Genomic DNA, 72,089 nt, shown 5'->3' with positions numbered 1-72,089 from the left:
TTCATGAAGATATGCTCCAAACATGGGTATTTACAATAAAAAATTCACAATAATCCAACAAGTAATGAATTTTATGAGTGCACTAGAGTTTCATACAATAAGCATTAAATAATATAATGTGTTTATGCATCCCACAAACATTCTATATCAGAATATAGTTCTATGAAAAAATAAAATGTGATGTTCATGATTTACATGACTTCCTTAAGACTAAAAAACAGCTATAATAATCAAATAATGCAAATGAGTCCATGATTGATAGAATTTTCACTTAACATATGCAAAAGTAAATTTAGAGATAAAGTTCAAAATTCATTTGAACTTCACTCATCCTTTCAAAAATATTTTAACATTCAGCACACTATAATCATTCTCAAAAATATGGTATATGACTTTGATTATTTTGGGAAAAACTTAATAAATTTTCGGCAACATGCCATTTGTAAATAAAACATTTCTCAAACTTGTAAATCTTAGATTATATGGCTAATCTAAGATGATTGTAGCTAAGCAACAATTTTCATTTAAGATTTTCAATAGAACCATCATGTTTAAATCATTCAAGTCACGTGAAATTTCTAATTTGAAACCTAAGCCAAGCGTGTGGGTGAGCACAAAAATTATAACTTTAATTTTGAAAGCCCTCCCTATGGATTTGAAAAACAACCCTGGTAAAATAAAATTTACTGGATATTAATAATGTCATTTAAACCAATCAGTAAAAATATTACCATGAAATACACATGTACTAGAGAATTTATAGTTAGGTCTTACAAGGTGTTCCTATGCTCTAAGAACAATCCATATCAATAATATGATGTTCAATATGCTCAAGACAATCTTAGAACGTTTATTTTAGATAGTTTAAGGCTTGAACTTTAGGAAAATGTCATTAACCTTAAAAAGGAACATTTAGTTAAAAACATCCATACTCATTATAAAAGCATGAATGGTGCAAATTATTTTGTGGTAAAAAAAAAAAATTATCTTTTAAAAGTAGGAAAAATAATCTAGAAAGAATAAAATTCAACAAAATTGAGACAATACTTCATTTAGAAAGTTTATTTTAGATAGGCTAACGTTTGAGGGCTTTTAAAATCTATTTAATTAATAAAAATCTATACAAGTATGATAGTGCAAATCATTTTGTGAGAAAAGTACCCTTGTCTTTTAAAAGTAAGACCAAATATTCTTAAAAGGAATTTAACTAAACAAATCTGAGATAAAATTGCATTTATGAAGCATATTTTAGATAGATTATGGTTTGGACCTTTAAAAAATAGGTAAAAAACATTTACATTTGTAGACAAAAGTATTCTCGTCTTATAAAAGTAAGACAAAATATTTCTAAAAAAAAATAAATTAAAAAAATGAGTTAAAATTGCTTAAAAAAGTTTATTTTAGGTTGGTTATGGTTTGAAGCTCTAAAAAAACCCATTTAGTTAAAAGTAGAATAAAAATAACAATATAAATAAAGGAGGTGAAAAGAAAGATAGAATAGGCAAACCCCTCGAACTATGACTACATTTTTACAGAATGTAGTAGTGTGGAAATGGAATAATTACAGTACAATTAAACGCACAACAGTTGACGAAGTAAAAGTGAGTTTTATTTTAAGGTGACATACAAGAGTTGTTGTTCAAAGTTCAAACTAATATGGAATAGGTAGGATACATATTTCCTTTGTAAATTTTTGGAATGGTCATCTATTGTCTATTCCACATTTATTGGGATACCACCAACATAATTTGCCTTGGAATGACACTCCTTCCTATTCATTTGTTCTATGCATTGCCCATTCCATTTTGTGCACCATAGCAACCTATCTATTGAAAGTAATGATTTTTGCAAAGAGTGACAGACTGGGGTATGATAAAAATAGATGTGAGTTTAGGTTGCAAAGAGTGACAGGCTGGGGTATGATTTAATAGAAAAAAAATTATATTAATAAATTGGAACACTTAGACTTGATTGAGGTTGGTGTATTAGGGATTAAGTTTATCACTTTTGTCGTACTTATGTAGCTGTGAATTGGGATAAGTGCTTGACAAATTCTTAATACATGGATACATTCATTTAAATTTGCTGAAGTTAAATCTGCTCATGTAGCAGAATTTTAAGAAATTGAATGAGAAATGTAGACTGATGAGTAATTCACTGGACTTTAGCAAAGAATAAGAAATTATGTTGCTTCTTTTTTATATAGCAGTACTGCGTCATACTAATTCGTTGACTTATTCTCACTAAGATTTCCAAATGCTTCGAGTTTTACTATTCAAGGAGACTTGTCTTCGCTTGGACCACCCTAGTAGGTTGAGAAAAAGTATGGTGTTCTGAATTTGCTTCTAAGACCATTGACAATATTTTATCAAACAAGTTTGATTATTTAGTAAAGCTATATTTCCTTGTACTCTATGCTGGACCTTATAGTTTTTGTGTATGATAACTGCATTTGAATAATTCTATGCATACACCTATATTCAATGGCACATGGCTGAGAAAAAAAGGATATAAGAATTGACATTCTTTCTTGAACACATTTTCTTTCATTCTTTTTTTTTTTTTTTTTTTTGATCAGTAAATGGTAAATTGTATTGATCAAAATGGACATGTATAGTATACACTGGGCATACCCAGGAAAGTGGGGAAACCAAGTCCCCATCATAATTGTAAAGCAATACAATCAAAACACATTATCTTTCTTTCTTGAACAAATTTGGGCTCTTTTTGACATATGAGTGATGGGATTGGGAATCTTGTGTTACTTCTATATCATGGTAGTGTTTCAGTGCATATTTTAAATAAAATTTTCAGCACATTCCTTTCATACACAGGATGACACGCTTAACTAAAGTAGTTTTAGGTTGCGGAGTTTTGTTTGCTATATATATATATTTGTATATTCACCTGGTCTTTCAAAGATTTTGTTTTAGTAAGTTGTTTACTAGATCGTGATTTCATAAAAAGAGCACAAGCTTACAATAAAAAATACAATGCAAACAAAATTACCTCTTAAAAAATATGAATCAAATTGCCGACTTACATACCCAGTGAACATTGTTCCATTCAATGCCTTAGTCTGCTGAGACGGGCTTTCTTGCAGAAATCAGTTCCAGGAGAACAACCCTAAAGCTATAAAGTAAACATAACATAGCTGTTAAGAGAATTTCAATGCCGGACTATGTAAAATTGTCTCTTTGTAGTGTGCTGAGCTACAGAGCACTCTATAGTTTGTTTATATCTGTGATTACAGAAATATTTGCATTTTTTTTATAGCAGTATTATTTTTTCATCATGCACAATCTTGAGCTTTTGTGAATCCTGGCAGATGTAGTAAGAATCTAAAAGACACCGATAAAAGTAATTGGAAAAAAAAAAACCAAATTTATCTTCCATGGTGCCTTGGCTTTTGCAATATATATATATTGATTAACAGTTCACTCACTTAAAAATTACTTTTCCAGTTAACAATGTTGAAGGTATTTCACCACTAAAGGAGTTGTTTTGCACATACCTGCCACATATAGAATTTTAAAAGTCAGGAAAACATCCCTAGTTTGGATTTAGAGACAGTTTGATATTGGGATAAGTGAAACCCCCTTCTTGTATTCTTGGTAGCATTAACCTTGAATTTTTTAAAACTGGAAGTGTCTAGCCCAATTCAATGGCTTAGCAAAGATGAGGATTTCTGATTTACTGCATACAACCATGGTTTTAAATCGCGGTAGCGGGTAGCGTAACGTAACGGTAACAGGTGTAATGGGAAGCAGGAGTAGCGGATGTTACATAACGGGAAGCGGGTGTAACGGCCATGAATTTTTTTTAAGCACGCACAACCTTGTGCATATTAGCGTACTTGCATGTTTTAAGCTTTTGGCCATTCTTAGAAAGGGTTTTAGTGTATTTTGGACCCTTTAGTTCGAGTAACTAAGTTATTTGGTAAGGGCAACAAGTTTACATTTGTTTTAAACCATCATTGATAGAAAATTACGTGTGTGCGCGTATTTATACGTCTCATTGTTCTTATCTGTGATAAATTCTTATGTGTGCTAAATGAATTAATAAAATAAAATACATTATACACTTCATTAATCTATTAGACACATAAGACATACGAATAATATAAATATAAAATAGCTAGAAAAGAAAGAAGGTTGAAGTTGAAAAATAAAGAACATAAATATCACATTACTAATATTATTAAAAAAAAAAATTCTTAACAAGTTAGTATTTTGAAATTGTTAATTAATGCATCTATTGTGAGTATTTATAGAAAAAGTAAATTTTGTATCATTGTCATCCTCATTATAATCTTTCTCCACCTCTTGCCACTTGGTATATTAAGAATGATATATGAAAGAGAGAGAAAAAGTGAGAAGAAAAAGTAAAAAATAAAATATTTTTTTGGTGTAACAGTCCTGTAGCGGTTACGTAACGGCCGTAGCGACCTTTACATAACGGTCGCGGTCCGTAACGGCCGTGATTTTTCTTCCCACTGATTTCGCGGTATGTAACGGTATCGGTAACCCAAAAAACCTTTACGTAACGGCGTTACATAACGGTCGCGGCCTTTATTTAAAACCATGCATACAACTCTTGTAAACTTTGCAAATTGTCCAGATAAGAAGGTATCAGAGCATTGAGTTTGTTGTTCTCTAAATGCCTGCATTTAGATACATTCACACACACACACACAAACACTCACACCCACACAGACACACACAGACACACCACACACGCTGAACCCACAGTTTACAAAAGGAGTGGGAGTGGTGGCAGCAACGGCGGTGGAATTACCTCAGGCGAGTAGCGATGGTAGCAGCAATGGAACGACCTTAGGCGAGCAGCGGCGACAGAAGGAGCTCACGCAAGCAACGACGGAGGTGGGGATGGTTGGAGAGGATGCGCACATGCCAGAAAGAAGAAATGATGGAGGAGGAAAGGAAAGGAGGGAGGAGGGAAAGGAGGGGGGATTGAGGCGGGAGATTGGGAAAAAAATGGAAATCCGCGCGGATGCAAGGGTTTTACTAAGTATTAGTGACGACTTTAAAACCGTCACTAATAGTTAAATAAATAATTTTTATATTTTTTAAATAAAAAATACTATTAGTGACGGGTTTTTTTTACTATTAGTGATGGTTTTTAAACCGTCACTAATACTTTGCCATTTAAAATCGAACATAAAAATGTTGTTCCAATGACCAATCTTGCAAAAAAAATACTACTGCAATGCAGCCTTGACAATAACTATATCACCCAAGCCCCACCGGCTTAAAATGAATATCGTCACTAATACTCTGCCATTAAAAATCGAACATAAAAAAGTTGTACCAATGACCAGTTTTGCAAAAAAATACTACCGCAATGCAGCCTTAACAATAACTACATCACCCAAGCACTGCCAGCTAAAGAGAGTTGTGGCCGCCACACTCTGAGAGAGAGAGAGAGAGAGAGAGAGAGAGAGAGAGAGAGAGAGAGAGAGAGAGAGAGAGAGAGAGAGAGAGAGACAGTTGTCCACTCTTAATCAACTGCTCTGATCAACGAGCATTCTTAGTTCGATTGAACTGAAAATTTACAGGATGTTCATGACATGTAAAAAATTCATTGTGAACGGTGGAGATTGGATTTTGACAATTCAGTGTCAGTTTTCAGCCCATGAATAATAGCCTTGGTTTTTTTTGCCACCATAGAGAGAGAAAGTTGTCTAGTCTTGATCAATTGTCCGATGAATGAGTATTCGTGGTCCGATTGAGATGAAAATTTATAGAAATGTTCATGACATGTGAATCTTCATTGTGAACAGTGGAGATTGGATTCTCAGCATTCGTTATTGTTTTTTTTCAGCTTGTGAACAGTAGCCTCTGTTTTGGTGAGATCTTTCTTTAATTCTTGTAGAAGTTGATTTATGCCAAGGAATTCTATTTCTTGAAGATAGTTGCTTATTGTATGCGTCTAATTGAGACTACAGAAGACTCATGTATTCTTGTAATTATTGATAGTGAAATTGTTTGAGTGGACTATGGTCCTGTGGCTTTTCCTTCTCACATCGAGAAGGTTTTCGACATAAAAATTGTGTGTCTTGTACTTGTGGTGTTTGGATATATATATATATATTCCGCATATATATTGCTCTATTTTATAGTTTCCTATAGGTTCACATAAAAAGAGAGTTTGAGTATTGTTGTTTTTCCCAACAAGACCGTCACTAGTAGTCTTATATTAGTGACAGTTTTAGAGTACTCCTTGATGTGACTGGGCCATGACTACTGCTTTCATCCTTTTCTGGTGGAACCATTGGTGGCACTTTTGATTTCATATTAAAGTCACCCTAGCACTGGGTTGAACCTCCGTATCCGGAGGAAAATCTTCCTCCTCATTACTCCATTCACTTACTGGCTCTACCTTGATCTTAGAAGGCCCTTCACTAGGAATGCTAATATTCCTCAATGCAGAGGCATTGCAACCTTTCCTGTGCATTCTTGTTTGATCAGATGGTGAAATCTTAAAATTACTCATCTTCATAAACACTTCATTACATTTGCTCGAGTCGACATACGATTCTTCCACTAGTTGTAGTACCTAATGGAAACTTCAGCTTGGAATGATCTTGGCGGGACAAACAAGAATTCAACCTTCTCCCAGCTAAATTCAAGCTAGAAAAATTGCTCGAAAGTTCTTGATCCATTCTGAATTGTTTTACATTTTAGTTTTTCAAGAACATACAAAAACATAAACTAGCTATTTTTGCATTTTTTAAACATTTATGAGATAAATAAATAACAATAAATAATTTTCACACTATATGCTTATGGAAATATATTCTTTCATTTTTTTAGTTGTTGAAAATAGTTTTTATTTCAAAATTTTCAAATTTATGTATAAAATTTAGAAAATATTTTAAAATTATTTTATAGATTTCTAACTCTTACATTGTGAATGAGACAATGAAGTTCAAATTTCGGATTTTAATTATATTGATTATATGTAAAGTTTTTTCTAATACATAAATTCAAGTCCAAACTCCAAAATAAATGATTTCAAATTTATTTTATATAATTTTTAAAAAATTGAAAACAAGTTATCTTTTTAATAATTACATTGAAATTTATAAATAAAATTTTAAAAAAAAATATTCTACACATTTAACCAAACTATTGATTTTCTAAATTTTTAATAAGAATCTTGTTAGCTTTGGTGCAATCCCAAGAGGAGGGTGAATTAGATATTTAAAATTTATTGCCTAGGTTAAACCAGATTAACAGTATTACTTAACCTAGGGTCTGTCTATGCAAATGTAAACTCAATCATTCACAATATAATATACACGTGTAGTAAATAAATTGTGGAAATGTAAAGAACACACACGATGTGTTATCGGGGTTCGGCCAACTATGCCTACGTCCTCGCCTTAGCCAACAAATACAATGATTACCACTATAGATTCACTTAACGGGTGAAGCGGCACCTAAACAACTAGGTCAATTGGCACATAACTGACCTCAACCTTTACAACCAGGTCAATTAAGGGGCTGACCTCAACCAACACGCCTTACCAGGATGACGCACCTAACTTTCCTAACCAGGTCTAAGCCAGTCAGGGACTATTTCAAAGGGCTAGTCTTCCTCTTCAGGCCCGTGCCTAGAAATACAATAGATTTGAAATACAATCAAATGGTACAGTGATTGTGCTTTCGTGTAAAGCAGATATGTACCCAATATACACAGTATAACTAATGCACTACCAAAAGATAGGATATGATAAGTTCAGTGTACTCTAAGTATCTACTCTCAAATATTTATGCAAATATAGCAATCAGTGCGTGAGAGTGTAAATGATAGGATCTTTGTGTCAAAATAATATTTCAATCACAATGCACCAACAAAGATCACGAGCACACTTCAAATATCTTAACAAATAATATTTCTCAATATAAACCATAAGAGATATTTAAAAATGGTTTGCAAAATATTTATTTGATCTTTGTAATAAAAAGATAATCTTAATCAAAAGGTGTAGTAACAAAGATCTTTTAGCACTTAAGAAAATATCTCAAAATAGATTTCTCAAAGATACGCACAAAAGATATTTTTGAAACTGATGTATAATATTTTTGCAACCAAAACACAATATGAACTCTTGAGTATTGTAATGCAAAACTCATAAGCCCAAAGAAGTTTTCCTACGGAAGGTTTATTTGCGAAGCCCCCTAGGAGAACTTGTAGCTTACTTTTTATGAAATATAAATCTCAAATAGAACAACTAAGAGAGAGTTTAAGCTTGGTGAGATAAGTACAAGAATACTCTCACAATGAAGTATTTGCAATATGAATGAGTAAGAGTGAGAGTTTAAAACTTGAATATGAAATATAGGCTTTTTAAGATTAAGAGGATATTGGCTAATTATATTTGCTAATCTGATGCTAATTATTCCAAATGAGGAGATATATATAGACAACCCCTAAAATATAACCGTTAAGGACACATATAGAATTATTAGGAAAGTTTTAATATATTTTAATCAAGTTAATCCCGTTTAAAAATATTAACCACGGTAAAAAATAAGTCCAACCTAAGAGCTTCAGTCGACCAGAAACATTTTCGATCGACCCAAGTTCATATGGTTCGATCCAACATGACAAAAATGAACTGGGGATTCAGTCGACCAGACACATGTGTCGAGGGCAAAATTACCGAGGTTCGGTCGACCAGGGGGAAATGAACTATGGTCTTGGTCGATCGGGAAGGGCGATATTTCCAAACATCGCGGTTTGGTCGACCGGGAAGAAATGAGCTAGATGGCTCGGTCGACCAAACCGTTAGGGCATCTCCCGAGGACCCTCGGTCAACTAGAGCGTTGGCGTTCATTTTGGGCTTGGTCGACCAGGAGGTCAAAGTGTTGACTCAAAGGGAGTTTGGTCAACCAAGTGTAAATGAACTATATGAGTTCGGTCAACCGGATTGTGGTTAAACTGTTGACCTGGTCCAGGTTCGGTCGACCGAGCATATTTGTACATGGAAGTACGATCAGCTGAAAGTATCTATTTAAAGCATTTCAATCATGTTTAAGCATGCAAACACCCTATTCAAATGACCATTCATATATATGCTTGAGTGAGTGTCCTAGGGTCATTTTTAGGTCCTTTTTAGTTTAAGAACACCGAAAAAATCAGGTGTCGATCAACCGAAAGGTGTTCCCTAAGGTCCATCTATGGTCTTGAGCTTATCCATCCTACCATACATGTAAGACATTAATTATTACAGACCATGTTCTTCTAATTACTATTACAAACCCAAATAAATGATTAAGTTACAATACAACATAAATAGGGTCTTCAAGTTTTCACTTCATGTGCCGTGTGCGTGCACCATATGATACGTTTGATTGGTCCTGCACACAACTCATCAATCCAGTACATATTAGAGTATTTGTCATAATCAAAATAGGGTATGACCCATAGGGTCAACAAATATTTTTAAAAAAGTAATAAAAAACAATAATAGTGACAAATCCCTGAACCGTCACTAACACCCCATTATTAGTAACGAATTTTCCAAAGCGCCACTAATATTGTTAATTAAAATTTTTAAATATATTTTTTAAATAAAAATACTAATAGTAATGAATTCCTAAATTATCACTAATACCCTATTATTAATAATGAATTTTTCAAACTGTCACTAATAGTGTTAACTAATTTTTTTTAAAAAAATAAAAACACTAATAGTAATGAATCTCTAAACCGTCACTGATACTCTATTATTAGTGACAAATTTTTCAAACCGTCACTAATATTATTAATTAAATTCTTTATATTTTTTAAATAAAAACACTAAAAGTGACAAATCCCTAAACCATCACTAATACCCCATTATTAGTGATGAATTTTTCAAACCGTCACTAATATTGTTAACTAATTTTTTTTAATATTTTTTTAAATAAAAACACATGGAGATGCTGCTGAAATTTAGAATGACTATGATCAAGGAAACTACTGCCAGCGATTCCTCATCCATGATGTGAAACATCACGTCGTCAACCAGACAATGCTAGATAGTGGACACAATCTTTGCTTCACACTCCTTCCAACTTGTATCATTCATGTCATCCGACTTCTTTCCGTATAAAGCTTTCACCATCCTTTGCTGCATTAGCAAGTCCTTCACTCTCCATTTCCAAAACCCTAAATTACCATTTCCATCGAACTTGTTCACATTGATCTTCATCGAAGAGACCCCAGCTATTGAGAACCAATTGTTTGAATACCACTCAGTGTTCGCAGATGTGCAATGGAAGCACACTTTTCACACATGAATTAATCAACAAACAACCAATACAATCACTCAATGATGAACAATACTAAATAAGCAAACACTCAGTAATGAAAAAATGGAAAGCACAATAAAAAACACACAAGATTTACGTGGTTTGACAATTTGCCTACGTCCAAGGGAGCAACAACTTCTGATTCTCACTATGAACAATGTCAAACTTACATTTGGGTTACAATACAATGATTATATACAAACCCTAAGTGTACAAGAACCCTAAATCCTATCTAAACCATCCCTGTAGCAATCTTCGGAGGAAAACCTTTCGATTTGCCCAATCAACTAGCCTCCCAATTAGAATTACGTGACGTATGCCAACTCAAACCATTAACGATTTGAAGCCGAGAGTAGAACCCTGCATTCTTCTTGAAATCATTGATGGTTAGAGCCCAAATTGTCAACAGTTATCCCTCTTCCTACAGCCTCCTCTCATGCTCTTGCTCCTCACTTCACGTAGCTTTCCCGATGCATGAGTTTCCACTCAAAATATGAGCCACATCCCCAACAGTTGGTTTTAATTATGGTTTTTGAAACCGTCACTAAAACCCTTATGCAAAAAGGTTATTTCCCCTTTGCGTTGAAATATGCGAGAACCCCAAAATTTACCTTTCCTTGTCCCAGCTCCCTCATGGAAAACCCTCCTCCCTCCTTCCTTCTTTCTACACCGCCGCTACCCATAGCCAACGTCGGACGCACACAATCGTGAGCTCCTCCCCATTTGTGCCACATAGCTACAACCTCCTCCCCCAAGAAGTAAAGTACTAGTTCGTACGCCTCCTTCTCCTTATGGTTTCTTGATTATACAATGCTTAAATTTTCAAGAATGGGCCCTTAATTTGCTTAAAAATCTGTGGGCATTGCATAGCAAGCGATTGGATTGCCTTTAACCTAGATTTGTTAAAAATATTTATCAATGTGTATATTATGGTTAATATTGGTAATTTATGTTGCTGAAATATTTGCTTGATGTGGGATGAATGGGGTGAGGATAACAAGCCTATTTATTGTAATGGTGATGGTTTCCTGTTGTCCATTTAACGGTGGTAAGAATATTGGGAACTGCCCTATAGGAGTTTTAGGGGTTGGGTGTTGTTAGCTCTATTATGTGTTACACTATTTTTCTAATGACTATACGTTTGAGACGTAAGAATAGAATGAAGTTGAGGGGAATGAAATCAATTTTATCAATTCACTGTCATATTTTCCATCCAAATTTCATGTTATTCTTTTTCTATTCTCATTCCATTCACAAACCAAACATGATGTGAATGGTTTAGATTTTAGATATGATACCTGCAGAATTCCAAAAAAAAAAAGAAAAAAAAGTGGTTTGGGGAACTCTTGAGTATGTTGGATGTTATATCTAGGTTTTAAGACTTGTTCATAAACAAGGTGGTTTTTGAGTCAATAAAGTTGTATGAAACAGAAGGGGGTATTGGTTTTAAATGAGCTCATGAGGAATAAAGTATCTTTAGTGTACTTGGACAACCTAAATGAAGCTCTATTTTTTATAGCATCTTCTTTGTCCAAGTTGCCTAGCTTATGTTGAAAATTTATATCAAAGGGTTAGTGAGGGAGAGCTTGAAGATGAGTTTCACATATGCAAACTAATGCGGCGTGCATTCCTCATGTTGCTCATACTAGAATTGATCTAGTTACCTTTTTTTCCCCTTATTTATAGACGTAATAAAAATAAAAATAATTGAGGAATGTTAAAAAAAAAAACAAAAGAAGTTAAAAATTATACAAAGCCATAAAAATAATTTTATGTAAACAATGATTTCTTTTAGTATTATTATTATAGTAATTACTATCATCATTAGGATTACATTATTATTATAGTTATATCTTTTATTATTACTATTTAGTATTAGAACTATTTTTCTTATCATCATTATGAATAAACAACTTTTACTTTTTGTTATTTCCAATTTTGAAATAAAAGAGTCTGAGGCCTCATTTGCTCATTTTATTTAACTTTATTTCCTTTAAAAGCCTTAAGGTTTTTAAATAATGGCCCTTGTGCCGCCCTTTCTATCCCAAGATTAGACCATTAATAGTGTTTTGATTTGATTGTAGAATGAAAAAACTCTTTTGTTTTCCCTTTGTTTCTTTCAAGTTCTTTCAATTTTAAGACACTTGGCTTTACAATAAAAGCTCTATAAGCCATCCTTTACTCCCCAAACTTATACCATTGGTAGTGTTTTGTTTTGGACATACAAGGGAAGAGCTCTGAGAACAAAGATGAACAATTCCTAGATGAGCCCCAAGTGCTCCATTTAAACAACCATCAAAATAACGTCATTTTGAATAAACTTATATGTATGTACATTTTTAGCGACAACAAATTGTCGTTGTTGAAATGGTCATTTAATCACTCAAAATTTGTCACAATAGTCAGTCCTTTCAAAATAAAGCCTATTGTGGGACTCAAATCACCAAATGAGCGAAATTGGGTGACACTAATAACAATTGGCCCACAATAGACCTAAATCATAACATAGTCCAAATAAAGGTTTTGCTTTTAGATTGTGATGGAATCTGTTAAACATGGGTAGCTATGAGCTGTAATCTTTTGTTGGATAGAGCTAAAAAAATCATATTTTGTTTATGCTTTCATTCATTATATGCAGGGCCGACTCTTCACAATATGGGACCCTAGGTGAATGATTTAATTAGGGGCTCTTAATATTTTGTTTAATTTTTATTTTTATTTAAAATTAATTTTTCTAACTTTTTGAGATGCAAAATCACTAATTAAAATTTTGTATTTAAGAATACATTGAGACTTGAAAAAGAAAGGATTAAATTACATTTACTTTACTTTTCAAAATAGAATTTCATTTACTTTTGAGATAGTGGGAAAGTCAATGTATGAGAAGAGATGACATCATAAATAATGTTAACATAAAAAAAAAAAAAATTGAGGGTCCCAACTTTTGAGATAATGGGAAAAATCAATGTATGAGAAAAGATGACATCATAAATAATGTTAATATTAAAAAAAAAATTTGGGGTCTAGGCAAACTGCTCAATGGCCTTATGGTTAGGTTAACACTGATTATATGCATGTGTTCATTGAAGTTTAGACCCGTTTAAGAATTGTTACTATACATTCATGTCTTATTGTAAATGTGAAACAAATTAATTAATATTCAATTGATTAGTAGTCATATTATGTAGATTAATAATCAATGGAACATATTAATTATTTGTTTCATTTACGATTATTGATGTCTGTATTTCAACCATTCTTGAATTGTCCAATGTGCGGACAGTTTAGGAAGTTGTATTTACATTGTTATCATCGTTCATGTTTTTATTTATTTATTGTCATTACATATTTCAAGAGCGTCTCTACTTATGTTCTCTGGGTGCATAGTGGGGTGTCATAATATTTTGTTAGTGATGAAAAACTAGCAGCATGTTCACTTCCCCCATCTCAAGTACTTAGAGAACCACATGGAGATGCTGCTGAAATTTAGAATGACTATGATCAAGGAATTTGAGCGATTAACTACAATGTAAATGCACCACTCGGTTTAATCACTCAAGGAGGTCATCACGAGTGCTTAAATCAACTAAGTTTACTAAGTTTGTCTTTAAGCACGTAATTTTCAACTGGGGAGGAGTTTTTGGGTAGCATCAGCTCCGCACGTCCAGCTTAATGTCACGGATATGTCAAGACTGACCCTACTTGGTTTGGACCTCGTGTGCTTGATTTGGACGCTTGAGTACTTAAAATCAATTAAGTTTACTAAGTAGTAGTAAATTTATGAGAACACGATATGATTAATACTAATATTTAAGTTTTTAAATTTAACTTTATTTAATTTTTATTTTATAATTAAGATTTTGTATTTAATTTTATTTTACAATTTATTTGTAAACAAGAAGTAGATGAATCTGTCTCCAAAAAGGGATAGAGTATGAGATGACGCATCCTCTTGAATTCACGATTCTTTTCTTTTGTTACTGCTAAAAATTGAATGACTTATGAGGATTGACCTTTGACTGCAACCACTTGAAATGAGTCAAACAAATATAGCTTGGAGAACCCAAGGTGCACTCCGGGGTATCATTTGGATGCTTAAGTTATGAATCAAGGGAGATTTAGATTGCAACAATAAGTAAGAATGAATGAGAATGATGAGCATGAGATGCTTATCTCCTCCCGGGTGCCTCTTTTATGGTACATTATTTCACTTATGGGGGTTATGGATTAATTTAGGGACATTTATGTTAGGAAATAATGACGATTTATTGCTTACTGTTGGGGATGTACCCGCATAGTACATATTGCAATTACTAAAAGTTTTTCCAAGTTTATAAATAAAGCACTAATTCCAATAAAGTAAATAGATTCTGAAAAACATAAAAGGAAAAAGCCTTATGTGCCATTCGTACTTTGAAAAAAGAAATGAAGCATGGGCTGGCAGATTGCTCGCTGCTCCCTGTTGTGCCATTCCATCCATCATTTTTTTCGTGTGCTTTTTCTGATTTTTCCACGAAATTATAAACTTATCCTTCAATTACTCTCTATGACTTGGATTTTTCTAGGATCTTTTTGTCATTTCATGGAGAGAGTGGGGGAGTGGTGCATTTGAAAATGGGTAAAAATTGTAGTTCCTAAAATGGCCCATCGACTTTGCCGTTGTCTTCATCTCAATAAATTTACGTATGTATCCAACCGAGAACGGGAGTGTGGGGTGAGCAGTGAGGTAGGGGCATAAAAGCCATTCTCCTTCCCTAGGACCACTACTACTGCTCTGTATAACTTACAGGCATTCATTTCATTTTTATACATTTCACACCCCTGTTTCTCATACCCATTTCTATATAGAAATAAGAAAACTTGTTGGAAAACTTACCAATATGCGCTCGTAGAGAACCAAGTGCTGCTGCTCCTTTATCACCTGTGGCCAACTATGGCATGTGATTAAGGCAAATTGTCTACATATAATGCCGACCTCTCATACCCAAGGCTGGCACCAATCGTCCATCGGTGCTGTGTAGTCTGCAAGAATCTCAATCCTAATACACTACTGCATCATCTGCAGGTGCCTGTGGAGCGTGGTGTTCTTGGCTGCACCACGCCCTGATCTTGCCTGTGATGATGAGGTCGATGCTAAAAAAAGAGTTCAATGATTCATTATATATATGCATGTATGTATATACACATATCTAAGACAATCAATTTATTAAAAAAATTAATGAATCATAATCTTATCGACGCTGCTAATATGGGTAAGCAATTCACCCTAGGGTGTGAAATGTATAGAAATGAAATGAATGCCTATAAATTATATAGAGCAATAGTCGTGGTCCTGGAGGAGGGGAATGACTTTTATGCCCCTGCCTCGCTCCTTACCTCGCATTTCTATTCTCGGTTGGTTACGTATGTAAATTAATTTAGATGAAGACAACGATGAAGTCGATGGGGCATTCTAGGAATTGCAATTTTAAGCATTTTCAAATGCACCACTCCCCCTCTGTCTCTATGAAATGACAAAATGATCCTAGAAAAAGCCAAGGCATAGAGAGTAATTGAAGGATAAGTTTGTAATTTTGTGGAAAAGCCATAAAAGTACAAGGAAAAATGATGGATGGGATGGCACAACAAGGAGCACCGAGCAGTCTGCCAACCCATGATTCATTTCTCTTTTCAAGGTACGAATGGCACATAAGGCTTTGGCATTTTATGTTTTTCAAAATCTGTTTGCTTTATTAGAATTAGTGCTTTATTTATAAACTTGTAATAAAAAGTTTTTTAGTAATTGCAATATGTATTATGCGGGTACATTCCCAACAATAAGCAATTAATCATCATTATTCCCAAACATAAATATCCCTAAATTAATCCATAACCCGCCCCATAAACGAAATAATGTACTCATAAATATTGAATTAAATAAGGGTATGCGACCACTACTATAAAAGAGGCACCCCAGATGAGGTAAGCATCTCAATCTCATCATTCTCAGTCATTCTTCCTTATTGTTGCAATATAAATCTCCATCCATTCCTAACATAAGCATCAAAGTGATACCCCCGGAATACACCTTGGATCCTTCAAGCTATATTTTTTTGATTCATTTCAGGTGGTTGCAATCGAAGGTCAATCCTCATGAGCCATTCAATTTTTGGCAGCAACAAAATAAAAGAATCATGAATTCAAAAGCATGCATCTCATACTCTATCCCTTTTCAAAGACAGATTCATCTACTTCTTGTTTATAAATAAATTGTGAAATAAAATTAAATAAACAATCTTAACTATAAAATAAAAATTAAATAAATTTAAATTTAAAAACTTCAATATTAGTATTAATCATATCGTGTTCTTATAAATTTACTACTACTTAGTAAACTTAGTTGATTTTAAGTACTCAAGTGTCCAAGTCGGGCATACGAGATCCAAATCGAGTGGGGTCGGTCCTAACATGTCTGTGACATTGAGTTGGACGTTTCAGAACTAATGGTACCCAAAAACTCCCTCCCAATTGAAATTTATGCGCTTATAAGCTAACCTAGCAAACTTAATTGATTTTATGCACTCAGGTGTCTAAGTCAGGCATACGAGGTCCAAACTGAATGGGGTCAGACTTGACATGTCCGTGACATTGAGCTGGATGTGTCGGAGTTGACAGTACTAAAAAAATCCTCCTCGATTGAAAATTATGCACTTAGAGACAAACTTAATAAACTTAGTTGATTTAAGCACTCAAGTGTCCAAGTTGAGCATATGAGGTCCAAACCGAGAGGGGTCAGTCCCATTACGTCTGTGACATTGAGCTAGGCATGCTCGAGCTGATGGTGCCTAAAAATTCCTCCCCAGGAGCTTTTTACACACTTAGAAGCAAAGTTAGAATACAAATAAACTTAGCAAACTTAATGGATTTAAGCACTTAGGTGTCCAAGTCGGGCATACGAGGTCCAAACCAAGTGGAGTTAGTCTCAACACGTCCATGACATTGAGCTAGACATGTCAGAGCTGACAGTACTAAAAAAATCCTCCCCGATTAAAAATGATGCGCTTAGAAGCTAACTTAACAAACTTAGTTGATTTTAAGTACCCGGGTGTCCAAGTCGGGAATGCGAGGTTCAAACTAAGTGGAGTCAGTTTTGACACTTACGTGACATTGAGTTGGACATCTTGGAGCTGACGATACCCAAAAACTCCTCCATAGTTTATCTGCTTAGAAGCTAACCTAAAAAACTTAATTAATTTTAAGCACTCAGGTGTCCAAGTCGGGCATATGAGGTCTAAACCAAGTGGGGTCAGTCCCAATACATCCGTGACATTAAGCTAGACATGTCAGAGCTAACGGTTCCAAAAAACTCTTCTTTGGGAGTTTTTTACGCACTTAGAAGCAAAGTTAGAATACGAACAAACTTAGCAAACTTAGTGGATTTAACTACTCAGGTGTCTAAATCAGGCATACGAGGTCCAAGCCGAATGGGGTTAGTTCCGACACATCTGTGACATTGAGCTGGACATTCCGAAACTAATGGTACCCAAAAACTACTCCTCGATTGAAAATTATGCGCTTAGAAGTTAACCTAGCAAACTTAGTTGATTTAAGCACTCTTGTGTTCAAGTCGGACATATGAGGTCCAAACTGAGTGGGGTCAATTCCGACTAATCAAATTAAACTATTTAAAATTGTATCATTTTTTGTTTAACTATGTCTGATAATTCTTGCTATCAAATCATTTGTGCTTATAGTACGTACATATTCAAAAATTGTATACTAATTTTTTATATAATTATTATTTTGTAGGGTCTGTGGTCTATTAGGTGAAGATGAGGACGATGCAAAGCAATATAGTGGGATGCGGTTTTTCTTTTTTGATTATCTGAACAGATCATGTATATATGATGTTTATGAACAATTTGTTATATATATATATATATATATATATATATATATATATGTATATTCATTTTCTGAACAATTTATGAACTTTTCATTTATTCTAGTTCAATATTATGTGTGCATAAATTTAATTAGAGAGGGATTAGTGGGTGATTTAAAAAAAATAATTATTTTAAACTTTTAGTGATGTTTTGGTAATCCGTTACTAATAGTATGTCTTTAGTGATGATTTTCAACCAAGAAAATGTTTCAGTAGTATTGACGATCTTAGGCTTTTAGTGACGGAATGAAATCGTCACTAATAGTTAGTTGTGACTGCCGTTTTTGTCACCACTCTGTAACCGTCACTAATAAGTATTAGTGACTGTTTTCTATTATTAGTGACGGTTTGAAACCGTCACTAAATGCCTTTTTTTTTTTAGTTTACTTCAATCGCTATGTTAAAAGAATTCATAGATCGTTGCTTCAGATATTCTATATTGTATAAAAATGTGTGATTGGGCAAACAGAAGTTCATTACTCAAGTCTTCAGTGATTGGGAGATCTTGTGTCAAACCTTGTCGAAGTAAATGGAAGCAATGTACGTGTACAATTCTGGTACCATTGTTAAGGGAGGTGGATTACTATTCTAGAGTACGAAAATTCAATGATGTTGATATCTGTATTTTAGTCATTTGCAACATCAGTTGAGAGTTTCCATCATTGCCCACCCATTATATGTATATACAGGTCACACTTGTACGAGAAGTATAAAGTAAGCTTCTGATTGCTACATCTCCGAATGCAAACAGGTAAATATTTCTTTTTGCATTCGCAATTGTCAAGCTTCGACTCATGAAATTGGTTTCTCTGTTGCCTTTGTTTTGTTACCGACAGAGACAACCTTTGCTTGATATTAGATAGACATGCAGCCATACTAGTTGTCGTATAACGAAATTCTAATTGGCAACCCTCACGAAATCTTGATTGAAAAACGATCATGCCTTACTAAATGGTGCAGTCCTATATGAAGTTCAAAAACAAGAAAAATTAATCCAAACTCATTTTTTTCTTCACAATGCACCTATAAACTCATTCTTTACTTCCGAGAAGGATATCTTTTAATGAGATTTCCACTTTTTCAAGTATTTGAATAAGAGAAAGATTACAAAGCTAACCACCTTTTTTTTTTTCCGTATTGGATCATTTTGTTCATTCTAATGGGGAGGATGAGAGAGTTGAGAGGTTGATTTCTTGGGGTTCTCCTCTAAACCTTTCTTCTCATATCTCCTTAAAGCACCCTCCCCTTCTCCACCCTCAATCCTTTCCCTTGGAGCCAAGACATTCAAAGGCCAACATTTCCTTGAAGGACCCACCACCACCTTTAAATGTCCCACGAAACAAAACCTTCTGATTATGACGTGTTTGCTAGGGACCACTAAGCTGATTTGTCTCTTTGAGTTGACTACTTACTAAGATCTTGTCATATCATTTTTAGTAGGATTGGTCCAAGAACTACTTCATCAACATTACTTGCTCAAAGAAGTATTTATATTTCGTTGATTTATAAAAAAATAAAAAACATTTAGGATGAAAAAATGTCAAACACAATTTTAGTTCCATTTTCATCATCTAAAATTTATTACATAAGAACGAATTAATTATGATATCATAAGAGCATAAACAAGAATTGTAGCAATTAATGATAAACTATATGAACTAATTTATGAGATTTTTTAAGTTTGTATGTGTGTTTTTAAATTCACTGAAAATAAAAAAAAAATGTATATTATTTTTCATCTACTAAACATCCTTAAAAAGTTCTATAGATATGATGGTAGCATGCAATATTTATGGGTATAATGAAAGTTATAACATGTACTTGAGAGAAAAGAAACCAAATCCATCAAACATACCCTTGTGAAACCATCAGTTTGGTAGGATCCACAAATTTGACTCCCTTCTTAGCGTATAATAGCATGTAACTCATTAGGGACCAACCCGACAATTACCCCCCCCCCCCCCTCCTCCCCAAATTGAAAAATAAAAACTAATTCTCTATTGAATTAGAATAAATCCTACATACGTAGAAAAATTTGGTAATAAAGTAATTGCAAAGCATGCATAAAAAATTCAAATATATAAACTACTTCCATACTTACAAAGTTTTATAGTAACCTATGCTCGTAATTTACATGACTTATGATCCAAGTAAATTGCTAATGAAAGTTCATTGTTGAAGTCTAAATTACTTATGTCAATTTACTTCTCTCGTGCCTCTAATAAGATTACCTCCTAATTTGAATAAAATAGGAAAACCTTATTTCAATAATATAATAAAATATTATTAACAAGGAGCAAACACAAGGGATGGAGGGCGAGAAGCCCTCCTAAAGAAGTGAAAATCAAACACCTAGAGACAAAGAAAGAGAGATACACGAGGGATTGCGAGAAAAAGCGAAACCCTCCTATCTTAAGGCACATCAATCAACTCACTCCTAAACTTTGTATCATGTGCCATCAAAATAATGGAATAAATATTAAAAATGTTCATCAATAGATCATCACTTTGGGATAGAGAGTCATTTCTTGTCATTATTTAGTATTGGGAAAAAAATGCTTTTCCATCTAGCGTTTCTCAGCTTAAAACTATTGTCCATGCAAAAAACACTGGATGGAATAGCATTGTTCTTTGCCTAAAGACGCTATTTAATGGCCACGTCACCCGTGCCTCTTGCATGGGGCATGCAAAAAAACGCTACTTTAATAAGCATTTTCTAGCTAAAAGTGCTACACCAAGTAATGTTTTTAGTGGTCACATGTCACTCATGCTTTTAGCCCAGATTAAAAAACGCTAGGTGGTCCAACGTCTTTTATTTAAAAAACGCTAGATTATCCCGCGTTTTTTTAGGACGCATCAATTTGAGAAATAAAGTTTCATCCAAACTTTTTTGAAGTAATTTTAATTAAAATAAAATTAAAATAAGAAAAAAAATCCAATTGAATGTTGGTGGAACTAGGCTTCATCCCTCAGTTGAGTCTTTGAACAAGTTTTGACTCAAATAATTTTCAAGCATTTGACTCGTATAAAATAAAAATCAGATTTAATTTTTGAGCATAAGACAATAATTTTCTATGAGATTCAGTAAATAAAAATATTGATCTCCTAATATTTCAAGAATTTTAAGGATCTCCTTTGTGATTTATCAAAAACACATAAACCTTTTCTTATATTTTACAAAAAGTTAAGTCTTTTTAGGGAAGGTTTGTATTTTTTTATTTTTATTTTTTCGACAAAATCTGTAACATTTTAAAAATCTTAAGGAAGGTGAATGAAATTTTTGACATTTCAAATGAGGTTTCTATCTTTTTATCAAATTTCATAAAAAATAAGTATCTTTTGTCCCTAATTTTTTAAAATAATTATACAAATTGGTCTAGATTAATTTGAATGTGTTAATGTAAATTAGGTTCTAGGCCAATATTTTCCTAGTAATTAACGTGTGAAAAAGAAAAATTTTGTTGGAGGCCTTTCCAATGCTCGAGTTAATTCAAGTAACTGCACTCTTTTATTTCTTAAAAATTGAAGAGTTTCAACTTTCAACATCTAAAAGAGAAGTCTATATCATCTTTTTACATTGCATCGAGGTAATTGCCAATCAACATTTCAAGTAAATATGCACTAGCTAAAAGAGGCACCTTCATGACTTGAATATAAAAAGCAGCCGTTCATCTCTCTCCCCCTCTTTCTTAGTATTTTAGATTTAGTCATTGTTCTAGCAAATTCAAATTTATGAAAGAACGTGACAGTAACAATGCACCACTGATTCATCTATTTGCCCTGAAAACCACATAATGTTCATGATTCCATTATACAGGACCCACTGGAATAGGACCATAGGAGTAAACCCATGTGTGTTTTTCCACATCATTTGCAATTACGGGATTATCTTTTAACTGCTCCACCATTTATTTTCATGGCAATGACTTCAAAGGGCAGTACATTGTATGAATTTGTACCTTCCCCCCTTTCTTTGGGGTTTAATTGTGCTATATAAACCTTACACTTATACTTACCACCACTTATATAATCGTACCATATGTAGTACAATATATATAGAAAGCAATGCGTAGGTACAAGTGTAATATTTAGAGAGTAAGTATGGCGATTCTATTTTGGGTTAGAGAGTGATGTTTACAATGTATAGGAGCAAAAAGTTCGGTGCCAAAACTTTAGGGAAGGAGATGTGCGGGCAAGAGCAATCTTTGTGATGTCCCTTGAAGAATGTATAGGAACCTCCATGGTGCCGTGGATCTCGCACTCCCAGTTCTCTCACATCATTAATCTGACAAACAAAATGAAGTAATTCTTCATACATCTTTTAGTTTCACATGAATCTAAAACATGAAAAACATGACCTTGTATGGGTGGTTGTGCGTGTGCATGAATTTCTAGGGGGGAATGGGGATTATAAATATCAAACCTTCGACTCTGCTGCAACTCATGCCTGTGCATACACTGCTGTACTATCAATAGCTTTGGAGAGTAATTTGATTCATCTTCGGCATTGTTTTGGCAGGGTCTAATTGTATATGATCAAGGAGATTTGAATGCAGACATCTAGCTTTACTAGGAAAGAATGAATAGAAAATTCAAGACTTGAAAATTGACATTAATTTTATTGTACCTCTTTGCAACTGTGTTGTTCTGCGAACTGCTTTACGAATATGATTTTCATGCCTTTGTAAGAATTCGTCAATTCTTTGTGACCCTGATAACATCGGTCCGGAAAACTCAACCCTATCTTCGTTCTCTTTATCAACCTGAGGATCAAATAGACACGGGCACTATTCTTGTCAATGATGAAAAGAGACTGGAATTAGTCCAAGAGTCCCTATTAAATAGATGTTTACTGGGGGAGCCAGCTATGAAGTAGATGTCAGTGATGTTTTCTGGCATTTGGGCAACTTGCATAATCAAAATATGTCAATCAAGCTTCAGTTCAATTTTGTGCTCTTACCAGATTATTTCTCAAAGCAGCCATCCCGTTCCTTTGATAAAGTGCAGCTGATAATTCCTGAGAGTGGTACTCCTCAGACACATCAAAAGAATCTGGCCTGTCATAGCGTGAGCGGTTCTTCCGCATTCCATCCTTGGCAACCTCATAAGAATCATGACCTTTACAATTGGTGCGTACCCCACATAGATTATGTTTACCCTGTTGCCTTCCTGAGTCCAAAATATACTTTGCATGCGGGATACCTGATGGACCTAATGCACCAGGTGTTTGGCTTCTTAAACCAGATCTGCTATACGATCTCAAGAATGCTGCATTCTCTTTTTGAGGTGCCCATGAAAAGCCACTAGATGCAGGGACCTGCAGCGGATTTGAAAACACAATGTCTTCCTGTGATGCATTTGTCAAATGGGAAACCTCTGATGCAGTATCAAATGATGACTTCATTAAGTCCCTGAACTGAGCCCCTTCCTTTCCCTTTGGAACATGAGAATTGCTGCCATTGTTTCGACGAGCAAATTTTGTGTTGGCTTGCAGATCCTGAATGGATAAGAAACAACAGATTAGTGCAAAGTAGTTTCCCTGCATGTGTGTATATGTCATGATTGACCGTGCAACAGAGAGAGAGAGAGAGAGAGAGAGACCTTTCTTGTTGGTAATCTGCTAACTGTGTTCGGTTCCTGCAAAGCTTTACGTCCTCTTCTTGGTTTTTTCAATGCTACAGGCTCTTTTCTAAACCCAGTCTTTTTCCTGAAAATGGAAGTTTGATGAGAAAGACATAAACTACATATTTGTGCTGGAGCTCAATGGTCTGTGCTATATGACATGATAGCATTATCCACAATTAACTTTTTTCTGGTTGAGGATAGCTTGGCTCAGGCACTCGAAGCTTGATTTACCGAACTCTATCATTCTTAAATTTGAAAAATGGTTGAAGACACTGAGCTTCCTATGTTACAGAGTAAACAAGCACTTGTCCTAAGCAAACACTATGAGACTAAATAAAATACCATCAATGAAAGCAAACTGCAGATACAAAAAGACCTTACCTTTAATGCAGGAGCATGTGGTGATGATTTGAAAAGTTTGAATTGATTGAAATGACTAGTTTACCTTTATTTTGTTAAAGTGAGAAGTACCATGGAAATTTTCAGATGAAATTTGGTTACAAGAAATAAGGGTTCACCAAAAGAAAAAGCATAGAGAAAAAAAGACTATTCTCAAATAACTGAATGAGACTCAAAACAAGCTCTACATCATTGCAAAATGCCAACTGTGCTTTTCCAATGACCTTATAGGATGAAAAAACTTCACCTTTGTGCTTCTTCACGACTTTTTGTGTCAATTTCTTTATTAGGTGGGTACTTTGGCAAGCTTGATGGCTCGCATGCGTAAGGCTCAGTCCTGAAATACTGAAACAAGTAGTGATAAAAAGACATTTAGACACAATTTAAGCTTTAAAAAGAACTGAAATTTGTTGAATACCACCAGATAGACAAATTCTAGGGACATTTGGATTAACATATATCAAGAAACTAGTTAAAAAATAATGAAGTGCAATTAACTAGAAAAGCTCACTTATACAGCCTCAGACTGTATTTAGTGCAATGAGTTTAAAAATATATAGTGCAACAAGATAAGTAGATTTGTCAATACTCCAAAAATATAGAATTTGTAATCTAACAACTTTTCCAGTGATTGTTACCTCAGACTGAAGGGCAGAGGAGGCAGTTCCACGTTTGTAAGGTTCTATGGAAAGAAAAGTCTCTATCAAGTTTACAGCAGCTGTTGGAAATTCTTTACATCTCTCTCGAAGTGAACTTTCGTAAGGACGCTGTGGTTTGAACATAGTTGCATGAGGAAGTTTAGACTTTCTCCAATAATCTTCGGATGGTGAACCACAGAGCTTGAAGATCTTGTGTAATTGTTCAACCTGTAGTTAGGAAGAGAGTTCTTATGAATGTCAGTGGTAAATCCATAGGAACTAAAACTAAACTTATCAACATGCTAAGAAATATGTAAACCATATGGATACTTCTGCACTCCTTTAAACAGTTCAATAATATATAAATATTGGACATGTATGCAATAATAATAATAATACAAAAAGAACTTTATTTATAATTCTAACAATATCAAAATAAAATTTAAACCCACAATAAAGCACCAACAGATAGTTCATTCTACTCGTAAGTTGAAGACTCATCAATCAGCTTGTGCTGATTTTCACTTTGAACCCTATATTTTACGTTGCTTGCAATAGGAAAATTTAGAGCTCAAAATGAAGATTTATATTTACATATGAACTGCCACTCTCTAAGAATATAAATGAAAAGATTCAATTCAAGTAGTTCCTAAGAGCAACCATACATTTTGCCTAGTTTTATTTTTATTTTTTGAAACATTTTCCTCCTCATTTTTATGTGGGGTATTTCTCTTCCTCTAGTTTATTCTTTTTGTATAGCTTCTTTTTTGCCATATGTTTCTTGGATGGGGTAACAGAAGTAAACCAAAAAACAAACTGCTTTTAAACATACGTACAAATATATATATATATATATATATATATATACGTACTTTCCAAAACTTCAGTCTGACTCCTCTCATGAGTAATTAGTAATAGAATGCACCATATAGTTAATGAACTAACTCTAGCTCTATGGTTTGATCAACATGAGGTGGGAATCTGTGAAGGACTGAAGGGTCTTTAGTTCAATTGTTTGAGTGATGAGCACCATCAAGAAGCTGAATAAATGATAAAGAGTCATGTAAATATTAGAAAATGGTTCCCCTCGATAAGGTGATCACCTCAGTTCTCCCCTTAAGTATAGGTTTCCCAAAGAGAAGTTCTGCAAATACACAGCCCACACTCCACAAATCCACAGACGTTCCGTAATTTGTAGCGCCGAGTATGAGTTCAGGAGGACGATACCATAGAGTCACCACACGACTAGTTAGTGGTTGCCTATGCCTTGAACTAAAGACATTAGCCAATCCAAAATCAGCCACCTTCAAAATTCCTTCATTGTTTACCAAAATATTGGATACTTTGATGTCTCGATGCATAATGCCAAGTGAATGGCAGTGCTCAATTCCAGATAATAGCTGCTTCATATAGCACTTAACCTACACAAAAAGCATTAAGCTTTAGAAAACTGAAAAAAAAAAATCACCGTAACAAATTCATACCCTTGGTTTGATATAATTATGAAAAAAAAAACCCATAGAGTGCAGATGAAACCAAATCAAAACACATCTCCACAAAACTAAGGTAACAATAAAGCTCAAACAAACCTGTGCGTCACTGAACTTGATGTCAGGACAAGATAATAATCCAGAGAGATCATGCTCCATATAGTCAAATACAAGGTATATGCTGCATGATAATCGAGAAGTAATTATTCCCTCCAATTTCATAATGTTTGGATGGTCAAGCCTGCGGAGAATCTTGATTTCACGTGACATAAACCTTACACTCTCTGGTTGGAAATTGTCAAAGCGAACCTTCTTCAAGGCAACCATCCTCCCAGTTTCAACATCACGTGCACGGTACACACTGCTGTAGGTGCCCTGCCCAATCTACATATACAATAGGAATTGATTTTTAAAAAAAATCATGTTAAAAGCAGGAAAAATTGGAACGTTAAAGTTCCATTATGACTATAGACAACAATGTAAATAAAGACAAAGCAGAAGGCACTAAAATCAGTGCAATCATTAAACAATGGCTGCATGCAGAATCTTCCATTTTTTTTTTTCCCAGCATAGCTGCATGTATAATCAGAGCTACGATTCACTGTAGAATCTGATTTTAAAAACAAACCTCCTAAATAGCAAGATTTTGATCTTATTGACAAGGATCGATATGGACTGGTTTCAGTATAAAACTGACCAGACTGAAATGTAGAACCAAACATTGATGGGTTGGGCCAGTCTAGGTCAATGGTTTGGACTTCAAAATTGACTTCTAAATCCATTTGGTTTGCATATATGAAATTTCACATATAAAAAGAAAAAATGTAAAATTAATTTGGTCTGCATATATGAAATTTCACATATAAAAAGAAAAAATGTAAAATTAAAGCACTCAAAAAAATATAATCTATTACAAAACACAGAAACCAACACACAGTGCACAGTATCAAGTTAAGAACATTACATCATCAAGATAACTTTAAAAATGAAAATAATGTCTGCACATTTTAGTCGTGAACATGAAGGAAAACTTTTATTTTGATGCAGTACCAATAAAATAGTAACAGTTAGTATACTACTACAAAAAATATATCAATCTTATAAAAGCTGAAGGTGCAAAGCAAGGTGTTTTGCATGTAATGAGGTGAGGAATAAGTAGGTGTCGGGGCGTAAACCTTTTGAGGATTTCATCAAGTAAAAGTTGAAAATATAAGCCACATATTCAGAAAAATAAAATAAAAATTAATACAATGATAAAAGAATTAAAAAAAAAATTATAAATATATATATAGTTTCTAAGAAAAAAAATTTAATATATATAATTTTGAAACCATTTGTAGGTCATTCTAAGCTCGTGTTTACTCAAGCTAAAGAGTGCACAAATAAAAATAAAAATAAAAAAATTAACCATACTGTATAACATTCTACCAACTATAATACCATGATTTGAAAATAAAGAGTAAATCATTCACAAGGTAGGGAGCAGTAAGGGCAAGCAGTCAACTGCGACATCCTGTTTGATTTCTTGTGGGAAGTTTCTAAGGACCCCAAGTTAAGTACACTAGAGTGGCATCCCCTAGTATTGTCTTCTGAAGGGTTGTTTTGTATGTACTCAAATGGCAGAGTCACAGGAGAAATAGTCAGACAACATAGTTATGTATGGCAAACCGGGCTACAAATATTAATTTTTGATCCACAAACATAGTTGGTGAACAAGCATCTAACATTAATTTTGATTAACCATGCACATCGTTCATCATTGGTGGCTGGGAAATCAATAGACGATGAAAGATGGAGTGAGTCATCCAAAATGTTTAGACTAGCTTTCTTTCTACTTCTCTTTCGAATACATATTTCCACATGACACTTCACAAAGTAAAATTAAATCTTTCCATGAATACAACTGTATTTTGATTTTAGAAATGCTTCTAATTACCATGTGCGAACAGAACAGAGATGCTGATGCCAAAGGGAAAAGAACAGCTATCACAGATTATATTATATGCTACCTTCTCTAACTTCTCAAAAGAATCCGCTCGAAGGGGCACCCATCCTTGAATGGCTTCGCCCGCAGCAGCACTGAGCCAGGCAGGCCACCCGGCGGCGACTTGCTCTGCTTCCACATACTTGTTCAAATTCCCTAATCTCAAGCTCAAAGAGCTCCTCGCATTGGAGCTCCCCTTCCTCAACTTGGCCAATTCGCGGCTTCGTTCCTCCGATCCCTCATCCCCCCTCTCCAAATCCCCAAACCCAGCAGGGGTTTGCAATGAGGAAACCAAAATCCCCGACCCATGGTTCGTAGCCACCCCGGTATAATCATAAGCAGGCGTCGCCGATACCGCCTGCTTCGATGAAATGCAACCCATTAGCTGAAGAAATCCGCCAACATGAATCAAATCCCTGGTCGACCCAGATGGGGAAATGGGTCGGAGATGGGGAATTACACCCACATTAGCTCAAACGAACTCGCATTGAGCGAGAGGGACGATCGGGGAGAATGGCATAAACCCTAAAAAAAAAAAAGAAAAAAAGAAAAAAGAAAAAAGAAAAAATTTGCTTGGGGGGAAAGGGAGGGGATGGGGCGGTAAATTAGCTGGTTTGCAATGATCTGTCTGTCTTTCTCTTTGTCCGCTCTGGGTTTGCGAGATCTGCGGAGGATGTAGGATTGAATTTGAGCCTAGAGGGTTTCAATGACTAGGAGTCTCGAAAAAAATGGGCCGAAATCCAAGGAGGAGGAAGGTGTGGGTCCAAAATCTTTTGGATATTTTGTGTTTTGCAAAAGAAGGAAAAGGTGAAATGTAACCGTTGGAGGTTCTGAATCGATTATCCGTTAGTTGCTTCGTGTGTGGGTGCCACCTGCCCAACAAATCTACTGCACTCGGCAAGAAAGCTAGAATTATTGGGGATTAGTTCAATAAATTATCTATTAAGCTACGTTTGTCAAAATGGGTTTATTTTTTTTCATGTCACTAGAATTTTATTTTCATGGAATTTAAGGGCCTCAAAAATAAAAAATAAAATAAAAAATCTGCATAGCTGTAGTACACGTCAATTTTCTCGCAAAATTTGCAATGATTTTCTTTATTATCATTGTACAGAAATGGTAGGAATAATCACTCAATGCATAATTGGGTCCCTCGGCCATTTTCTTCAAACATAATATGAGGTATTTATGAGTTTAGATTCTCAACATTGCCAATTTTGGAAATATATATTTTACATAAAATCATGTTATTGGCTTTTTTTGAGTCTGATCCTTATTTTGGTGCTAATAAAGTACAAGTCACTTATACGTGTATTTAGTAATTGAACAAGTCTAGAAGCCCGGAGAAATTTCAAGTTTATCATCATTCTAGCGTATTCCATGAAGACTGAAAAGCAAAAAGACGAAAACGTTCATTTTATTTATATTGCATTTAAATTTTTTTATTATTTGGTCTGTAATAATTCATGCATTTGCATGATATGAATTGATTGCTCAAACGATCTTTGATTGACCTTAGGGACCTAACCGTTCACATAAAACCTTTTTCAAAATTATCTAAATCACACAAAGGTTTTCAAAATAAATTAAAATAAAAAATTAGGACTAAAATTATTTTGACAAAGACTTAGTCGACTGGCGTTGGATTTTTTGGACAAAATATTAATTATTAATGCCTTCGGTCGACCGACCAGTTCGAGCTTTAATAAGCTCGGTCAATCGAACTTGCTCGGAGTCAAAATGTTGACCGATGTTCAGTCGATTGACCTCTTGGTGTGTTAAATGCCTTGGTTGACTAAACAGAGAGAAAGTCGATAGTTTGACTTGCCTTGATTGATCGACCTATTTTGAACTAACCTTCCTCGATCGAGTGAACTATAAAAATCTACTTTTCTAACTACTTAGTCAACCGAACTCATGGTTTAAAAACACCATGGTCGACTGAACTTCATAGATGGTCAACCAGACCTTTTACCTTGGTCGACCGAACTCACGAAGGGTTCGGAATCACCCTGAGATGGTCGACCATCCTTGTAGTTCAAAATAGCCTTGGTCGACCGAACTTATAAAAGTAGTCGACCATCCCTTACCCTTAGTCGACTGAACCTCTTGGGTGCTAGCATTTTTTAATGTTGAAAACACGTTTAAAATTAATTAAACTTTTCTAATAATACCGAACGTATTCCCAATGGTCATATTTTTCACAAAGTCTATATATACCCCTTCATAAGCTGAGATTAGTAACTTTGATTAGTCCAAATTTTCTCTCTAATCCATTGTTAATCAAAGTTTCCCAAAAATATTTTTTATTATTAAAATCAATTCCTTTGGGGCAAAATCTTTTATACAAATCTTTTCAACTCTCTTTCATGCTTTTATTTTAAAATCATTTTTTAGGAGAGTATTTTATTTAGAGCATTTTAGTTGCATATACTCTTACTTAGCACTTAATCTTTGAAAAACATTTTTAAGAGTATTACTGAGGTTTTCTTTCGTTATTTCTTTGTTAAAATTTGTAAAACCTTAATAATTCAACAGGAAAAATGAACACAAGATATCTTTAACTTGGCTAACACACTTTAGCCGTATAGTTTTCCATTATATTTATAGCTGTACGATTAAACTTTCAAACGTATAATAAGGAAACAAATATGAGCAAAATAAGGAAACAATCAAATACACATTTGTAGGAGAAAATCACGCTAACAACTGGATCATTTTGAATTGGTAACAGAATGGATGGAGTGAGGAATGGGTGCAGATGCTCCTGGATTTTTTGCTGAAGTTTATGATAGTCTAACACCCCCCCCCCTCGAATTAATGGGGTTTTGACAGACCATTAATTTGCTCTTTAGATATTGAAAACGTTGTGCAATTTGGCCTTTGGTGAAGACATCCGCTATTTGATCCACGGTTGAGATATGTTGGACTTTAATATCATTGTTGCATACTTTCTCCCGAATAAAATGATAGTCAATATCTATGAGCTTCGTTCGTGCATGGAATACCGGATTTGAAGCGAGTGCAATTGCCCCAATGTTATCACACCATATAGTTGGTATGTGGACTAGGCCAATAGCCAATTCTTTGAAAAGCATTCTAAGCCAGTCTACTTTAGCTGTAGCGAGTGCCATTGAACGATACTCAGCTTCGGTACTCGAACGAGAGACGACGTTTTGTTTCTTGGAGCTCCAAGAAACTAGGTTTCTGCCTAGAGAAATGTCATAGCCGTTAGTAGACCTTTTGTCATCTGGATTGCCTGCCCAATCCGAGTCGCAGTAGGTATGTAATTGTAGAGGAGATGGTGTGTAGAACAGTCCATGGTTTATAGTGCCCTTTAAGTAGCGAAGAACTCGCTTCATAGCCTGCCAGTGTGGAGTTCTTGGCTGGTGCATATTCTGACATAGCCGGTTAGCAGCATAAGAAATATCGGGACATGTTATTGTGCAGTAGTGGAGTGCCCCAATGATTTGTCGATAAGAAGAAGGATCAGATATTAGTTCTCCTTCTGTACTGGATAGTTTGGTACTTGCTACCGTAGGCGATGCAAGTGGCTTGGCACCATCCATTTGAGTCTGATCTAAGAGATCACAAATGTACTTGGTTTGACGTAAATGCAGTCCTTGTGAGCTCCTATCAGCCTCGACGCCTAAATAATAAGACAGAGAACCAAGATCCTTGACATGAAAAATACTCTACAGATGTAGAATGAGTTTGGTAATTTCTGAGGCGTCAAATCTTGTTACCAAAATATCATCTACATATATTAAGACAAAAATTCTAACATTATCAGTATGTAGAGTAAACAGAGAGTAGTCATTGACATATTCTTGGAAACCAAGCTCAATAAGTTGCTGTGATAATCATCGAAACTAAGCTCTTGGGGCTTGTTTAAGACCATAAAGAGACTTGTGTAATTTGCAAACATAGTTTGGTTTGGTTTCATCAACAAAACCTCTTGGATGTTTCATAAACACCTCTTCATCTAGAAATCCATGTAGAAATGCATTCGACACATCCAATTGTCGAATAGGCCAATGAAAATGAACGGAAATAGCCAAAACTAGTCGAATAGTAGTTGGCTTAATGATGGGTGAAAAAGTTTCGTGGTAGTCTACACCACTCTTTTGATCATACCCTTTGGTCACCTGTCTGGCCTTAAAACTTTCAATACTGCCATCTGGTCTCCTCTTAATTTTATATACCCATTTGTTCTGGACAATGTGTTTATCAAGTGGGCGAGGACATAGAGACCAAGTCCCATTTTCCATCAATGCATCAAATTCTCTTCCCATTGCAGCACGCCATTGTGGATCTGAAACTGCTTGAATGTAGGATGTTGGTTCAGGAGTATCCAAGATTGAAGAAAAAGCGTGCAAAATATGTAGGGTATTATAGAATAATTTGTAATTAGGAAATGATTTTGGTCGAGAGTGACCTATTTTGGAACGGGTTTGAATTTGAGTGAAGGTTGGCTAGACAATTGGATTGTTGGAGATATTAATGGGTTCTTGCAGCACCTGTGGAGAAGGAGATATTGGTGGAATGACAATTTCTGGTTCAATGGGATTGTCAAAATTTAAAGTGGTAGGAGGAGGGAAATAGTCATTGGTTGCTGGAGGTGGAGATTGTGAAGCAGAGTTGGATGCCACAAGAATTGGCATTTGAACTAAAGGGGGAGAAGGATCATTTGGAGATGGCACAACTACAGAAATGTTAGATAATAAGTTACTAGATAGAATTGGACTAAGAATTATCAGTGGTTCACCTGCAGCAGGATTTGTTCTTCAAGGTGTGTGGAGCTCGGCTAGTTCCTTAGCTGGGAAAGATTTCTCATCAAAGATGACATGTCGTGAGATGTATACCTGTTTAGTAGCTAAGTCAAGACACCTATATCCTTTTTAACAGTTGGAATAGCCCAGGAAGAGACACTTTTTACTTCGGAATGCCAACTTATGGTCGTTATATGGCTGAAGGAGTGGATAGCAAGCGCGTCCAAAAACACGCAAGTCCATATAAGTTGGCTCGGTTTTATGAAGTAAAAAATAAGGCATCATATTATCTAAGATTTTGGTAGGTAATCTGTTTATTAAGAACACTGAAGTGAGGAACGCATCAACCCAATATTTGGGGGACAAACTTGATTGAGCTAAAAGTGTCAGTCCCATTTCTTGGATGTGTCTATGTTTCCGCTCGACAATTCCATTTTATTGAGAAGTGTGTGGGCAAGTTAGCCTATCGAATATTCCTTGTGCAGTCAAAAAAATTTTAAACTGGTTGGAGGTAAACTCTCCACCATTATCTATTTGTATTTGCTTTATTGATGTTGAGAAAAATTTTTCTGCAATGGTTTTAAATTTAACAAAAGTTGCAAATACATCAGATTTTCAGTGCAAAGGATATAGCCAAGAATATCTCAAATAATCATCAGTAAACAAAACATAGTAAGAACAACCGCTAGTTGATTGGATAGAGGAAACCCATACATCAGAGTGGATTAAAGCAAGAGGAACAGAAGACTGACGACTAGACTCCGGAAAAGGTAGTTGCTTAGCTTTGCCAAGTTGACAAGCATAGCAAAACTCTATTTTATTTGAAGAACCTTTGACAGAGAGTTTATTTGAATGAAACAAACTATCTAAAATGAAACTAGAGGGATTTCCTAGTCTTGAGTGCCAAGTGTCCACATTAGCTCGAACTCCTATTGTTTCTAAAAGGCATGTGAGGCTCTTATAAGAAGTCTTGCACCCAGCTAGTGGATATAGGTCGTTTTCAACCACACCTTGAAGTAGAATTCTACCCGTCAGGTTCTCCTTCACGATAAAATCATTAGCAGTTAAGATAAAGTAATAATTATTATCTAAACAAAATTGATTAATAGAGATAAGATTGGTAGCTACTTGTGGGCAATGGAGAATTTTGTTTAGATGAAAATTGGATTGGCCGAAGTGAAAAGTGGTAGAACTAGTATTTAGAACTTGCAGACCTGAACCATTTCTGACAGTTACAGATTCTGATTCACGAAGGGGTTGCTGATGAGTGAGATTAGTTGCATCAGATGTAATATGGGCATTAGCACCGTTGTCCATGTACCAAACTTGATTATCAAATGTGGCTTGATGGGAGGGAGTGGAGGTCCTTTCTTTTTCACATAGGTAGGTGCCTTAGATTTGTTTGTAGCAAATGCAGAGTGAGTACTATCCGTACCATGAACAGAGTGATCGACATCCAAAAGATTTTCATAGCCCAGCAATTCGGCTTGAAAGTATTAGAATGTGAAGTCAGTTTCATGAGATGCAAAATTAAAAGAGGTGACAAACAGTGTGTAGGATGATTGCAGGCCACCAAGAAGAAAGGAGATCAAGTCTTGATCATCAATAGGCTTACCAGCTGCTGCCAATTGGTCTGCAAGACTTTTGGCATTTTCAAGATACTCGAAATAAGATTTGGTACCTTGAGTCAATGTTTGAAGTTGACGTTTAAGATGGGAAATTCGGGAACGCGATTGAGAAGAAAAAAGAGTCTGCAGGGCAGTCCAGAATTGCTTAGACGTTTCCAATCCATAAATAGTGGAAACAAGTTTTTTCGAAAGAGATGCAAGGATCCATCCAAGGAGACAAACATCTTTCTTCTGGAAAACAACAAAGGCAGGATTCAATGAACTAGAGGTAAGATTTTTTGGAGGACAGGCTTCAGTACCATCAATGAAGCCAACTAAGTCGTGTTCTCGGAGGAGATTAAGGAACTGCATTTTCCATGCCAAATAATTGTGGGAGCCGTCTAGTTTAACAGAAATAGTGGTGGTAGATGGTGGTAGGATAGGTTCTGGGAGGGAGGTGTCACCAGTGTTGGCCATTTGGATGATGCAGAAGCTGCAGAAAGGATCGTTTGAAAAGCGTGAACATATAGGAGGTTAGGTTGATACCATTTAAAACCTTAATAATTCAACAGGAAAAATGAACACAAGATATCTTTGGCTTGGCTAACACACCTTAGCCGTATAGTTTTCCATTATATTTATAGTTGTACAATTGAACTATCAAACGTATAATAAGGAAACAAATATGAAAAAAATACGGAAACAATCAAATACACATTTGTAGGAGAAAATCACGCTAACAGCTGTATCATTTTGAATTAGTAACATAATGGATGGAGTGAGGAATTGGTGCAGATGCTCCTGGATTTTCTGCTAAATGTTGTACATCTCTACTTGTATTTAGAACCATTTTATTATGTACAAAAACTGAGTTTATGTATCGGTTGGGTTTAACTCGTTAATTGAATTGGGGAGTCTCAACCTCGTAAGTGAGATCGGTTGGGTTCATCCTAGTAATTGACTTAGGGTGTCTCCACCCCGTAAGAGAGACCAGTTGGATTCAGCCTAGTAATTGAGTTGGGGTTTGCTTTGTAAAGTAAGGAGAGGTTGTAACGGCTTCTGCTCCGCCGATTTAAGTGAGTATGAATAGTGTAATCCTTGGGGGGTATGCCCAAGGCGGGAACGTAGGTAATATTGACCGAACCTTGATAACAAATATGTATGTCACTCTCTTTCTATCTTATTTAAATTCCTGCACTTTAATTTTAGCATGTCTATGAATGTTTATTTAATGTCATAATTATTTACATACACACATTTGATTTAAATAAGATATACTATACACGTATATGCTTGCTTTCATTGTTAAAATTATTTTACATACACCCGTGTACATTAAATGAAATATGACATGTGGTAGTAAAAGTTTAAATTAGTCAAAATGTTTTAAAACCCTATTCACCCCCCCCTCCTTTTGAGATCACACATACTTAAACATCAATTAGGTAACTTATTTATGCTTTCAGAAATTAAATCGGTTGAAGAAGAATAATGGCGCCTTTCTTAATTTTACCTTCAAAACCTATGGTTCAACATTTTTTATACAATTAAATTAAGTAAAAATATATTTATTATAATATCCTATGCATTTTAAAATATGTATTTATTGAGCTTTTTAAAGGTGAAACACATTAATTAAATGCATGGTTCACAAATAAATTTGTTGCATATTTTATTTTGAAGTTATTCTAGCTTGGTCATTCATTACTACCCCATGCACCCAAAATTTATCTGGTATTTAAAAATTAATTAGTCAAATTGAATTGATTGTTAGCTCCTGAGATAAAAATAAATAAAAAATAATTAAATATGTTTATAATTTATTTCTTATGTTTAAAATTATAATTTTTATCATAATCTTTAATAAAAAAAGTCATAAAACATGCATATTACACAAAGTTAATTAATAAAATATTCCACACATCACCCAAATATCTTATTATATCTATTATTTTTTTAAATTAAAAAAATAATATAAAATTACAAGAACCAATTAAAAATTTTTGTACATATAAATAAGAGAAATACTATTGATACTCCAAAAATTATCACTGAAACTCGTCGATAGCATGATAAAAACATATTTTTGTAATTTATTTAAAAATTAATTAATTAATTTCAATTTAGTAATTAATCTTTGAGATAAAATAAGAGATAGAAAAAGAGAAAGGATGCTATTTCTCATAATTTGTTTGTTATGGCAATGAGGGTGCTAACAAGAATTCTCCAAAGAGTTCTCCCCAAGGGTGAGTTGAACTATCATTGTAATTGTGAAAGGACAAAGCTTTTAAACCTCTATTTTGTAGATCATCTCATTATCTTCTCCTAGGGAAACCCTAAGTCAGGAAAACAGTTATTAAAAAATCCCTTCTCCTCTTTCATTTTGTCTCAGGTTTACAAGTAAATTCTTAGCACCAGGGGGTTCGAAGGGCTCATTGATGGCTGAAGTTCCTATATAATAAAAAAAAAATGATATTATTCGGACCTTGGGCTCTCATGAAGGGGATTTTCCTATTAAATACTTAGGCCTTCCTTTGGTAACCAAAAGGGTGACTAAAATGGATGGTATAATTCTTTTAAAGAAAATTTCAACAACAATTAATTGTTGGCTACATAAATTCCTTTCATAGGCCGGTAGATTATAACTTATAAAATCGGTCTTGTCACCTTCTTCCAAAAAATATTTTTCATAAATTTTGACTATAGCAACAAAGAAAAATGTTGTTGCAATTATCATTATAAAATGTTTATTATAGTAAGGATTTCATTAGTCTAACCTCATATTTGGTAGGTTGAAATTAAATGGATTAGGAATGTAATGTAGTGGAATATTACATAGTGAATATGTAAAGTTATAAAGACCAATTCTCTCTCTTTCTTGCAGACCAAGCAAATCATAAATTTGGTCAAAAAGATGTTCTATCCATTTTTGGCATACCAAACAAAAGCTTTAGGACTAAGATTGAATGATTGGACCAAAATATTTACCTATTTTATTATTTTTTTTAAAAGTCTTTATGTAAGTATTTATAAAATAAAAAATGCAATACTTACCTTTTAAATATCACCCTTTTATTTATCTCCTGCTTTCTTCACGTTATGTGCATGATACAATTTGTATAAAGTAATAATTATGATGTTTGATAGATAAGTATAACATTGCTCTTACAAAATTATTTCTTAATAATCACAAAATATTTATATGTTTCGCATTATCAAGCATCTTAATTTATTGTTTACTTATAATGTTTTTGTTGATAGATATCCCTTTACGTGTAAAGATCCACACTTCCATATTTGAATTTGACAGTCTATAATTAGATTTGGCATTCAAATTTTGGGAATGGATAGAAAAGGGTAACAAGGTATAAGATGAGAGATAAACTAGTAGAAGTAGTAGTAGTAGTAGTAGTAAGAGTTCGCTCTGTAAGTCAGCGGAGACCTTAGATGGTCAGAGTTCTCTATGAGTCAGCGGGAATCGTGGATGGTAATGGAGATATATCACAAGAGTCAGGTTGGCCGAATGTCCTACTGATGCACATAAGCCGTGTCCGCATCCGGACTTTACCCTGATCAGCGAGACATAGGGGCAGAGGACGCTGATCCGTAGGTTTGGTGCAGCACTAGGGGGTCCGAAGGGCTCGTTGATGGCTGGAGTTCCTATGTAAATAAAAAAAAAAAAAAGAAGCAATACTAATACATGTATGGATCCTACTAAAAAAATATTAGCCAAAAAGATCCTTAATTGCGGCTTCATACCAATCCTATAATTTTATTTTATTTTTATAAAAGTTATCCTCATTTACAATTACTGTTAATTATATAACATGAGAGAATGTTGACATTCCACTTTTATTTTTGTGAAATACCAAATGACAATTTTATTTTATAATTGTTTATCTGCAAATAAAAAAAATAAAGGAAAGATGTAAATTCGTCATTTCACCATATTTTTTAAAAAAAAAAAGAGTTTAATAATAATTATTTAATTGCCAATAGAACCTTTAATAATTATACATCATAATCTTTCTCATTTCTCCTGAGCTGTCGAAATTATGTAGCTTGAAATCATATTGTCCAAAGATTTCTTGAAGGCGTGCTACTCAGATCGCTTGATTCAGATTAGCCCTCTTTCATTTCCTCCATCATGCGTCCAGATCTTCCATCTTAATTGTTATATCACTCACTCTCTCTCACACACACACACACACACAAGGTTGTTATATCACTCTCTCTCTCTCTCTCTCTCTCACACAAGGTGAATCCTCATGCAATGAATATTGGCCATTAGTCTCAAGCCTAGTCGCCATACCACCCGGATGATTATTACTGCTGAACTAAAATGGCACGAGGGGAGCATGATGCTCATTCAAGTTAAACAATATTTCTCCAAATGACAGATCATGGAATGAATGTACTGCAGACTGGTTTCTCTGCCTCATCTGGAGCTTTCAGCTCAAACTGCTTTCAGTAAAGCGAAGGGAAAACAAACCTGCCACCAAAATATGATCACATCCAAGCATTTCCTCCACTCAACTCTACATTTTATTAAACAATCATTTTAAGGTTTCATTGCTGTATTCCAATGTACACGAGGAAGCATACAGAATGCCCATGCCAATATATTACACGTGCAGAAAGTAACTGGATTGAATTCTCGAGCAGCTTTAAATTGATGCCCTCTTTCCTCTTTAGACCTTCCTTTCTGTACCATGTTAGTTGACATGTAAGTTGGGATCAAACCTGTGATCTTAATAAGTTTACATTAACAGATTTCAACAGAACTTTTTACACTGTAATCTTCTCTTCTTTTAACTGTAAAAGTCCCACCAATCTTTGTTCTTTGTTTTCAGAATCCATCTCTTTTATTGAGTCGTGCTTCTCAGCAACTTTACTGTTTGGCTTTAACTGTGGTGCCCCATTGGCTGTGCTGTGACTGCTGCTTCTAGCTGCTGGGATGTCATGATTATGCTTCCCTTCGTATGTCGTTATGACAGCTTTGGGGTCTGTGGAGGCCCTCTCAACATGCTTGCGAACATTGCATCCGGCACTTGTGCATTTGTAGTAGCTCCTGTCAATGGAGTTTCAATGCATTAGAAGTAATTTTTGCATAAAGTAAATGGAATTAATGACGCAGTACCAACATGAAGATGGCAATCAAATTTGGAAAAAAAAAAAATTCCCAGTCAAAAAGGTGTCCAAAACATCAGAAAACAGATTTTGATGGTAACTATAACAAGATTGCAGTGTCAAACCAGAGAACGCAATATATAGTATATATACTGCCTCTCAATTCCCCAATTAACTTACAGTGGGAAACCACACAGCAAGGTGCACCTCGGCACTTCCAAAAAATAAGATAAAATGATTGCACACCAGTGGAGTATATATATATATATATATATATTATGTTACACCAGCGGAGTATATATATATTATGTTATTGTTAGTTGCCCAACTTTCCTCGTGATGGGTTGATATGATGCCCAAAAAATTATTTCTTATGCTGCTGTCTTGTCCTTCCTCCCCTATGCTTTATATATATATATATGTCAGCATAAGAAATAATTTTTTGGGCATCATATCAACCCATCATGAGGAAAGTTGGGCAACTAGCAACAACATATCCAAAACATATAATTTGCGGAAATGGGAATGCTAAAGTGGATGAGTTGTACGGCTCCAAAGATAAAGTAACAAAGCAAGGCATGAGAACTTTGATGGTAAGTTAGGCATAGCACTTGTAGAAGAAAACATTAAGGGGAGGGAGATCGTTTGGCACCCACAACGTAAGCCAAATAATGTACAAGTGAGGAGGAGTGAACTAGTAATGTTTGTGCAAAAGAAGGGGTAGGAGTAAGCTTAGAATAACTTGCAATGAACAACCCTCTATTTGTTGAAGCATAAATTCCACGATCATTCAAATTGGCAGAAAAGGATTCATGCAGCTGACCCCACCTAATGGAACTTAAGCTTGGTTGGTTGTTATGTATATCAAATTAGCCACATATGAAATCACATATTCTGTAATTATAACATGGTCTCAATTAATTCTTGATCTTTTAGACAGTATTCACATTTCTTCCTAAATCAATTATGAAATTTCCAATTGAGTCATTCCCATAGAAAGTAATACTCTAAGCCCCCAAATTTGTTACGACGCCTTAGAGGGCACAGTTCAGTTCAAAATGCTAATGGAGCTATGGACTTCAGTATGAGAAATCTTTGACATGATGACATGGCTTATTGTTGCCCACCAAACAATTTTTTTTTCTGGTGGGGTCACCAAAACATATGAATAACATGTTTGTCCACAGAAAACATCATTCCATGAGGTCAAGTCGTAAAAAAGGGTCTCAAGGATCAACAAAACAATGTATTATGAGATAAGAGGTACAAACAAGCGAGGCAGATGCAACAGGGCTAAAAGAGTCACTAACATTGCAACTGATAAGTGCAGGAAATGGAAGCGCCCTACTAGGCGTAAATTCATTACATTTTGACATGAATGTTAAAAGAGTTCACGAGTTATACAGCCTAACGCATATTCAAATTTCAATCTAACTATGGACTCTATCTGCAACCAACAGCCTCCTTGACAAAATCAGCATGCGGGAGGAGTGTAACTTTGCAAGCCACTTAAAACTATCAAGGGCTGAATGCAAGTCACTGATGGAAATAAATAAATAAATAAAATTGTAACACCCAGTGCAAAACACCCCAAACCATTTTGTGGGGGTCTGGTGAGGACATAATCCCTCCACATTTGGAGAGGCCATTTCATGACTAAAACCTATAACCTTCCAAGTTTGAATGCAATACCCTTATCATTGGGTCGAGGCTCACCCTCTCATGCAAGAACAAATGAATTTTGGAATGCTGAAAAAGGGGAATTATTTCTCAATCAGAACCTTACAACATGTCTGGAATCCCTAGTTTAGAATTCTAACAACTTTTAACTGCCTAGGCAAGATTAACTCTTTTTTTTCAACTGCTACCGCTAGATTTAACCACCATTAAGAAAATGATAAAGATGAAATTTTTTATCATTCAAGAGGTATAATGCCACGTTCTACAATGTGTCGCTTTCAGAATATAATATGTAAAAGGAATCCCAAGTCCATCTGCATGAGATGATAAAAAACATAAACAACAAAACGGAATGTATAGACATTCTTATTTCTTTATAATTAGCATATATAATGCAGATGAAAAAATAATATTAAAATTAATAAATAGACAAGGTGACCACCTTGGATGAGGATTCCCTTTGACAACCTTCTGCCCATACTTGCGCCACCTGTAGCCATCATCCAAAAGATCAACTTCGCTTCTTGTTTGCACAATGATCTTTGGTTCTGTAACTGTCTTGTGCGCTGGGGCTGGTTCATATGTTGCAACCTCTATATTCCTGCAGTTCAAAGCAATTGTTTTTATACAATGGAGCGGAAGGAAAATATATCTGTGCAACCAAATGCTTTACTACACTTAGAACTTTCCAACTTGCCTTCTCTTGGAATTTCGTTCATCATCATCCTCCCTTCCAAGTCTTGTTTCAGCATCACCTGCATCTTCACTATCACTTGATCCAGTTAGTTGTATACGTGCTGCTTGGGTAGATTCCTCATCCCTCCCAGGCACTGAATCACTAGGAACGGTTTCATTTGACTTGTTCCCTTCTGTCTGGCACTGCAAATCAACTTCAGGCTTGACCTGAGATGTTATATTTCCATTTATATCATTGCCATCTTTTGCACGCCGACTGGCTTGAGGCATTTTATGGTTGTGCAGGCCCTTGTAGATAATCTCAGTTATTTGACCATCAAGAGAACGTTCAACTTTTTTCTTAACAGGGCAATTCAAATGTGTACATTTGTAATAGCTCCGGGGGTATTCACTGCCCTTGACCTGCTTCTGCCCATACTTCCGCCAGTTGTAGCCATCATCATTAGGCCTTTTAACCACTAGGGGCTGGGATTTCTTGTCAGAATGAGAGACATCGGATGATTCTGTAATACTGCTATTAGGATCTGAAGTCACTGGTGGCATTTGCTGGTGCATACTAGTATTAGGAATCAAGGATGAATGCTGGATGAGTGAATCTGCAGGAGCCGTCCCCAAATGATGTTGATATTCAGTTTGGATGTGCATGCGGGTCTGGGAGAGAACAGCTTGAGCTGTAACTTGTGCCAGGGCTTGCTGGTGGGACATTCCAAAAGGACCCTGCATGAACAGTTGTGAGCAGATAAATAAATAAATGGAAAAACGAGAAGCCATTCCCTCTAGACAAATCATATGGCATTGACAAAGCTATAATAAAAAATTCAAGCATCATAAAAAGGGAATGCCGCCTCATCACATTGAGTTGCTCAATATGCATCCTGTTAGATAGCTTATCACTTCCTCAGGATCAAATTGTTGGATATACAACAAAATCTACAAGATTCACAAAACCAGGTTATCTGAATGGTAAATACACACTCAAGGGAAAGCAAAAGTGTAAGTTTGAATAATCCAACATTTACAACTTGTCAATTAAATTTACAATGCATCATATATATTGAAATTTTCATCCAGATAATGCTTTTCAGAATAATTATTTTCATATATAAGCGATTATATTGCGCTCTTTAAAGGGAAAACCTAATATATTCAACTCCTAGGCTGAAGAAGTGCAAGGAATGACTTCCAATATCTGAAAAAGCACCATTATTATTACATACACAAAACTGGAATTTTTACGAGAAAGCAATCAAAAGATGCAACAGCAATAGTACACATGCAATTGCCAGAATCCCATCACCACTTATCCACATGAACCTCACAAATTCAACAGTTTTCCTCCTCCAGAATGCAGTCAACAGATGGCAAAAAGCTATTTCATGCTATTTTAAAATAGTATTGTAAATCATGAACTTATATCAATGCCTACATGGTTTTCAAAATGTCAATAGTTATACCACGTCATCCAGAAAACTTTTCCAGATTGTTAGACAACTTCAAACTAACAGCCTAAATAACTGTTTCAAAAGGAGAAAATTTAGCCTGGTTAAAAGATCTCACATTAAACCAAAGATTATAGATTTACTTGGCACCAAGTGAACATCCTACTTGAATTATTTTGACTAGCAATGAGCAGCACTTGGCAAAAACCGATTTCACCAACCAAACCAATTGAATTTGGCTAAATCGGTTAATTTAGTAATTCACTCAGTTCAGTACAAGCTTTTGAAAATGTCGGTCTTTCGGTTTAGTTGGACAGTGGTTGTATTTGGTTAACTGAATTTAACCAATTAATATATACATACATACATACATACATACATATACACACACACACATGCACACACATATATACTCATGTTTTTAAGCTTAACCCATAATCCAATCCTGTTTCCCCCTCGGCATTTCCACATTCTTATTTTCCAGCTGCCTTTTCCCCCTCCCTGATGCCTAAATTCATAACCCTGGTGGTTCATATATGCATCTTTTGGATATCCATGCTTATGGCTCGATGATCTCTTTTAGTAATGGGTTCAGTGCATCTGTTGTGTTTGTTAAATTGAATGTAATGTGTGTCTGTGTCTGTGTCTGTATCTGTACAAGTGATCATGAAGAACACAACACCGCTTTTGCACAAGCAACGTTGCCATTGTCACAGTGAATGGGATGTATGAAGTATAATAATTTCTTGCTTGAATAACTGCAAATCGCATTAAGGCTTTAACTGAAATTCGAATTGGTTTGACCATTTTTACATATATTTCAGCACTATCTTTTGAATATTGTAGCAGGAATGAAGCACTGATTTAGTGAATACTGCAATTGGCAGTTCCCTAATTCAATTTAAGCAGAAATTTCAGCACTGATTTATTGAGTATTGCAGCAGGAATGAAACACTGATTTAATTCTGTTAACATCAGTTAACTGGTTTAACCTGATTTATTATTCAGTTAATAATTTGGATTTTAGAATAACTTGGTTAACTCGGTAGATGAAATTCCTTAACTGAAATATTTCAGTTAAGGAACCATATTAGCCGTATCCACCCTAATTTTGACCACCAATGAGGCACGGAGAAGACAAAAAGGAAATTAAAAGATAAACTGTTCATGTATGGAACTAAACAAGCAAGGCATGATTTCTGCACAGCTCCCACACAATCAACCAGCTCATTCGACCAAAGAAAGGGTCTTGCTGTCCACAGGTTCATTAAAAGGGTGTCCAGTGGCAAATTGAGGGCATTGAAAAGCTACAAGGCATCAAAACTAAAGCCCCACTGGATTTTTATTTTTGGTGATTCTTCTATCTCCCAAACTATAATATCCAAGCAAATGACTTACGAGGATCTGTATATAACGATATGTTTGGGCTATGTTAGGATCGAGAATTTTGTGAGAGAAAAGCTGAGAGAAAATAAGATTAAAATATTTTCTCTACATCCTAAACACTATTAAAAATAAAAAAATTATTCAAATACGATTACAAATTAAGAAAAAAAAAAGTTTAAAGACTAAATTTTTTTCCATTTATTACTACACATTATTTTCTTCAATAAAAAAATAAAGAAAAAGTAAAATCGTTCACATTTCCATTTGCAAGCATTACCGAAAGCTCCCAAATAGTGTTTTGAGTTTACAAAATACAAAGGTTATTCCTAGGAACCAGCAGTCCAGCCGTATTGCTTTCACTCAATTACCAACCCAATAGCGAAAGAAACTAGCTTTTAGTCAAAATAGAATCATTAAAAATAATACACACACACAAAAACATTATGGCATTGAAAAATAAAACAGATCCAACAATATAATAATTAGGCAGTGTTTGGCTGGCTTAGCAATTTCTATGGTTCATCACAGAAAAATATGCACTAATTTTAACTTTTCAAACCAAAAACATTGCTCCTACAAAACCTCTAATTGCTTACTGAACAGTGAAACCGCAACTCAAAAACCAATTACCTGACACGGTGAAAAGAAGCCGGGTGAATTGAGCAGCCCTGAAGGGCTTAACCCAGGGGGGACCATGAACACCGGTGACCGAGCAACCGCCAAACCCACCGGCCGGTTCTGCTTAAACCCTAGGCTCTCAGCACGCCCATCTTCCTCGGAAGAACCCTCTATAGAACTCGTTGGATTTCCCATCGGCAAGGGTGGCCTCGCCGCGGGCGAGGCCATGGCTCCGGCGAGGAGCTGGGAGAAAGAGCGACACTCGGCGTCCGGGTGGTTCTCGGAGAAGAAGCCGGAGACGAGCGTCATCGGACCGGGACTGGCCCAGGCTCCGGCGGTGAAGAAGCTCTCCATGGGGGCCCGAGGAGGGAGAGTAATCGTCGGGCGCGAAGGCGCCGAGACTCCTGAAGCTGCTTTGTTATCGAGCATGCTGCTGGCACTCGTCCTCCCACGGCTCTGCTAAATCAAATTCGCCATGGTGGTCAGGGATTTTCAAAGCTTAAGCAGGAAATCAGTGGGGGCGAGGGGAAGGAGAAAAGGAAAATTCAGGGGAAATGCAAAGAGAGCAAAATTGTAGAGACCAAAAGTAAAAATGTTTGGGTGACAGTTGAGTGAGACGTTGACTTTTTGTTTGCCCTTTCAGACCGGCACGTACATGTTCACGACACCGGCGAGGTTTGCTTGCGTTTGGGTACGAAACACGAAAACCTTTGGGCACTCTCTCGAATGATAAATATACGTACTCGCCCCCCACAAATTGACACGTTTCCCGTCATAAATTTTCTTGGTTTCGTATGCGCATAATTAATTCGAGTTTCTGTTGGCTTTCTATATCCCATTGTTTCATCTATTGCTACTGTGAGACAACGGAGCATTTGCTTGCGCCATAAAAGTAATTACTTGTAAAATATAGATTCATGTAAATAATTGTCAACATGACATGTTTTTTTTTGAAAAAATAATAATAAACTAACAAAGCTTAATATTTTTTTTTAAATAAAAATACCCAACAAACATCCTACTCAACGAGCACTTAAAAAAGAGCTTAGGAGGCCATGAGAGGCATCCATCCCATGGTGTCTTCTTTATATTAGTCGGATTATCGAGTGATATTGAATTTTCAGATGTACGGATGCTTAAACTGCAAGTATGCTTACAAAAAAAAAAAAATGTATTTTGGGTGTAAGAGTCACCCTCAATGTTTGTGGGATGTAAACACGGTACTTTTACCATTTGAGTCTTGACTCATTGAGACAATTGAAGTATGATTTTTTTGAGTTGATGGGGGAATTAAGCAATGAAATTTGAAGTGTAACCATTGAGTTGTAAGCATGCATCTTGTAAGTAATATGATACATTATCAAAATGGTTGATTTGTGGAATGGATGATTTGACTTTTGAGTTTGGGTTCAAAAGGGGATTGGTTACATATTGACGAATTTGGGGGATGTAGAGTTATGATATACTACTAAGATGGTGTGTGGAATATTAATGGATGATTGACTTTTGAGTTGGTTACATGTTGACAAATTTGGGGGATGCAAAGTTGATCATTGGGGTTGATGTTGTTAAGTAGTTGTGGTTCTATGTCTTGAGTGGAAGTCCCCGCTACTAGAGATCAATTTTTGGAAGGAAAGCAATAAACCCTTTACTATGGGGGTCCTTCAAGAAGAGGGGATTCATAATTAACTTCTTTACAAATGAAAAGAGTCGGAGAAACATCTTTGCGATTATATAGTGTAAGGGTTTGGATCGTATAAGGGTCGTAAAGGTACAAATTTTGGTAAGGAAGGCCTTAGTTGAATGGCACATTGAGTTGAGTTTCATTACATAAAAAATGGAGAATATTTATTGCTTAGCACAATCACTTTAAGGGCTCGAGGTTAATGTATGGGAGGTGTTTGCATCAGTGAATTAAATAATTGTTCCACTACAAAAACTTGTGAGGGAGTTTTGGGTTATTGAGACAGTGAAGAAATGCTAGTTTGTGTAAAGAATTATTGATGTTGGAGGGTTGAATGAATCTTCATGACTGTTGCAACTTACTTTATTGAGGAATGGATATCTAGAAATGTTTTTCATAGCAAACTGTTTTATAAGTTTGGGAGTATGCTAAATATTTTAGGTTGAGGATGTGTTCCATGAGGGTATCTTTTCTAAGATGCTTGGGTTTGTGTTCCCTTCGATAGTAAGGTATATGTGTGCGTTGGGGTTTGGGCTTAGGGAGGCATTGATCATATGGCATTCACCTTGGGTTTGTTGAAGTTTTTAATTGAAAGCATATGCGTGTTTTAATTAATGCGGACACTTATAAGATGGAAAATTTCATGGTTTCACATTCATACATTTGTGACATATGGAAGACGACCATAAGAGCAGCCTTGCAAAAGTAACTCCTATAAAATACGGATTTAATGATGGAGATGTCATAGATGTATTTTGAGCGTTAGTGTAGCTATGTGGTGTATCAAGACAATTATCAAGGTGGAATTTGCATAACAAGGTGGTGTTATCAAAGGGAGTTTATGTGTTGTCACGCTAGAGGAAGGATGGAGGAAAGTAGGGGTGACAAAACGGTTCACGGGTTAGATCCAAGTGGGTTGTAAACAGGTCGGGTCGTAAACGAGTTGATGTTAAATGGGTTCTAATCATGCGAACCCTAACCTGCCCGTTTGATAAATGAGCGGGTCACGGGTTACCCGTTAAAAAAATAATTATATATTTTAATTTTTTAAAATTTATTTTTTTTAAGTACTCCTTATTATATTTATTAAATCTTAAAAAACATAAAATGTAAAACAAATGCTACTGACTAACTATTGAGAGAGAGAGAGAGAGAGAGAGAGAGAGAGAGAGAGAGAGAGGAGTTGGAAAGGGAAAGGGAAAGGGAGAGGGAGATTTGAGATCTAAGAGGGAGGGGGACGGAGGGAGATGATAGTGAGGCTAACCGTGAGAGTGAGAGCACTGAGAGAGAGAGTGAGAGGGAGATGGAATGAGGCGACGACATGTGGCTAGAGGATCTGCGGGGACGACATAAGGCAACGGTGTGCGGGGATGGTGGGCAGAGTTGGGTAAAGCACCAGAGCTGCAAAGGGCAGTGCTAGAGTGGGTCTGTGATTGTGGATGATGGTTGGAGGGGATGAGGACTTGAGCTCAAGGAGTGGATTGTTCACAATAGGCAACAGCGCACCAGTAGTAGGGAGGCAGCCAGACGACTAAAAGAGTGAGAGGAGAGCCATGACCCCCATGAAAGGAATTAGGATTAGGGTTTTTTGTGTGAGTGGGTTATGATGTATATAAAGGATCCAAATAAACCGGGTGACCCGACCCGAACACAATTGAACTTGTTTATAAATGGGTTAACTCATGACCCGCCCATTTATTAAACTGGTTGACTTCCCTAAACCCGAATCCATTTTAATCGGGTGGGTCACAGATGACCCGATGTGTAAGAATCCGACTCAAGATATGTAGATCGAATAAATAACAAAATGGTAAAATAAGTAAATTTTGTAGGCTTCGTCGACGAAGTCATTCTTCTCGTCGATGAAGGCCTTTATACTCTTCGTTGCCAAAATTCAGAGCCTCATCAACGAATAGATACCGAACATATTATAAAATATCGAAATAGGGTTCATCGCCGAAGGAGCCGGTTCGTCAACGAAACGTGTGGATGATTCGTCGACGAAGGTGCCATTTCATTGACAAGGTTTTCCGAGTAAAAGGGGTTATAAATATCCTTCTTCATTGCTTCGTGGCTAAGTAAGCAAAAATCTCTCTCTCTCTCTCTCTCTCTCTCTCTCTCTCTCTCTCTCTCTCTCTCTTTAGAACTCGAATATTCTCTCTCTCTCTCTCTCTCTAGGATTTCAGGCCGTCAGTTGCCGGAATCAACGATCCGACGTTACCACGTGGATCAGGAGGAGAAGCTCTATGTTTTGAGTGGATCGGAAATTCATTTCGAGGATTTTTAGGTTTTGACCCAAAACCGAGGTAAGGGTCCAATTTCATTTTCGTTTCGGTATATATGTAGTAGTAAGAATTGTAGTAAAATATAGTTCTTGGGAACTCGGTTCGTAGTTTTGGAGCCGTAGAGTTCGTATTTTGGTATTCGGGAAAAGATAAGGGGATTCTGTTTATATCATTTATTTTTTAAATTGGCATCGGTAAACCAGTAGTTTACGATCGTATGTATGTTTTGGTTACTTATTTAGGAAAATCTATCGGGTAAAAATGCAGAATTTTTGGGTTACAGTTTTTGGAAAAAATTGGGGGTTTTGGGTATCATCTTTATTTTTGTTGGAAAATCGTATGAGGTATAAAATGTTAGTATTGAGATGATCGTACCTGTATTTGTATTAAACTATATTTCTCGAACTAAAAACGATATGATTTGTGTATGCTCAAATAAGTGTGGAATGAAATGTTGTATGTAAAATTTTCTACGGTTTGTAAAACAATTAGGGGCGGCTAATTACCGTACGTTGATGAGTATAGGAACATGAGTTCTAAAATTGTTCCAAATTTTGTAAAGCATCTAGGGGTGGCTAATTATCGTATGTTGCGGCCATGTCTCGGCTAATTACCGTGGGTGAAAGTGTCTGACTCTATATCCGAGGGTATGAAATATCACCTGTTTGTTCCAGCTAGTCACCTATGGGTGTGAGTGGACACCGTATTAGCATGATATCGTTGTGAGGCTACGGTTATTGCATGGTATCAATTGCTTGAGTGTGACGACACTGATTGTATATTTGGTATCTTATGTATTGGAACTGAATTGTGAAAATATTGAAATTGTATTATATTATGTTTTATGTTGAAATAACACTTGTATGCCACACACTGATATAACCTGTTTTCTTCCTTACAGAGGTATCTCACCCCGAATATATAAATTTTTTTCAGGTCCTTCGGGTAGCCGAAACTAGCATCCTAGCATTCGGAAGCATGGGTGTCGGTTAGCTACGTTGAGTACTTGTGTAAGTGCGGGTTTTGTAACTAGGTTGTCATTGTTGGGTTTTGTAGACACCCGGAATATGTATTGCAATTTGGGAACGTATATCCTAGCTATGTATAGACTCTGGTATGGTATGATGTATATATAGAAAGAATATTTTCGCTGTGTATATGATGAGTATGGATATGTATGTGAATTTGTATAGAGTGTACGCGTACCCCCCGGGGTGGGACCCTCATTCAATATAGTATTATGTATATTTTAAATCATACAAGGACATGTTAGGTTACTGAAATCACACATGGGACCCACTTGCTGGTTCGGGGCCTAACAACTTAGTATCAGAGCTAACCAAGTTGTTAGGTCTTGTAGACTTGGTTAGGCATAGTTATGTGTACATACCAGAGTATAGGATGTAAGAAATGGGTAGAGTAGGTCGAGGGTTTTTTTGTTGCTAGACGGGGACTCATTGGCGGTGTTCTGTGTTTTTCCTGGAATGACGATTTCAGTAAAATCACAGCAAATCATTGATGGTTTCGTGTCGATGTGGTAGGACAGACCTAGACCCGTGAGAGTTGTAGTTAACATGATTATTTTTCAATGATTGTGTTAACTATGTACGATATAGGAATTCTAACCAATTTCTATCTTACTTTTAGAATGGAGCCCAAGGATAACAACTTGGATAGTGGTTTTGAGGGGACTGCGAGTGATGAGTCTCCTTCTGTGCCTCAGGGTTTGACGAGGCAAGTTATGTGGGAGATCGGGTGAAGTGTTAGGATACATGAGCACTCTACTACTGCTACGGGTTGTACCATAGAGAGGTTCACCTGCATGCACCCTCCGACATTTACGGGAGGACCCGATCCGATAGTAGCATAAAACTAGGTGTAGAAGACCGAGAAAATATTAGAAGTTCTGCACTGCACTGATTAGAAAAAAGTTCTCTATTCTACTTTTTAGCTAGCAGGAGAGGCTGAAATATGGTGGACGGTTGTGAGTCTGCTTGAAAAGTAGAGAGCTAGTCAATTTGGTATGACATGGAGTCGTTTCAAGGAGTATTTTTCAAGAGATACTTCCCGGATTTCACTCATGATGCGAAAGCTGATAAGTTCTCGAACCTGACTCAAGGAACCCTGACCGTGCAGAGATATGTTGCCAAATATATTGAGCTATCTCTTTTCGTGCCGTATTTGATGTCAAACGAGTATGAGAAGGCTCGAAGGTTTGAGAAGGGTCTGAGGAAGGACATCCGTAGGCTTTTGGGTATGCTTCAGATTCGAGAGTTTTCTGTTCTGGTGGAAAAAGCCACCATAGTTGAGACTGACCTCTAGGGGGATGAGGGGGTACAGGAACAGAGGAAGGGCCCAGTATCTTATGGTTCTCAGACTGATTCTCGACAGGGATAGTGGAAGAAAAAGAAGAATTATAGTTCAGATTATCGCTATAATAGAATTCTCAAGGGGATCCATCCTTCGCACCATGCACCAAGTGCAGTAAATGGCACGATGATGAATGTCAGTCGTTTTGGGGTAACTACTACAACTGTGGCAAACCGAGCCACATATCTCGAAACTGTTAGGCACAGAGGAGTGATATGCCTGCACAGAGCAAAAGCCGTGGAAGTAATCAGATGCCTTGGAGGAACTATTAGGCAAGCACGGCTCCGGCGAGGGTGTATTCTTTTACTCCAGCAGATGTGGAACACGCTTGGAACATGGTGACAGGTACCATGTTATTGCTTTCGAATAGATTTGTTGTTTTATTTGATTCAAGAGCAACGCATTCGTTTATATCTGCTAGTTTTGTGAAATTATGTGGGTTTGAAACCCAAGTGATGGATGAATTGTTGTCTATGGCTACACCGACTGGGAGTATAACGATCTGTAGTAAGATGTTGGGAAACTGCTCAATGGTTATTCAGGGAAGGCTACTACCGAGGAACCTAGTAGTGTACGACATGTGAGGATTTGATGTCATACTGGGGATGGATTGACTATTCTCTAGTTATGTGGTGATCGATTGTCGTAAGAAGATAGTAGTGTTCAAACCTCCTGAGGAGCAGGAGTATGAGTTTTTGGGATCGTGTATGCGTTCAACGCCACAGATTCTGTCAGTTATACAAGCGAGAAGGTTACTCTTTGATGGTTGTCAGGGGTACCTAACTTGCGTGAATGAACCACCTCGGGATTATGTAAAACTTGAAGATATTCGAGTGGTTAACGAATTTCTGGATGTATTCCTAGAAGACTTACTCGGTTTACCTCCCAACCGTTCTTTTGAAAATTTTACATTTTGTATTGTTTTGTTTGGTGTATAGATTTTAGATTTTATATTTGAATTTGTATGAATTTACAAAAAAAATCTATATGAATTTGTATTGTATTTTATCCAAATCCGCATAGATATAAATTTATGTAGTGTTTGGGAGCATAGATTTTAAGATTAGGATTTGAATTTGTGTCAGTTTAAAGAAACATATTACAATTTTATCCTATGTTTTACTAAATCCAAACCCAAACTCCAAAATCCATACTGATAAATGCAAAGATTCATAAGTTTTAAGGAAAATCATGTGCAATGGATGAATAAATTTGCAATTTGCGTACACCATAGAAATTAATTAAATTTACTTTCTTTCTTTGAGCCAATTATCAATTAGAAGTTTATTTGTATGACTGAAAGGAGATCTATAATTTTGGACATATGAGGCTAGTTTTCTGGTTTCATTCAATCATTAATAACTTTACTTGTTTTATCATGTGTTTGAGAGGCTGACATTTGAACTCTAGATTTGTATTTGTAAAATATAAAACAAAATTATATTGAGTTCACAAACTACACAAATCCGAATCTCAAAGTTGAGATTCATACTCACAAACATAGCTTTAATTAATATTGTTTTAGAAAGATAAATATTATGTACAAATTTATGTACCTATATAATAAGACTCAATATTATACAAATATATATATATATATATATATATATATGTTAGCATCGAAGGAGTCCATAGGTGTGTTTGATACACATGGGTGAGCATTAGCTTGACCTAAAAGCTTAAGCTTATTGGGTCTTGGGCTCAACCATGTATATAAGCATTCATCATCCACTCACTTTTTCCAATATGGGACAAACTCATAAGTGGAATTCTCAACAATCTCCCTTCACTTGTGAGTTCACATTGCTCCCTTTTGAATGGAAGCTCCCCCACTTATGAGTTCCAATTGCTCCCCCTTGAACGGAAGTCATCTTTTCCTGCATGGAACTGATTCTCCAACAGTCGCTCAAGTGGGCCTTACTGCCACACCTTACGTGTTTTGGATTGTATTCCATATGGGCCTCCGAACCAATCCTACCTCCCACGTCTTGACCCTATTCGGATCCATCATCTGTCACACACTCCCACACCCCAAGTTATGAATCGTCAACCTTGATACCACTTGTTAGCATCGGAGGAGTTCATAAGTATGCTTGATACACATGGGCGAGTACCAACTTGGCCCAAAAGTTTAAACCTATTGGATCTTAGGCCCAATCATGTATATAAGAACCCATCATTTACTCACAATTTCCAATATGGGACAAACTCACAAGTGGAATTCTCAACAACCTCCCCCTCACTTGTGAGTTCCAATAGCTCCCCTTTGAACGGAAGCTCTAGCACTTGTGAGTTCCAACTGCTCCCCCTTGAATGGAAGTCATTTTCTCCCTCATGGGACTAATTCTCCAACAGTCACTCAAGTGGGCCTTACTACCACACCTTATGTGTCTCAGATTGTATTCCATGTGGGCCTCCAAACCAATCCTACCTCCCATGTCTTGACCCTAGCTGTTCGGATCCATCTTCAATCACACACTCCCACACCCAGAGTTATGAACCATCGGCTATGATACCACTTGTTAGTACCAAAGGAGTCTATAGGTGTGCTTGATACACATGGGTGAGCACCAACTTAACCTAAAAGTTTAGGCCTATTGGGTCTTGGGCCCAACCATGTATATAAGCACTCATCACTTTTTCCAATATAAGACAAACTCACAAGTGAAATTCTCAACAATATCCCTTTCACTTGTGAGTTCTAATTGCTCCCTCTTGAACGAAAGTTTCCCCACATGTGAGTTCCAACTGCTCCCACTTGAACGGAAATCATTTTTTCCCTCATGGGACTAATTCTCCAATAGTCACTCAAGTGGGTCTTACCACTACACCTTACGTGTTTCGGATTATATTCCATGTGGGCCTCCAAAACCAATCCTTCCTCCCACGTCTTGACCCTATTTGAATCCTTCTTCGGTCACACACTCCCACACTCCGAGTTATGAATTCTTGACTCTGATATATACCACTTGTTAGCATCGAAGGAGTCCATAGGTGTGCTTGATACACATGGGTGAGTACCAACTTGGCCCAAAAACTTAAGCCTATTCGATCTTAGGCCCAACCATATATATAAGCAACCAGCATTTACTCACTATTTCCAATATGGGACAAACTCACAAGTGGAATTCTCAACAATCTTCCCCTCACTTGTGAGTTCCAATAGCTCCCCCTTGAACGGAAGCTCCACCACTTGTGAATTCCAACTACTCCCCCTTGAATGAAAGTCATCTTTTCCCTCATAAGACTAATTCTCTAACAGTCACTCAAGTGGGTCTTACTGCCACACCTTACGTGTCTCGGATTGTATTCCATGTGGGTCTCGAACTAATCCTACCTCCCATGTCTTGACCCTAGCTATTCGGATCCATCTTTGGTCACACACTCCCACACCCAGAGTTATGAACCGTCGGTTATGATACCACTTGTTAGCACCGAAAGAGTACATATGGGTGAGGAACCTTGTGCACTAGTTTTACATTACATTTTATATGTGATATTCATTCATTTTTTAACTTAGTTTAGATGGAAAGAAGTATCAAATACTTACCCTTTTAGCCTAAACTTTTAACTTTTTTTTTTTTTCCAATAAAACAAAGGTCCCTATACCAATATTTTTCCAAGTTCAACTCTTTTCAAAATAAATAAAAACTAAAATCAAGATATTTTTCTTTAGTGTTTTCTATAGGAAAAATTTTGAACTAGTGATTTCAATATATATGTGCTAAGAATTATATTTTCGCTATTGTTTGCACCCACTACACCATCATTTGCATACTAAGGTGTATTATGCATGCATTGTAGGATTTGATGGATGATCATTATGAATTGCATGTAAGTGGTGATCCTTTTGGGTCTTGTTATGCTAATGATAAAGAGATTAATCCTTGATGAAGTGTTTGATTTGTGAAATGAAATGATATATGAAAGATAAAATGAAAAACATGAGTTTAGAGAGTACCCAAACCAAGTAATAAATTTTATCTTATTCCTTTTTTATTCCATTTATTTCTACATATCAAATATGTAACAAGTCTGATACTAACTTATTGTTACGTACAAGTGCACACATATTGTTGGAATCAATGAGGCTCTTGATGAATCACATGGTTCAATGGTTGTATATTATTTGCTCTATGTAATGAAGAAATCCAAAGTCCATCAATAACCCTTAACTTATAGGAGGGGCACTTTTCCACGCATGTAAATTATCAAGCGCACACACGTTGATGGAATCAACAAGGCTCTCAGTGAATCACTTGGTTCAATGGTTGCATATTATTGCTCTATGTAATGAAGAAATCTAAAGTCCATCTACAACCCTTGACTATGGGAGGGGCACTTTTCCACACATGTAAATTATCCATTTGTGTGTTTTCTAATGCTCTTGTAGGCAACGTATGTGTTAGACCAACTCGTCCTTTAAGAGGGAAAGGGTAATGTCTCAGGGTCTATTATGACTTTGCCGACTCATATATAGGTTTTAGGGTTTCAACATTGAGATAACGAAGAAATGTTTGATAAAATAAAATTTTAATATCAAAATCTTAACCAAAAAGCGTGCAGTTGTTAGCCTATTTAAGTGGGCTATGATATAGGAGTTGAAAAGTTTGCGCACAATCAAGGGTGAGAGCAACTTGAATCAAGCCCATTATTAAGGTAATGATGTTGAATATTTACCCAAAATATTATTTGAAGCTCACCCAACAATTGTTTCTCTTTGCATTAACAACGGACCAAGAGTCCCATAAAATAAGATGATAGTCCATAGCCTCTTTTCCATAGCCTTAAAAAGAGGTTAAGACTTTAGATCTTCCCCAACAAGTTATTAGGGTTGTCATTTGGGCTACAAAAATTCTGAAAAGCATTCAAAAACTTAAGGAAAGAAATAAGAAAACCAACAACACCGAGACATAATGCGTTAAGATTTAGAGTTGAAGAATTTGTGGAATATATTACTAGGTTCATGCCATTCGATTGCAAGGGAAAAAAGAAAAAAAAGGTTTATCATGAGGCACTTGTTACTCCTAAAATTATTTATGGCACTTCATATTTATTTTTAAAAGTATTAAATGATAATTTTATCTCTACACTATTCACCTTTCATTCCTTAATTTCATTTTACATGTAAAATAAAAAGAGGAGGGAGGGGGGGGGGGGCGAACAAAATCATCATTTCATTATACAAGGAAGAAAATAATCATGCAGCGAATTAATGTTTTTGGAGCGCCCGTATATAAAAAGTTCAATTACATTTTAATACTAGGTGCAAGCAAAGATCCTAGTTCACACACCTACAATGTCGATGTTCAGAATTTTGTAAAAAATTATAGAACACCAAAAGAAAATATTAATTTACACATACTTAAATTTAATTTTACACATATTTAAGTTAATTTGTATGCATAACCCATTGAGAATCTCGCAAATCATGTGTAAACCACTAAATTGGAGTCAATAAACTTATAATCATACAAAGAGCTCGTATCCTTCGAGAATTTTGCAAATTTATTGATTTTTTTTTTCTACGCACGGTACGAAAATATACCAAATGTAGAAGGCTCAATTTACCATAGAATATTCATACTAAAAGTCTTAACTATTAAAAATAACAAGTCCAGACGCATTCAGAATAAAACCACACTATAGCAGGAAATCTAAATTCGACATCACATATAAAATTCTCACCCACATTACACGACACATTATCCAATTATGGTAAAACCAAAACCTTCTTTCGTAAACTTCACTAGACAATTATTTTTACAAGAGATTTGCTTGCTTTCCTTGAGTTAGCCTTTGCACCATGCTGTGTCCCAGCACTAAATGAAATGTATATATAAACCCAATACAATATCACTAGAACCTATCGAGTGTTTGGTGGGCTAGAATGAAATGCAATGAGTGGAATGAAATGAAAAATTAGACTATAAATATGCAACATGAATAGGATATTAGAGCAAATGGATTGAAGATGTTCGTTTAAAAGCAAATGACAATACAAAAAATTTTACAAATTCAAAATATCACTATTCTCAAGTTTCATCGCAGAAATATCCTATTCATGTTGGGTGCAATAGTATACATTTTTTTTTTGTAGAATTGAATTTTTCTTTTTAAAATTATTAGATAGATGCCTATACAATTATTACTGGGAATAGGCACCCTTAATCTGATTTTTGGAACATAAATTTACCATGGTACTGCTTTTGGGGAGAGTAAGCTAAAACACAAATCCAATATATAAATCTCATCTGACAACATCAATGGACTCTTCATTGATTTCATGGTAACTGGAGGGGAACAAATTTTGGCCACTGTGACTTTTTAAAAAAAAAAAAAAAAAAATTAAATAGAGACACCTACATTCTGAGGGTGGTCCTTGCCAAGATTCATGCATGATAAAATTGAGGTCCCTACCCTCTTTGACCTAACAACTAAAAAACAGAAGAAGAAGAAGAAGAAGAAGAAACAAGACAACTCAGAGTTTGTTCTCAGAAAAATAAGTTGAGGAGACGGCCAGTCCTTGTACGTCGTAAGTGCGAACAAGCCTCTGCCTCTTAACTGGTGACTGCAGCCAACAAAACTCTAGATGGAAGGACGTGGATTCTGCAACATTCTTTGCCACATCACATGGGTATCCCATGTACATCCCTCCAGGTAGTAAAGTCATCTGGAAACCTCCATCAAAAGTCACCAAGTTATTGGAGAGGTTCCCCGCCCAATGCACGTTAGTGGTAACGTTGCGCCCATTGGATGTTGATGTTGAAGTAATATCCTTATTTGTCGCATTATAAGATGAAAATAACAAAAGTACTGCTTCTCAGAATTTTGCACTGTAAAGACTGATAAAAAGCAATGAAATAATGGCAGCAAGTTGCTGAATCACTCTCCCCAGCATACTCAATTTTACTTTGGCGTGGAAAGGCTCAAATTACAATCTAACCCAAACAGACTCTTATTGTGGAAAGCCACACTGCAACATCTCATGACACTTTTGTGATCTCAAAAAAATAAATAAATAAGAACAATAAAGACGTGAGATAATATTGTGTTGCTCTCGTGCAATGTGGCCCAAAAAGATTTCAAGGGTACAGTACCTTGTTTCCACCAGGATAACATCTTTCTTTTGGGAAGATAAACTAAACAGGACCAAAGAAAATATAGGGACAAAAAATAGTATTCAATCAGGGGATAAATATTATAAAGAAAAAGGAAGATAAAGTATTTCATGAACTGCAACACCATAGCAAGATCCAACAGAGAGCAGTTCCTGCACCCCACCCACCCAAACAGCAAATATGGAAAACAGGACTTTGGTGACACAAGGAAAGTGACAATATATCACTCTCTGAAACAGTTCCAAACTTGATTCTGGTAATATTTTATTTTACTTAAAAAAAAAAAAAAAAGTGTTAAAAAGATAGGTTCTCTGCCTATGATGAAAATTAAATCCTATTACCATTACCATCAGTGAGACAGAGCAACATTAAATGTTTAAGCCCAGTAATTAGAGTCATTTTAACATTTTCAAGACCATTGCTGATGAATTAATGGCAATAGTACTTCTTAAATTCACTTAAAGAATCCACTAACGGCAATATAATTTCGGGGAAATAAATTCTTCATGGTGTCACAAACCTGGATTAGTAGACCCTTGTCATCATATTCAAGAGAAGCAACTGAATCAGCTTCAGCAATTGTTGCGCCATAAACCCCACTGCGCTTTGTTATAGAGTGACCTTTCCATTTTCCAAGGAAAGGGATAATCCTGTTTGCATTGTCCTGAAAAGATACAAGATATGTAACATCATAGAAACGTATTTTGAGGACATGAAGATGTTTAATTGTACTGTAAATATTTGAACTTACCGTATAACCATCAAGGGAAGGATGTGAATGCATCCCATCACCTCTTTGTTCAAGGAAAATAAGAAGCATTTCAATTATGCCTTTAGGGTCCAAGATATGAAATGCTCTTGCTCGCATATCTTTCTCCCATGAATAAAGGCAATTCTCACATACTACTGATGGCCGGTGAGATGGAAGCTTTAGGTTTCTGTAGAACAGTGAAAAAGACAAGTATTGAGAATACAAAATACTACTAGCTACAAAAGCAAGTACAGGACCCATTGACTTCTGGACGATATACCACGGGTATTGTAATTGAATGCAAAAGAGCCTATGTTCCCATGCAGTACTATTCATATAGGAGCACACACATGAACATGCTCCAAATCCAAATTGATTAAATTGAAAAGATCCATGTAGAAAAGCTTCTCCCTAAAGAAAAAGACTAACAGTTTTATTCATTTTTTTTCTTAATTTTTTATAATCTAAGAAAACCTATTTATTGACAGTGTGATTTTCTTAAATAATTTGCAGGACCTTTTCATTTCTTTCTCATATTTTTTCATTCGTTTTATTCCCCATTTTTTTTGTTTTTTCATTTTTCCTCCCTCTCCTTCTCTCATTTTGAACAAAGGCCAATGATTGTTACATAACAGATTGACATAAACAAGGAGCAACATTGCCTCCTAACCCATCCATTAGGTGGACTGGTGGAAATCATGCAGTATGGACAAATGAATAAAGGATAATATATACAAATGTATGCTCCGTAAAGAAATTCAACCCACGACTGTTCCAATACAATATCCTCAAAAAAATAGAGTTGAATTCCATCAAAATCATGACTTAATTTGGAGCCATTACATGTGATAAAAAGTGTATGATGGAATAATGACTAGTATTAGGACTACGGGTGAAGAGGCTAGGAAATTTCCAATCACAATAGGTGTACATCAAGGATCTGCTTTGAGCCCTTATCTTTTTTTGCTCTAGCAATGAATGAACTTATTAGGAGTATCCAATTCCAAAATGAGGTTCCATGTCATATGTCTTGATCAATGAAACTAGAGGTGGAGTAAAATCTAAGTTATGGCGAGAAGCTTTACAATCTAGAAGTTTTAGGATAAGTAGAAATAAGACAAACTATATGAAATATAATCTTAATTGTAGGACGAATATTGGAGAAAAGGTTAAGCTTGATGGTCAAGAAATCAATAACATAGTAGATTTCGATACCTTGGATCTTTTATGCAAGCTAAAGAAGAAATTGAAGAAGATAAAATGCATGGAGTTAAAGGGAAGTTCTATAGGATGATTGTAGGACCAACTATGCTATATAGATCAGAATGTTGGGCGACTAAGAAACAACATATCCAAAAAGTAAAAGTTGCCAAGATGAGAACACTAAGATGAGCGGTATAATGTTAAAAGATAAATTAAGGAACGAACATATTCATGGTAAGTTAAGCGTAACTCCTATAAAACATAAGATAAAGGAGGAACAACTCAAATGGTTTGGGCATCTGTAATGTAGGCCAAATAGTGCACTAGTAAGGAGTGAGCTAGTTATTGTGAGGGGCAACGTAAGGGATATGGGTAGAACTAAAATAACTTGGAATGAGATAGTGAGTAAAAATTTAATAGCACTGAGTTTGTCAAAGGAAATTGCTATTGTGCAAATTGGCAGAAAAGGATTCATGTAGCCAACCTCACCTAATAGGACTTAAGGCTTGGTTTGTTATTGTTGTTGTTGTACACATGATAGAAGTGTGCAACAATTTCTACTATGTTTTCCATATAATAGTTAAGAGGATATTATAAAACTAGAGGAATGCCATTTTATGGAAGTCTAAGAAAGATCCTAAGGAAGCTGCAAAAAAAAAAAAAGATCCATAAAACTGTACCAAAAATGACAAACTTTTCCAAAAAACATGGACCAGGCTTTTCATGGAAATATGGAATGCCTCAAGACTTCATCTAGAACATAGAATGACAAGTGCAAATAAAATAAAATAAAAACCCAAAAGATACAAGATATTATCATGAGTTTATTGTTGCTTGGAGATAAAGCTCATCAACATAAAAAATGAATAATTCTGGAAAGCTAATTTTCAGAAGTTGATCATGGGAGAACTTCCAATATGCCACTTATTGAAACCATGCTTAATTTTTACAAGAAGGTAGATTCTGGAGATGATTCCAACTGCTTCTTCTGTTTCCACTTTTTGAGGCCATGTATTGTGCTAGGAAGCTGTTCTGCATACGCTGTCCATACATCCTATTCATCATATTTTATGCATTGGATTCATAGTAAATCATTAATAGCTAGGAAAACACTCAAAAGTGGGGAAAATTTTTGTAACGGTAAGGCTGCATAAATCATGCTCTTCCAAGATCCCAAGAATGTACCAAGGAAATTTTGTGCACTAGGTGAGGTTGTTAGCAGGAGTTTTAGTAACTATCATCATTAAATACAACAGCAGTCTAAGACTCGTTAATGTGCAAGAAGTAATATTCTGGTGTATCCCCACTACTGTAGTAAATAGATTATCAACATAGACATTAAAAAACACTTTGAAACTTTGAATAGAAAGGCCACTCACTTGGGTGACTCTTCTTCCACATCATCCTCCCCCAGTACTCCTTGCCTTAAAACAGTTTCTAGCATGCCTGCTGTCTGGTACCTTAAAGCAAATGCTTTCTCTTTGGGAAAAAACCCAATCTGTAGACTAGTGACAATGGATATTCAAAAGAAAACAAAATGATCACTAAACAAAGACGCAAGTTATTTATTCATGATGTATGAAAAAGGTAAACCCAATTATATTGAAAATTGTAGATTCAAAATCTTCAAAATGTTGAAGGAACTCACCTGTTGATACTTGTCCACAGTAAACATGTTGGTTTCTTTGATTTTGTACTCTGCCCATTCTCCCTCATTACCATATCCAGAAATAGAAGTGCTTGATGGGGGTTGTCTGATGTATAACCTAAAAAGGTTTGAGTAGATTAAGGCACAGGAATCATAAAAGATGAATAATTTGATAACCAGAAAAATGAATTAGTTATGCTTGTATCAATGCTAAGGCTGCGCTTCCCAATTGATGAAGTAAAATTTTCAGGAATCATAAAGGATGAATAATGTGATAACCAGAAAAATGAATTAGTTACGCTTGAATTAATGCTAAGGTTGCACTTCCCAATTGATGAAGTAAAATTTTGTTCCGGGGGGTTAAGTGTGAACACAAGTTCTCTCTTTAGAATTTTGAATTGATAGTTCATCATTCACAAACTTTTATGTTCTACAGGGCATGTGTCACAGGCCGACTATTTTCACAACTTTGTGAAAGGGCTATGCGGCGCTAACTAAAGCACCCTTGCTTAACTAGTCAGCCTATCGTTTACCAACATTCATCCACAAAACACTTTCATTAGCATTCAATCAAATGGCAGCAAAAACAGTAAGCAATCATGAAAGTAGTGGCAAGCAAATAGTAAACATTGAAGCAACGCAATTCATTAATAATACCTCTGTTGACATTGTGTGTTTAGCGAGGGAGGCAAGTAGGCTAAACACGTTGACAAATAACTAGTGAGTTTTACAAAATTGATGAATACTCACCCTCCCCTTAAAGAGGTTTTTATGTAAATATCATCTTGGCACTAGGAAACATCAAAGTGACCAAGAAGTCACACTGTCTTATTTGACATACAAAGAAACTACTAGCAAAAAATAACCCTATACTAGTATTTACATGATAGAAACCCATCCCCAGCACATGATACAAGCAGTCACAGGCAAGTATAATGCCCTGAACAAGCTTAGCTCGTGACACTCCCCCACTTATGCGGTCAACATCCTCGTAGACTTTGGCACTAGGTACACTTCAATTTTGTCCATGAACGGTTGCATATCTTCCACATAAATCTAGCTGATTTCTTCATCACCAAGGCCTTTCCACTTCACTAGGAACTTCTACCGCTTCTTCCTTGAGGATATTAACTCTCTGTCTGCAAGGATATCTTCAACTTCATGTCTGTCAGGTTGCACTGTCTTCAACTCCGCTCTGTTTGACCCACTTTTGCTCAGATCATCGGCGTCGGGGTTGAACGACTTAAGGCAGCCAACATGAAGCACATGATGCACTTTCATCCAGCTAAAGTGTTGCGGTTATCTCCCCTGATCTGCCCCTTCTTTATTTGCTTATAAGCTTTCTCTAGATAGGCTTAAGCAATCTCTGCATTCTGTCTCCATTCTTAGGTGAAGATGTACGCCATAGGACTCTTCTCTCTGCACGGCTCACCCACTGTGTGAGGTAACAGCAACTGCTGGCCTGTAACAAGCTCAAAAGGGCTCTTGTTGGTTATTGAGCTCCTTTGGGCATTGAAGCAGAACTGAACCACATTAAGTAGTTGCACCCAATTTTTCTGGTTGTCGTTGACGAAATGGCATAAGTACTCTTCCAGTAGCTATCTGAATCTCTCCGTCTGTCTATCGGTGAGAACTCGAAGAGATGTCAAGATGTGAATCGAGGAACCTGAAAAATTCTGTCAATAAGTTGTTAGTGAATATTAAGTCTCCGTCACAAACACTATCTGGGAGAGCACCCCAATATTTCACAACATTCATAATGAATAATTGTGTCGTCTCCTCTACTAAACAATACTTTGGTGCGGCTATGAACGTACCATACTTCGAAAACCTGTCTATAACCACAATCATATACCTTGTATCTCCCACTTTGGGCAAGTGGGTGACGAAGTCCTGTGAGATACTTTCCCACGGTTTGGATGGTACTAGTAAGGACTCCCGTAGCCCTACAATCTTCCTCCGCTCCCCCTTGTCTTGCCGGCAAGTGAGACAAGTTCAGGTATAATAAACCACATCATCACGCATGTGCGGCCAATAATACCTCCACTTTAGTGGTCTTGTCATTGGAGTCATTCTCCACGAATATCCCTTAACGAACTTCCCGTAATAGTTAGTAAGACCAAGAAAGGAATGCAACTCCTTCACTGTCGCGGGGATCTTCCATTCTTGAATTGCACTTACCTTCTCCATACCCCTCCGGAGACGACCTTATTCAATCACATGACCAAGGAATTTGTTGCTCTGCTGAACGAAAGAGCACTTCTCTTTCTTCACATACAGACTATTTCCCCTCAGCCTGTCGAATACCTTCCGTAGATGCTTATGTTTCCTCTGAAACAACACCGATGCTCCCAACGGTACTTTGGAAGGGCGAACACATCCCGCTTCCAACTCATCAAACTATTTCACCAACTCTACTATCTTTGGAGGCGCCATCCGATATGGCCTTTTAGCAGGTGATTTTACTCCTGGCAACAACTCGATCTCATGCTCCACTGTTGGCCTAACAAGGCTTAGAATCTTATTTTGATGATAACAAATCAAGGGTACTTAACATGTTTGGTTAAGTGAAGTTTCAGGGCTCAAATGTTTTGATAAAGATCAAAATCAAGTGCTTAAAAAGTTTTATTAAAAGCTTGTACTTAAAACTTGAAAATTTGATGAAGCTAAAGATTATTGAAGAAAGAAGCTCAAGATAGACAAAAAATGGAAGCAAATGCACGAAGACTTAAAGCTTAGAAAGTTATAGTTTATAAGAAGTCTCATGTAAGTACTTCATACGTTTTCAATATAGATGTTTGAAGCTCTTACGAACAATGATTGACTTAGAGACCTATTTTTGAAAACCACGGAAAATACTTTTAAAAGTTTCATTAAGTTTTTCCAAGATCAAAGGTTAAAGTTTTTGAAATCAAAGTTTTGAGAAACATATAAGCTGCAAGGGCAGGCGACTGACATTTTTATGCTGATAAACCGAGACAGGCAACTGACTCAACACTGTGTTTCAAAATACGCTGAACTTAAAAGGCTCAGGCGACTGACCCTCAGGTCACAGTCAACTGAAGTTCGTATTTTAACTTTTAAAACGGTGAGGGAAAGTTTCCAAAATTGATTTCTTGACTCCCAAACTTTGAGAAAACTTGGAAAACACTGCAAGTAACTTGGGGAATACGTTCATATACTTTTTAACTCTATACATACTTGTTGTTTTCACAAATTACATACAACAATAAAAAACAATCAAGCACATACTGATTACGAGTTCAAAGCTTTCTTGCTGAAATTTTCTCTTGAGTCTTGCTGTGTCCTTGTGCTGATACAACTCACGGTTTTTGATCGTTTTCTACTGAGATTTTCAAATCAAATCATAACCTTGGTGATATTCATCTGAGCTTCACTCTTTTATATTGATTATTGCTGAAGTATATTAATTTTAAATTGTAATAATATGCTCTAACTAAGAGTGTTCTTGTACAAACAAAGAAAGTTTCTTGTTTCTTGTTTTATTGACGATTCAGGGATATTGGATTGTTGCCTTGTAAGAAGGGAGATTCTTGTTAGAGAGGGATCTCCACCTCATACGGAGAGAGGTTGTAGCTTTGCCTGAAAGAAAGTTGGAAAGGAAAATCTTCACGGCGTGTTGCTTGGGGCAAGGACGTAGACTACTGGGCGAACCTTGTAAAAAAAATCTGGTCTTCAGCTCTTCTTCCCTAATCTCTTTATTTTGTTGCAAGTATATAACCTGCGTGTATGTTTATCAAACACTTGCTGCATAGTGGAAGTTGCTGAAATACTAAGTGTGGTTCATATTTGAAATCAGCACACTATCTTGTTGAATGTTGGTTGGTTTAACAAGTTCAAAATTGAATACTGATTTTGAATATCACAAGCTGAAGTTAATTTTGTTAAATTCATTATTCTATCAAAGGAAAGTTGCAGGGCCTTATAAAATTAATCTTTTTGAAAATATCTTTGATATTATCACTATTCATTATTGAAGGATAAATTCTGATTTTGAATATAAAAAGTTCCGAGATTTTAATCAAGCTGATCTTTAATATCATTTATTCATAAAGGATTGAACTGGTATTGATCACAGGATTGTTAGCCGTAATTGTGAGGTTGCTAATCAATATTATTGTGTTTGTGTGGTTGCTGAAAAGAAATTTGCTGGGTTAATACTTAAACTAAGGAATTTGTAAAACAAGGTTATAAAGAAATTTTAAAAACTCAATTTACCCCCCCTCTTGGGAGTATACCTAAATTGTCATCCACAGTCCGTCGTGGAGGCAAGTCGTGAGACAGCTTATTGGGCATCACCTCCTTGTACTCATCCAACACCGCTTGGATGGTTGTAGGCACTAGCTCTTGGCCTACTTCTTCATCTACCACCACCGTGGCTAGATGTGTCTGCTCACCCTTTCTCAATCCCTCATTGAGTTGCATTGCTGAAAGTGACTTCCCATCGTCTCCTTTCGTTGCAATGGCTTGCACCATGCACGAGTGATCTCCCATCAGACACAGGGAATCAACCGAAGGCATCAGAAGTGCTTCACGCCCCTTAGGAACTCCATTCCTAGAATGACTGGAAATTCATCCAATGGCACCACTGTGAAATTCGTATGACCTTCCCACTGTCCAAGTTTCACAGTCACTTGCTTGGCTACTCCCAGAGTAGGCTAGGCTATAGAATTAACTGCTTTCATGTGTCCTGTATCCTTCTCCAATGATAAGTTGAGTCTCCATGCTTCCAACTACAAAAAAAAATTATGAGTAGCCCCTGTATCCACCATAGCGCGGGTACTCTTCCCATTGATTCTCAAGTCCACAAACATTAATCCTTTCGCTCGTGTTACTTTCGGTGCTTTCGCCTACTTTTCCAATGCGCTAACCTGCCGCATTGCACCCATCCTAGGGATATCATCCTTTCCCCCCTCGCTTTCCACCACTTGTCCCAAAGTGGAAGCTTGTAAGGCATTGAGTAATCCCTTATGTGGGCACTCACTAACTCTGTGAAGGCCTCGACACAAGAAGCACGAAATTTTCCCCTTTCCATTGGGTGTGTTGATTCCTTTAGATGACGAAACTTCCTCTAAGGTTGATGCTTTATAGTTGGCTCCCCCACTCTTGGGTTTGCCTTTCTTGAACTTCTACTGTTTCCCTCTCCGCCAAACCCTTTGGACGAAGTGGTATTATCATCAGCGTCGTCAGTCAAGCATTCTGCAGCAGCTTGTGTAATAGACCAGTCTTGAACTCCTTGCCTATGAAGTTCAGTTCTTGCCCATGGTTTCATCCCCTCAAGAAAATAGAACAGTTTGTCCTTCTTCGACATGTCCCTGATATCTAACATCAAAGCAAAAAATTGCTTCATGTATTCCCTGATTGACGCAATATGCTTAAGGCTTCTCAGTTTTTTTCCTAGCATTGTACTCAACATTCTCAGGAAAAAAATTGGGCCTTGAGCTCTCTCTTCAAGTATGCCCAACTATCCACTACACAACGTCTATTTTCAATCTCATTGAACTTGGTATGCCATCACAGTTTGGCGTCACCAACCAAGTACATGATCACAGTATCCACTTTTGCCTGTTTTGAGGCCATCCTCACAATGCGAAAGTACTGCTCCACATCAAACAAGAAGTTCTCCAACTCCTTGGCATCACGGGCACCCCCAATATGTCATGAGTTCTGGTACCTTGATCTTGCTAACTTCCAAAGTGTTGGACTTCCCCATAGCAAGAACCATTAGATTCATCTTTGCATCCAGATCAACCATTCGCGATTGCAAAGTTTCCATTATATGGCGAAAGTCCTCTGACATCTTACCTAACAAACTTGCTTGATGCTTTTGTGATCACATCACTTCATCAACAAGTTCCCTTATCTGGGCCACCTCTGCGGCCACAGTGTTGGCTGTTGCCTCAGTCAGTGCTTCTAGCACATTGATTCTCTCAACATTGTTTGGTGCTATGGTCACTTACTAGAGCTTTCCAAATCCCACAACAAAGATAACTGAATTCACGTAGGAATGAACCTTTGCTTTGATACCAAATGTCACGAGCCGACTATTTTCACACCTTTGTGAAAAGGTGGTACAACACTAGCTAAAGCACTCTGGTTTAACTAGTTAGCCTATCGTTTACCAACATTCATCCATGAAACACTATCATTAGTATTCAATCAAATGACAGCAGAAACAGTAAGCAATCATGAAAGCAGTGGCAAGCAAACAGTAAACATTGAAGCAACGCAATTCATTAACAACACCTGCGTTGACATTGTGTGTTTAGCGAGGAAGGCAAGTAGGCTAAACACATTGACAATAACTAGTGAGTTTTACAAGACTGATGAACACTCACCCTCCCCTTAAAGAGGTTGTTATGTAAATATCATCCTGACACTAGAAAACATCAAAGTGACCTAGGAGTCATACTGCATTATTTGGAATACAAAGAAACCACTAGTAAAAAATAACCCTACACTAGTATTTACATGATGGAAACTCATTTCCAACACACAAGACAAGCGGTCAAAGACAAGCATCATGCCCTGAACAAGCTTAGCTCATGACACATGGGCATGGGCATGGGCATGGGCATGGATTTTGTTCTTTGTTTTTTTTAACTTTTTCCTTGGATGGAGGAGGCATCTCTATAATTCTTGGTGAGATGTTCACCTCATTCACAGCATGTTATGAACAATTTCAATAATATGGCATAAAAATAATAATCATTATAGCTTCTTACTCATCATCCGCCAACTTACTGTGGCATTCATATATTTTAGAGGGCAAAGATTTAAAATAACATAATTGTTCAGATAACTAAAACATAATGGACACAATTCTTTCCATGGGATGGTCTAAAGTATCAATAATGAATCCTAAACTTTTTCAAGTCAATAATTATAACTTTCCCAAATAAACCACCTAATTCTTATAACAGAATGGAAATGTGAATCCTAATACCTGAATATTACATACACATAACAAAGAAGTAAAAGCAAATTGCTTAATACCACAATAAGCACTCCTTCCTCTCCCATCCATAAGTATTAGGAATAAGCAGTGCTTACGTTTGAATTAGGCTGATTAGTTCATCTTCCCCATACGAGCTGACTGCAAGCTTTGTCTTCACATTTTGCAGCAAATTCCCAAGAGCATCAAATTGCTGGGAAATCAATATTCAGTAGCAATTAAAGACGCATTAAAAACACCCCAAAAAAATTCGATGCTTAGCCTCTTCGAAACTGTTGGAACTGATGAACCGAACTTCAAAAGCACGGTACGGAAAACCCCAATTATCAAGTAAGCCGAACACAATAATTTAATATTTTATCTTTCTTTCTGTTTTGCTATTTTTTGCAAACAAAAAACAAAAAGAGAGAGAGAGAGAGAGAGAGAGAGAGAGAAGAAACCGCCCAAAACAATGTAATATTGCATTCTCCACGGTTTTCTCAGCAACCAAGCACTAATTGGGTACACTCACAAGGAAAGAACCATTCCACTTGCCGATGTTGAGATTCATGAAGCTTTGAAGAGCGTCTATGCTCATAGATTCTTCGTCCTTCTCCTGATCATCTCCAACTGCGGCGGGTGATGGCGAATTGGATGCTCGAGCTTCGCAGCACCGAAATGAGTGAACACAGCGGAAATACAAGTTGGGGTTGGAGAACACTGCAAAGGGTCGTTGAATCCTTATCGAGTTTGGTGATTTAGCCGGTGGGGGAGCTAATATGGAACACATTGACGCCATGGCCGACCTGCGCTGCTCTGGGCTCTGTGTGCAGAACCAGTGGCTTCGCTGATACCTTATCTCAGTGACCCGGACACTCGATTTAAATTTTTTTCCAGCAAATCCTCAAAATACAGTCCACTTAAAAATTTGTCCCTGCCTGAACCTGTCGATCCTAATAATAGGATTTGAGAACTTGTAAAATAAGGGGTGTTATGTAAAAATTTTATTAGTTTAGCTTATAACAGGATAAATTTTAAAGACATTCTATGAATTTTTTTTAATAAATGGGCATGATTCGATTACTAAACAATACCCCTCAAACCATTAATCAAATAAAAATTTTGAATCAATAGAAAATATGAATTGAAATCAAATTATTTAAAACTGTTAAATGAATTCGGTTAATTGTTTTAGGCAATTATCCAAAGATTAACCAAATCAAACAATTAAATACGATTAAAAATCTTAAAATCACTACATATACTATTTTTTTTCTTTCACAATAATCAACATGTAAGTTAAAATATTAATTTTATATAATAATGTATATAATATATATGTTTATATAAATTTATAGTATATTGGATTAGTTTGGTTCAATTAATTGTGGTTATTAAATGGGTAGAACCGAAACTGAACTGATAACTAAAAGAATTAAAAATTTGAAATCAAAATCGAACTAGAAAAATTAATTGATTTTTCGGTTTGGCTTGGTTCGATTTCATAGTTTGGTTCAATTTTTGGTTTTGTTGACCATCCCTATATTCAACTCCTTAAGTTTTACAATTACCATAAAAATAGAAGTAAAAACAAAACAAAAAAACAAAAACGGTTTTAAGTTTTTCAGAAGTTACCAAAGATTTTAAAGGTGTTCTATGAAATTCTTTTTATATGAAAAATTCAACTACTTAAATTTTTGACAACTAGCCAAAAGGGCCTTTTAACTATTTTAGGCATATATGCAAATGATCACACATTTCCCACGACTTGTGTAGTTTTGGAGGCTGAATGCAAGTACTTTTAAGGGTGCTTCTATCATTGTTTATGGACATTGTGAATAGATATAGATTGGCTTTTATGAGTCACATGCAAATGGGAATCAAATTTGCATTTGTTTTGGTTATATTTTATGTTGTTGTTGTCATTGTCGTTGTTATTTTATTTTATTTACAAAAATAATCATGGATTAGAACCATGTAAGGGTTGGTTCCATCACTAGTGAGCCTATTCCTTGCCGGTAAATATAGGTTTACATGAGGCATATGTACACAAATTTTAGGTATAAGGAACATGCAAGGAAAATCTTGAAAAAATTACTAATGGAGTGCATCTACGTCAATGTATGTTGAGAAATTATAGATAAGTAGATGAAAATGATTGATGGAGTGTCTCAATAGGCTTATAATCTACTATACAAAAGGCTTGTGGAAGAATGACCGTCTCATTTTTCCACATTCCCTAAGAGTGATATTCTATTAAATAAAATGTGCGAGAGCTTTAATTAATATATTTTGGATGCTAGGGGAAAATCCATTCTAACCATGCTTGAGATCATTAGGTGCAAGCTTATGTGTAGGT

General features: G+C 35.9%; 3 protein-coding genes across 5 annotated transcripts; all 3 read right to left on the bottom strand.

Moving 5' to 3' along the window:
- Positions 1 to 21,980: 21,980 nt before the first annotated feature.
- Positions 21,981 to 29,171, bottom strand: LOC131165413 (protein IMPAIRED IN BABA-INDUCED STERILITY 1-like). Of its 3 annotated transcripts, XM_058123224.1 has the most exons (11): positions 28,411 to 29,154; positions 26,676 to 26,785; positions 26,501 to 26,582; positions 26,015 to 26,332; positions 24,912 to 25,139; positions 24,521 to 24,618; positions 23,851 to 23,956; positions 23,210 to 23,746; positions 22,877 to 23,012; positions 22,673 to 22,771; positions 21,981 to 22,534 (listed from the first exon to the last, which is right to left on the bottom strand). In XM_058123224.1, exons 1-10 carry the CDS (start codon positions 28,765 to 28,767, stop codon positions 22,719 to 22,721), a joined length of 2,025 nt encoding a protein of 674 aa, XP_057979207.1. In that variant the 5' UTR covers positions 28,768 to 29,154; the 3' UTR covers positions 21,981 to 22,534; positions 22,673 to 22,718. The 3 variants fall into 3 exon arrangements, with proteins under 3 accessions (XP_057979207.1, XP_057979189.1, XP_057979198.1); XM_058123206.1 differs by having other exon boundaries at positions 26,501 to 26,785; positions 28,411 to 29,169; XM_058123215.1 differs by lacking the exon at positions 22,673 to 22,771 and having other exon boundaries at positions 26,501 to 26,785; positions 28,411 to 29,171.
- A 10,115-nt stretch (positions 29,172 to 39,286) lies between these two features.
- Positions 39,287 to 46,350, bottom strand: LOC131165408 (probable WRKY transcription factor 4). Its single transcript, XM_058123193.1, has 4 exons — positions 45,726 to 46,350; positions 42,272 to 42,987; positions 42,017 to 42,175; positions 39,287 to 39,835 (listed from the first exon to the last, which is right to left on the bottom strand). Exons 1-4 carry the CDS (start codon positions 46,140 to 46,142, stop codon positions 39,553 to 39,555), a joined length of 1,575 nt encoding a protein of 524 aa, XP_057979176.1. The 5' UTR covers positions 46,143 to 46,350; the 3' UTR covers positions 39,287 to 39,552.
- Positions 46,351 to 58,307: 11,957 nt separating this feature from the next.
- Positions 58,308 to 70,659, bottom strand: LOC131165406 (uncharacterized). The gene is made up of 7 exons (XM_058123177.1): positions 70,263 to 70,659; positions 69,850 to 69,944; positions 62,776 to 62,893; positions 62,507 to 62,625; positions 59,925 to 60,111; positions 59,694 to 59,837; positions 58,308 to 58,830 (listed from the first exon to the last, which is right to left on the bottom strand). The coding sequence occupies exons 1-7, from the start codon at positions 70,527 to 70,529 to the stop codon at positions 58,534 to 58,536; spliced, it is 1,227 nt and encodes a 408-aa protein (XP_057979160.1). The 5' UTR covers positions 70,530 to 70,659; the 3' UTR covers positions 58,308 to 58,533.
- Between the last annotated feature and the right edge of the window lie 1,430 nt (positions 70,660 to 72,089).

The sequence above is a fragment of the Malania oleifera genome, chromosome 1, assembly GCF_029873635.1.
Source record: "Malania oleifera isolate guangnan ecotype guangnan chromosome 1, ASM2987363v1, whole genome shotgun sequence".
Classification (NCBI taxonomy): Eukaryota; Viridiplantae; Streptophyta; class Magnoliopsida; order Santalales; family Ximeniaceae; genus Malania; species Malania oleifera.
Note: the sequence above shows the minus strand (reverse complement) of the source record. Positions and strands in the feature narration are given on the sequence as shown.

Bases quoted from the DNA above. Each gene is read 5' to 3' on its own strand.
- LOC131165408 (XM_058123193.1), bottom strand. From the start codon at position 46,142: ATGCTCGATAACAAAGCAGCTTCAGGAGTCTCGGCGCCTTCGCGCCCG. The intron at 42,176-42,271 runs GCAAGTTGGAAA...TTTGAACTGCAG, and splicing joins GAACGAAATTCCAAGAGAAG to GAATATAGAGGTTGCAACAT. The intron at 39,836-42,016 runs GTGGTCACCTTG...CTCCATTGACAG, and splicing joins AAAGGGAATCCTCATCCAAG to GAGCTACTACAAATGCACAA.
- LOC131165413 (XM_058123206.1), bottom strand. From the start codon at position 28,767: ATGGGTTGCATTTCATCGAAGCAGGCGGTATCGGCGACGCCTGCTTAT. The intron at 23,957-24,520 runs GTGAAGTTTTTT...TTCCATTTTCAG, and splicing joins AGTCGTGAAGAAGCACAAAG to GAAAAAGACTGGGTTTAGAA. The intron at 23,747-23,850 runs GTCTCTCTCTCT...TTATCCATTCAG, and splicing joins GCAGATTACCAACAAGAAAG to GATCTGCAAGCCAACACAAA.
- LOC131165406 (XM_058123177.1), bottom strand. From the start codon at position 70,529: ATGGCGTCAATGTGTTCCATATTAGCTCCCCCACCGGCTAAATCACCA. The intron at 69,945-70,262 runs GTGAGTGTACCC...TTGATTTCCCAG, and splicing joins AGTGGAATGGTTCTTTCCTT to CAATTTGATGCTCTTGGGAA. The intron at 58,831-59,693 runs GTTTGTGACACC...GCGACAAATAAG, and splicing joins ACAAGGGTCTACTAATCCAG to GATATTACTTCAACATCAAC.